This window comes from Streptopelia decaocto (assembly GCF_964273445.1).
Source record: "Streptopelia decaocto genome assembly, chromosome: 3".
In the NCBI taxonomy this organism is placed as follows: Eukaryota; Metazoa; Chordata; class Aves; order Columbiformes; family Columbidae; genus Streptopelia; species Streptopelia decaocto.
In genome coordinates, this window is record NC_138656.1 from 69,445,860 (window position 1) to 69,496,337 (window position 50,478).

Below are 50,478 nucleotides of genomic sequence, written 5' to 3' on the forward strand. Positions count from 1 at the left end.
GGCCAGCCTGGAAAGTGCACTACAGCAGTGATCCCATCCCCTAATACATGTGTGTATTTCCTTCAGTAATTCCTCTAAGTGCAAGTTGGTTTTAAAACTTCTGGCTTTAAAGCACTGTTTCTAAAAGGTAGTCTTTTGCCTTCTCATCTCTTTCAATGTCTGTCTTTGTTTGCTTTAGCTATATAATTCTTCTCCTTTCTGCTTTGCTATTTTTTGCAGTAAATTAAAGTAGTGTGCATGCTTTCCATTATATATATCATTTCAAACATAGAAAATTTCCATCATTTTTTTACATCCTAAATACATTTGAAAAGCAGCATGCCTCACTTGAAATCCCATTTTTATGACAGTCAGAAGCAACAGTTTTGGCTACAATCCTTTTAATTACTTTTTCTTTGATTAAGAAAAATTTATTTCACAGAGTTATGTGTTTACACAAAAATACAAAATACAGAAAGGTCCTATATCAACAAAATGACACTGGTTTTGCAAATTATGCTGACTGCAAATATTTATCCCTTGAACATCTGTCAGACCTGTACGTCCTAGAAACATTTATAATAAGGTTTTCTTAATGCGGGTGGAAGGAGAGGTGAGGAAGGGAGCCTAGAGGCAAAATTATATACCATATGAAATACAATCTAATGAAGTGTGTAAGGTACATAGATATTAATTTTGTCTGCTGATCTTTCCTAAATAATGCTCAAGGCTTCCTAAGCTTTTTAAAGTTTCTTTCCTCTGTTGCCTCAATTCATGAGGTTCAAGTGGAAAGAGACACTGACAAATTTCTGAACATAATTTCCAATAGAGCTAAAATATTTTTTTTTAATTCAGTGGGGCCCAGATAGCAACCAAACCAAATATTACTTTTTAAATTAAAAACTACACATCTTATCAAAATTTGAGAAGGCTTGTGTGCATGTGGGAAGCAGTTGTTGAAGGAGCCAGTCTGTATCCACTCCATCCCAAACAATCCAGCTGTTATCCAGCTGACATCCATCTCTTGTGCAAATTCTAACTTATAGTCCTAAGAAATTCCCTAAGAAATGGCTAATGAGCTTTCATCCCATGTTAGAAATGCAATGTGCTCTCAACAAACACCTTTGTAATGAAGGCATTAACCAAACTTTTTGTCACTGAGGATAGGATTGTCCTCCTAGTTGAATAAAATACTCAAAAAGCCTTCAGGACGTAACCGACTCTGCAAGGTACCGCTTGAGATGCTCTTCTGGCTCTTGAGGAACAGAGTATGTCAGCACCATATGCCAGGTCTTTTGAAACAAATGTTTAATAGACTTAAGGAGATTTCTAGGTTTGCTGTAATAAGAACCTGAGAATGGCCCTACTGGGTCAGATCCAAGATCATCCAGTACGCTTGTTGCCTCTGGCAGTGGCCTGCAGCAGGTGACCAGAGAAGAGCTGAAGAGCTGGGTGACAGTGTACAGTGCTCTCCCTGCCTCTGCTTGTATCCAGCCCCCGAATTAGAGGTGATTCCTTTGCATTTAACAGATCCCAATGGATTTTTCTTCTGTGATTTTCCTTCTTCAAACTCCTATAGACATTTGGCTTTATCAGTTCTCTCTCTGCCATACTCACTCTAGTGGCAGGTTTGTAATGCACAGCCTGTGGTGCCTGGGCCAGTACAGGTATTTCTGAGGGGGTCCGGAAACAGAACAGCCTGCTCCTGTGGGACAGCCTCCAAACAGTCATCTGCAGGACGATTCTCGGCATTAGAAAGGCCGATTGGTGTAGCAAAATCACCACCAACCAGGTGCAGGTGTACTAGAAAAGACCTCCTAGGAAGAACTGGTATTTTTGTTCAGAAGCTGAAGGCACATTTTCAATTTCACAGTCACCTTAGGCCAAGTAAGGAAGACCAAGTCCCTGAACTGCCAAGCTGAGGCACAGCAAGGTCAACAGAATTGCTTCTCTCTCTGTATGACTTTGGGGGCAAAACTGGACTAGGAAACCCTTGTACTCCAAGATCAATACATGTGCCCAGTGAGAGGACACGGCATGGCTGTACAACCAATGGGCATCTTTCATTGGCAGCTGAGTGCCAATGGTTTTTTTTTCTGAAAGCACACTTTTGAAAGCTGAAAGCCACTGTGGGCTAGGAGGAGTTGTTCCAGCACGGAGTCAGAGCACATGGCCAGTTTCCGCAGCTTCCTTTCTCTGCGGGAGGAATAGGCCAGAATTTCTGACATTTACAACAGGGATACACCAAAACAACAGTCTTCATCCTCCTTTGTAGTCATAGCAGCTCTTTGACTTTATCACACCATTGATTTATAGCATCAGAAATTCTAGTGTTAAAACCAGATATATCAGATATTTCCCAAGCTTTTGTATAGACCCAATGTATTCTCCATAGCTTTGAAATCGGCTACACTTACAGAATCTTTTATTTTTCCCCTATATTTTACTATTGCAACTCTTTGTTGACCAAAACAGGGAATCTGCAGATTCCCTGTGAATGTGCATTTGGCTAAGTAGTAAACTGTAGGAGCTATAGTAGCAGCATCCAAAGCTGGCAGCTCCTTGGAGAAGGAGCACCCTGATGTTTGTGGTTTCAGGTTTGATGTCAGTCTGAGCTAAGGACAGCCAAGGCTCTACACAAAATTCTGAAGAGTGGTCAGTAATGTTCACTGTCCCAAAAGGCCCGAGTTTCTGGAGCAAAAAGCTCAGCGCTTTTAAGAAAAAAACAAAACATATTTATTGCAGGCTGGGTCCCTGAGAGCAAGAATAGGTCTTGACAGTCCATTTTTGCAAGTGAGGGTTTTTTGGATGCTGGCTCAGCATTCTGCTGAACATAAAAAATTGTATCATGCACTAGTCATGGAAAAAAAATGGACTTTGGGGGTTTTTTCCACTTTATTTATTGGCAGGGGAGGGCATGTACTAGACCTGCAGCTTCTGTATGGCTAGAAAATTTTCATTCTTTTGTTATTTAAATTTCTGACTTATCTCCAAACTTAATATCCTGCTATGTCCATCCCCACTCACAATTGTTTGCTGATAAAAAATATGTTACTGAGCAATTTGCTTTGAACCTGCTCCATCTTTTCTTTTTAATATCACTAACTTTCATTTTTTGCATGCTTGCAGATTCTACAGCATAGAATGTCCTCCTGTTGTCCTTGTTTCTGATGTTAAAAACCTGTTCCATCCTTTTGCAAACGACTTTCTTCTATCAGCCTGCAAACAACAAAAGAGGCTTTAAAGATAAAAGGAAGAGGAAGCCAGATTCACTTTTCAATAGCCTCAGGACTGGACACTGTCCCACAGAACAGTGGAGTTTGGCTGCAAAAGCCTAAAGATGATTGAATTAAGCTCACACATGTAATGTCTTGTTCCCACAGGACAGCCCCGAGTGGCCTTTCAGCACTGGTCTGTTGCTAAAAAGATATATAAAAAAAACCCTGAAACATGATCTGGAATCAATATGATATTATTCTTTCCTTTCCTTGCTTTCCACTTTGCTGCTTTCAGTCTGACAATACTCCAACCTTCAGACTGACCTCTGCAGAGATCCTGCTCCCTCTGGAGCAGCAGTGGATGCTCTGCAGCCCTTTGCATCTTCCTTAAGGTCAGATAACAAAAGTCTCACAACTAAACATTTGCATCTTCTTGCTTGTGCTTTTTTTTCCAGCTGAACGTGGAATCTGCAGAATCTTGTGCATTAAAAAAATAGTACAGGTTAATGCAGAAGATTTTAATTTTGAATGTTCCTTTTTTTTTTTTCTCTGCATACAATGGCTCAATTTGTTTCAAACAGCCTTCCTAGAATTTCCTCTTTTTAGAGAGGTGCTGGTGCCCCCTGTGTTCACATTAACTCCTTCAACATACGCACTTCTTTCTTCACATGTGCTTTCTCAGAAAGCTGGGGTTTGCTTACCACATGATGTACTCTAACATATCAAAGCAAATACTCAAAGCAGTTTTCCAAAAAATGAGAACCCAAAAGCCCTTACACAGCAATTTAATCTTTAACTCTTCAAACATCGTTTTCTTAGACTGATATCCTAACTTATTAAAGAATAAAATATCATTACACTGTTTAGGAATTGCAATTCTGCATCAATAAAACTGCAGTCTTTTCTTCAGCTGTAGAACTAGGCTAGGCCACTGAAAATAAACATGTATTTTTGGAAAGTATTGTTCTAAACACATCAAAGCAGCAGTATTTATTCCGTGTTTGTACACAGCAGAAATTGAAGATGCAGAATGATATGATCATGCTGCAGTTTTAATTTCCTGCATAAAAATAAACTGTATACTACAGATCAGAGAGATGAGATGACATTTAATAGATTCCCAATTCAAGAGGTGTAATGCCCAAGATAATCTGACGTGATACACTGAAGAATAAGATTGTGCACAATTTAAGGTCAGAATAATGTTGTGATAGGTGGCTCATGAGCCTGCTGTCAGGTGGTATGTTCTGTCTGTGGAGATTTGAGTTACCCGAGCCATCCTTATTACTGCCGTAATAAAAATGAATAAGAGCAGGTTATGTCTCCCATTCACTGACTTAATATCAAAGCTGACGCTATCTGATGGTGGATGTCTTACTGTAAAAGACTTGGTGACCTATATTTTCTAGTTGTCAGTTGTTTGCATAACAGTAATTGAAGATGGAATTGATTCTTCCACATTGGTCAGCAAAATGGTAAGGACTTGAAGAGGACACATTCTCCTCAGGTCAAAGCAATAGCTGATCTTTCAGAACATGGTAACTCTGGGGTTACCCATGCAGGTTTCCCAAATATGCCCTCTTTTTTCTTCTGGATACTTTGTCCAAGCAGAACTTGAGCACCTCCACCATCTGTCTGCTTTTCTAGACCAGTGACCTCTTCCTTGAAGCTACCACATGCTTGTTCAAACCAGGTGCTGTCCCTAGGGATTAGAAATGGGTGTGATTCTTCCATGGCACATCACAAACATTTACTGCGCCTGTGTCTACAGGGTGCAATAAGCCGCAGGCTGGCAGCCAGAGTTGCACTTCTGGTCCATGCAGAAACTGTGCCCACCAAGCACAGGCCATAGCTCTGCTCCCCCGGGGCACACGATGTGCTTTGAGAGATGCCAGGTAGGAAGGTGGCAGACAAAGGCCATCAGGCAGTTCCTGTTGCCCTGCTAGTACTGCAGATACAGCATGAGGAAATGGGGCTCCAGCTGCCAAAACATGACAACTCTTTTTTTTATCTATATTTCTCCTACACAATTATATCTAATACACTTACAGGTATTGATATTGAAGGAGATTCTGTTCTTAAGGTGGTGAAAAATGCAAACAACTAACAAGAGAAGTTTGATACAAGCAGACCCATCTCTGTCCATTATACTGAGGTTTGGGATCAGATGTGGAACATCTTCAGGTGCCTAAAGATGCAGGAGGCTGTTGCTGAAAACAACATGCCAAACTCATACAGAATGCTGCTGTCTCTTGCATCTGCAGGTCTTGCCAACCTTTGCCACAAGCTGCACAGGCTTGTATGCAATGCAAACAGCAGTTGCAACAGTTGTTCCCATGTCTGAAGATGCCTCAAGAAAGCAGAAGACCCAGTAAACAGTCTCACCTGCAGTAACAATCACAGGTCTTGCTTCTGCTGTAGGAAAGATGGATTAATTTGACCAGGTCACAATAAAAATGTAGTGGAAGCTGGGTAAACACAATCTCAGTGCATTAGAATTTAAATGCCACCACCAGTAAAATGAGGGAGAGCAGGAAGCAATAAATCTCAGCAGTACTAAACTGATTATGTTGTACAACCATTGCGGTATTAATCAGATCGTTTTGCATATATACAGCGTGTGTAACGCAGCTGAGCCGGCATCAGTATAAGAAGTTTTATCTTTTTGCTCTCATTCCTATGCCCTTTTAAATTCATACCAGAAATTATGCATAAATAGAAATTTAATTTTCCTTCCTTCTTCCATTGAAGAGGACTCCCCCCTCCCAAATCTCATCTTCCAGCATTGCTGTCACCTCCCACACTTTCCACGTATTTTAAAGACTCTGTATGAATAAAACCACACACTTGCTTTCAAAGTAAGCCAGCTCCTTAATTTATTTCTGGGGGGAAAAAAAACCCTTAATGAGGATAGACTTCTTCATTTGAAGATCCAGAACTTGAAAGCCTTGCTAGCAAGGGTACCACAGACACTGCTGCTGGAGCACGCTGCATGGAGACAAGCATGGCCCCATGCCTGTCCCTACGCAGGGAGACCCTGCAGGATGAGGGGGCCCCTGAGGAAAGCAGCTGGTCCCCAGCATGTGCTTCTGGCAAGGGGGTTTGAGCCATACAGGAGCAGGAGGGATGTGCAAGGCCAGGTGGAGGCTGCCTGCCCATGCAGGGGTTTTGCAGAGGTGAGGACATAGTGATGGGTGGTGCTGGGGAGGGGATCTGTGGCTGCAGCTGTAGCCACGAAGGGCTCCTTGCTGCTGCATGGGCAGGCATCATCCTTCTCAGCCTTCTCCTTGGGGTGGACCAGCCAGGCTATGCCCAGCTCCTTCCTAGGCATGAGCCATCAGAGAACAGAGTTAATATGACCTTCAGAGGAGTATATGGAACTGCTTTGAGCTGGAGGAAGCTGCAGGCATTTGGGGCAGAGATTGCCACGGCCAGCCAGCTAAATAAAACATGGTTGGAGATGGGGAGAATTGCAAGGCAGTGATCATCATCAGACATGCTGTCTTATGCCTCCAGAATATACTTACACAGAGAGGCTCACACAGACTGAATGGGGCTTCAGTGATGAAGCTGAGAGGTAGGAAACAGTCTTGGCACTGTCAGACAGAATGGGGGAAAGTCCTGCCAGTCCTGTGCCACTGTCCCTGGTACCAGACAGATGGGCTGCATAATGAGCTGAGCCCACCCCCCAGCTGACATGCAGCACACACAGCACTCACCACAGCAAGCTCCTGAGATGGGCTGCATGGGTCGTCTGTTAACACGTGAGGGAAATTGCACATTTTGATCAGTTAAAACTATTTTAAAATACATAAGCTACCCATAAAATTTGCAAGTTGAGTCTGAGAAAATCCAGGATTCTGCAAAAATCCAGGATTCTGCTCTTAAAGGTACTGGGGGTCAGCAGCTGCTTCTGTCAAAATGAGAGGGGTTTCTTCCAGGTCCTTCTCCAGGGCTTTGATACTTCCCCTCCAGTCCCAGAAGTGTGTGACAGTCTTGATCGGATGGTGTCCACAGCAAGATGCCCGGCCTTGCCTCTGAAATCTTCCTGAGATTTCTATCACACCTGAAAGCTGCCGGTTCAGGCAGCTGAACTACAGCAGCCCAGCTCTGCAAGGGAGACAGTGCAGGGATGGAGAGCTGGAAAAGGGAACAAAAACCTGAACCCCACATTGGGCTATGTGATCTCCAGCCCTCCTCCCAAGCAACATTCTCCTGCAATTCTGTAATTCTCATCACCATCTTACTCTGCTTTCTTTGAACACTGTTGAAAAAAAAAAATTGAAAACTGAAAGACTGAAGTGTTGGAAAAAAAATTGGGCCAGCACAGTACTTAATTCTGTATAAAATGTTATTTCCATGATGCCAATATAATCTCCTAGGATCCTAACTCGAACAGCATGACTGCTCCATCGTAATAGGAAGAGGAGATTTTATTTGGAATTCAACTTTAAATACTGTAAATTGCAGAACGACTCATGACATCAGTTTGACAAAACAACATTGCCCTGCCAGTTTTGGAGAGAGAACCCATTTGAAACGACATTTGCAGATACCTTTGTGCTCCCCAAAATACGAAGCATCCTGCCAACAGAGTGGCAACTTTTGCAAAGTTATAGAATATGAAGTCTAATGGGAAGCTTTTGACTTTGATAGCTGACTCAGAGAGAAATTTTCCATTAAATTTACAACACCTGCAGACAACGAATAAGACAAATGTTTCATTGCAGTTTATCAGCTACTGGGCTTCTAATGTTTACAATGTGAACTATATTACCAAACTGTTGTACTAGTCACGTTTAGTTCAATTAAACATCCCCCTAAAAACATGTTTTCTACATGATCAATCCATTAGGGTCTTCTGCTGTGGGTATTTTTGGGGAGGAGAGGCATATTTTTGCCGGCCGGGGGGATACGTATAGAAAGCAACAGTACTGAGAACTGACTGGCTGCACATGGTCAGAGAATATACGCTGTATTAAAGCAGTGAGACTTGTCAGGGAGATGAAAGAGCCCTGGCTTGTGTTTGTGTTCAGCCAGTTGGATAGTGCAGCAAAAACCTCAAGGCGAACGGTTTCATTAAACATTAATTTGTGAACTGCTTCAAAGTTAAGGTTGAGGCATGCTTCTGTATAATACATCATGTTATTCATCATCTTAAAAAAGTTGTTTTAGATGCAATTAAGGAATAATCCTACAGCTCTCAGCAGAGTGATTCAATGGAATTCAGGGAGGTCTTGCATCATTTAACACAGATGAACATACAGCAGAGGAAGGGCTTGCAAGTCTCTCTCCCTTTTAATTTGGCAGATCTGAGGAAAAATGTTGTGTAGGGGCTTAAAGCGTGGCCCTTGATTCGTTTGCTTTAGCATTTCAAGCTTATCAAAGTAGCTTAGCTCCTAGAAGACAGCTAGAAGTTGTTTACAGCCATTCATGGTAGCAGTGAATATTTCACAAATGGTAACCTTCACAGCAAGACTATTTGCAAAGTTTTGCAAAGGATGGGCCAGAATTCAGCCTAAATCTCCAGTTCATTCCTTGCTCCTGAGCCCAAGCTGCTGCTGTTGCATTAAGTGCCCAGGAGCAGCAATAGGAACCTCTTGCTAAGGATGTGCTGAGTGAGCAGAGCTCTGTGGGAGCTGCAGAGCTCTGGGGGCTGAGAACCCAGAGAGGACAGTGTGTGAAAAGCAGGAGGACAAGGCAAAGCACCTGTCCCCATGTCCCCAGCGCTCCTCCTGTCAAAGGTGCTGGCTGGGCAGCACAGTCCCTTCAGTTTTTATGGGTACACCTGCCTTTCAGTGCCAATGAATACACACAGTTAATAGTGCAACATCAATTGCAGTGTAAAGGCCAAAAAGTACTTAATCTGTTTCTAAAAGGTCCCTATCTTTTTTATATGCTTGGGGCTGTTCAGGGCAGTTAAGATTTCACACTCAAGCTGAATTCATGGAACATACAGGAAATCAGTCAACGGGTTATTTTTTCTAGTTATTTTTATGAAGTACTTTAGAAAGCACTTACTGATTTAAGTGTGTAAGAATATACTTTCCTCTAAAAAGAGTGACCTTTCTTTACATTCTACTTACTTCCCAGTCTTCACTCACTGCAGCATGCCATGCTGTACAGTTGCTCAAAGCACGTTCATAACAAGAAGTCCTAAAAGTCACTGTAATCTCAAGAACTGTTTTGTAGGTTTATTTCCTGTAGCAGCTGTATTATCGACCATGTTCCCAAAGTCCCTGCTGCAAAGCAACTAGCTCCTTGACTAGACATCAACAACTGTGCACCTCTGGAAAAGGAAAAAGATGGATAAATTTGAATCAATTGTTAAAAAAATAGTAGTCACCATACAGGCAGCTCTAATATTCTTTGCTATTGAAACTACAAATTAACTACAGCAAGCCACCTTTGCTGACTCCATTAAAAAACAGCTAAAGCAGGAGAGCCCAGCAGCACCACCCTAACCCTGCTCTAGAGCCAGCTCCGGTTTGGAATCTACCATCAACCTTTACAGGCAGGTTGTAACTGTTCGAATAATAACTCAAAATGCACCAGGGACACTCAAACAGCTTTTCAAGAGCCAGCTTTATACTCAAAAGGCTGAAGCTAGGCGAAAGCCAATTTAGTGAAAACCCATACAAGTTCCTCTGCACCCGCTGTCTACCAAATTGCACAATAATAAAATTTTAGGGTCATCTAGGGTTTTGAAGGAGACTCCAAAACCTCTCTGGGCAATCTGCTCCACTGACCACTCTCACAGGAAAAGGGTTTTCTGACTTGTAGATGGATTCTCCTGTATTTCAACTTATGCCCATTGTCTCTCAGCCTGCTGCTAAGCACCACAGAGAAGAGTCTGGTGGTTTTCACTCCCCCTCCATCATATATTTATAAATGTTCATAAGATCCTTCCTGAACCTTCTCCAGGCCGAGCAGTCCCAGATCTTTCAGCCTCTTCTCATACAACAGCTAGTCTGCCTCTTCATCATGGCCTTCTGCTGAACTGACTCCAATAAGTCTGTGTCTGTTGTTCCAAGATGCACAGAACTGGACCCAACACTCCAGATGTCTCACCAGATCTGAGCAGAAAGGATCACCTCCCTTGAGCTGCTAGCAACACTCTTCCTAGCACAACCTGCGAGACTGCTGGCCTTCTCTCTAGTCTGGCTCACGGTCAGCCTGTTATTCACCGTGACCCCCAATACTTCTTCAAAACGTGTCTGAACACTGGCTTCCTCTTTCAAAAGAGGTCACACGCAAATGGTGGAGGTTTCTTCCGCTCCACACCCTCACTGTGCCCTGCTCAGAAGGAGGGAACTGGCAGGAGGCCCAGCCTGGATCCGGGTTCAGGACTGACTCAGCAGCCGAGAGAAGTCACATGCTTTTTAGTAGCCCAGAACAAGTTTAGCAAGTACCCAGGACTATCAAAGTAGTATTTTTATGGTAAATGCTTTACTGTAAAAGCTTTCGTAATAGCTTCTAAGAATTTGGAAGTGGTATTGATACAAAAATTTGTCCAATTCTTACAATACAAGAAACAATTGCAGCCTTTTAGTACTTAAAAGTGGCTTGTAAGAAAGATGGGGACAGACTTTTTAGAAGGGTGTGTCACAAGACAAGGGGTAACAGTTTTAAACTAAAGGAGGGGAGATTCAGACTAGACACGAGGAAGACATTTTTCACAATGAGGTGGTGAAACACTGGCAGAGGTTGCCCAGAGAGGTAGATGCCCCACTCCTGGAGACATTCCAGGCAAGGCAGGATGGGGCTCTGAGCAACCTCATCTAGTTGAAGATGTCCCTGCACATTGCAGGGAGTTGGATTAGATGACCTTTGAAGGTTCCCTTCTAACATTCTATGAGTCTATGATCATTTAAGAAGAGCACAAAAGAGCATGTCATTTCAAGTCCTCCACTTTCGCAGAGTGTTGTAGCTATATGAATAAGGCTACATTTGCCCAGTCAAACCTGCAAGAGTATTCATGTATCACCATAGCCTGTAGAAAGATTATAGTCTTTTATTGATCCTTTGTTTTACAGATTCAGATTTAACTTTCAATAATAAAGTTCAATAAATTGATTCCCTAATCATAAAAACTTGTTTTACACATTATGTACAGGTAGCCAGAGACTAGAGCCATACAGCATGTCACAGCTAAACCACAGACCCTCACACTGAACAAGCGGGGAGAGGCGCTCACTGCCATGACATACATTCAGAGATCAAGTTGCGGATATGCACAGTGCTTTTGGCACAGCTCACTGAAGATTGCCCACAAAGGGACAGTAAAATAATCCCAACTAAGTGATAATGTGGATTAGTTCAACTACATTAATTCCAGGAGGAACACTTAACTCACAATTAAACTAGCCATCAGAAGAGATTTGATTAAGTTGAATCAAATGCAGCTGAACTAATCATTTTAGTTTCATTAAGCATCTCTCTATAGACAAATCCTAGACCTTGATATCCATCTCCAATATAAAACAAATCTTTTTGAGATATACAGAAGATTGAGGACTGAGAGGAGCTCAGGTATTAGAAGTATTCTTTGGCAGTTTGATACAAATATAAAAAATATATTACTTTTGAGGACTAAACTAATCTTTTCCCATTTTATACCTTTACTGCCAGCACCAGAACTGTTTCTGTGACAAGTAACACTTACATGTGTTAACTTAAACAAAACATTACATTTTAATGAAACAAAATTCACATTACAGATTAGCTTCAATACTCAAGACACACTCCAACAGGCTATGTGCTCCCCACAAATAAGTTAAACTTAACATTCAGTGAGAAAACTTTTCCTATAGCAATGACAGAACCCAGGAAACATTGCAGGACTCTTCATCTGTGCTGTGCAGGAGCTGGCAAACACCAGAGACCAGTCTGCAAAAAGCAGCCAACTGTACTCTGAGCATTCCAGCTCATACGGAATGTTAGTTGATGTCAAAACCATTAGTTAAGTGATTAAAACATCCCTTTCTCTTGCATGAGATATACCACAGTGTTCTCCTGTAAAGGCAAACTGACCTTAGCATGACAAAAAACTGCAGCTAAGAGTTTACACAATCTGCTTTATAACATCACATCAAGCTACAACAGTTAAAATACACTGTTTCACAAAGCAGCAGTCATTAATTTAAAATCTGGCAGTTCCCTTTTAAAAGCAGTTGTTTTCCCTTCTAGTGACACACCTATCCTGAAGGAGATCAAGTCATTGATTTTGAAGAGGGGAGGGGAAAATACAAGAACAAAAACCAAAAAAAAACCCACAAACCACAAAAAAAACAGAAAACCAAACCAGGAAGCACTTTCAGAATGAAGTATCCAATAATTCCACAGCCTGCAGGGTAAAAGGCTGCAACGTTAATGTTTGTTTCCAGTAACACAGCTCTAAAAACAGCTTTGTCCAAATGCTGCTATAAAGATTTTCAAATTACTCCCAACCATAGGAATGGAGCTCAACCAGGACATTCCATGATGAAGACCATTTAGCTAATGATCTACTTAGATATCTCAGGTTTGAGATACTGTAGTGCAGGTTCACTTCATCTTCTTTTCTGTTCTGCTACAGACTCTCATTAAAACTTCTAATGCACAGTTCAGAACAAACCTAACTGAAGGCTTAAGTAGACTCCCCTCCTGGGTACACAAGCAAGTCTCATTCCCCATGGAAGTGGAACCCCATCCATTTTCAGATTTTTCAGCAAGGGATGCCAGAGCCTGAGCCAGCTTGTCACCTTAAGCAAGAATTTTATGGGGAAAATGGGTATATAGACAATACATAGTAGTGTTTATGCTTATTCCATATGGAAAACTGACCTGATGCTAAGAGAAGTTTCATTCAGGGCTGTAAGAAAACTAAGATGTAAAATAAAAAAAAAAAAAAAGAGAGAGGATGGATAGTGCTACACGGACTGCCTAACCCACTTACCATAGAAGCTTCCATTCCTTTTTACAGAACCTTCTCAGTATTTCTAGAAGTTGATACCTACTGCTGGCTTAGTCATCACAGACAAGTAGCAGCCTCTATTCTCAGTTAACAGAACTGACCCATCTGGAATTCACATTATAAATATATGTGGAGATAAACCAGGTGATTAGCTCAAAAACTACAAACAAACAAAAAAAAACCCCACAAACAAAACACCAACCAAAAATCACAAACACACACACCCAAAAAAAACCCAAAAACAAGCTAACATGAGAGCTCTTCCTCAGATTTATGGACCTTAAGGGTATGGAACTCCTATTTATGTTGTCCTGTAGATTTCACAAGACTTAATTCTCGCACGTTCTTTTGGTCACTTGGACATGAAAGTCAGGGTAATTCAGCTTTGAAAAGGCTTTGCTTGCAATAACTGTCTTTTGCCTTTTAAAGGAAATCTGTACATTTCCCCCTCCCCATAGATTCTCACGCATTCACACAGACTCTCTAGAAAGGTAAGACACTTTATTGAATTTGTTGATAAATTAAGAAAGGACTATGAACCAGACTTATGGATCACAGGTGCTTGTAAACAGACATCAATTCCTTCCCACAGAAAGCCTGACTCCACGTGCTCAGCAACAAGTCACTTTCCCCAGCGTTGCTCACAGGCTGCATAGTGATGGAGGGCAGAGAAAAAGTCTTCATAGCTGATGTTCAGGTGGGAAGGCAAAGAACTGAGAAAGCAAGTTAGAAAAGTTAAAATAAGCTTTCATAAACACTGCATGATTCACATGGTCAGTCAGGAATATGACTACTCAAAGCTGTTGTCTGAGCAACCTTGTGAACTTGCTCTCAACACTCTTATTGCCACTCAACTCTAGTAGCTAAACCAGCTGTCAATATCTTGTCACCCTCTAAATAAAGTCCACCCATTAGAGCACAGAGGGCACTTCAAATCAGTGAGAAAGCTGGAGAAGCACAGGTCTGCCCAGACATTTAAGTGCCCTATAAATACTCTCAAGATTTAAGAAATACAGCAACTCTAGTCAGTCCAGTTACTGCCAAAATTGGAAAGTAATACAGAGGCATGATCATCTTACATTATCCTATTTCTCTTACATCCTTAGCTTCCCTATTAGAAACCTGATAGTACTCAAAATCAACATAAGGAACACCAACAGAACTGGGATTGGGTGACCAAAGATGTTCCTTAAACCTGAAGAATAAAGCCTGTTGTTGCCTAATCATGGTTGAAGAAGCAATGAATATTCGACAGGTTTCATTTAACAATTTTTAAATACCATCAAATCAATCACCAGACACTTTTGTTTAGACAGCTCTCCTCTTCTGGCTATTTCCATAAGGTAAGTCACACAAAAGATCTGTTTAGTTAGATATTATTCCAACCTGCTTCACAGAATTCATAGGCAACTCACACAATCTCTGTCAGTCTGATGTGCCACGGAAGGAATCCTAATGTGCTGTCCACAGGACCAAACTTCAAGACTAAATCAGGATCAGGAAATCCATTTGTACCTGAAAGAACCAGTTAAATTAGGTTTTGTTAAATTTGTCAGACTTATTTTAATTCTAAACCCTAAGGCATCTGCTTTTTCTTTAAATGCATTTTTTTTTAAATGAACTGAAGCTCCTGAGGACAACTTAACAATTAAAAGCCCAAGAGGACAGACTGGTCTTGCATCCCCTGAACAGGCCCAGTTACGGTGTTATTGTAATGTCAGGTAGTTTTCAAAGACTTCCTAAGGCAGTGACAGGAACACTTACATTGTTTTCAATAACAGCAAACCTTAACACTACTGTTTAAACTGACTTGTTCTAGTTTTGTCTAGGCAAACTTGTTTCTAGTAGCATAGAACATGCTGTACCCTGACCCATACCTACTACAGTCCTAACTCAACTATGTGAAGTTACAGTCCAGAAGAGTAAAAGGACTATAACACACACATAGAGGGGGGAACAAAAAAAAAAAAAACACACACACACTAAACCAAAACCACACCACACACCAAACTTCGTGAGGTTCCACTGAAAGAACAACAAATTGGTATCATAAACCAACAAGAAAACAAGTTGTAAAAAAAAAAAAAAAATATATATATATATATATACACACACATATATATATACACACGCCCTGTCAGGCGAAGTGTCTCTTCATCAGTATGGAGCTAGACAGACAACTTTAAAAACAACTTCTACTATGAAATTTCAGACAAGCTATTGTAGGTGACATCTTTCTGGTTAATGATTAAGGAAGAACAGGGCAATATTTTTTTCCTGTTACTAAGTGGACAGCACAAGCCACCCCAGGGCAGAGCTAGGTAACACTGAAGGACTTCACTAAGTGCTCATGCTACCCATAACTTAAAAACCCAGCCACTGTCCTTCCACTAGTCTAACCTCAACTCAGATGGGCATACAAACAGCTGTTTGGAAAAAGCTAAGCTTCCTTCCCTGAAAAGCCAAGATGAAATACTACAGTTTGATGCACAAGGAAGTCTCCCCAAGTAAAGATAAGCTAATTAAATCTTTAGTAGCTTGCAGTCTTGCTCACCAGTGAGAGTGTACTACTCATCTCCCAAGGCTGATGACAGCAGCCAAATGACACTGTCTCCCTTCCACACACTTCTGCCATGCCTGAACTACTCCAGGCCAAAACTGAGAGACATGCAAAATAAGCTCAGAATGAACAGTCTTGGTCCAGCTTTCCCTGCTGATTCTATCAAGGTGATTAGGGCTACGTGTGGAAACCAGTACAGAACCCCAGTGGGACCCAAGAAGGTTAGCTGTTTTTCATGCACCTACCTAGCTCATCCAAAAAGCATTCCAGCAGTCATAACCCTACTTTGTTATAATGCTGCCATTAGTCATGATTATTGCGTGCTCTTGGTTGTTACCCCTTCCTTTATGCACTAATTCGACAAGTTAACTGCATAAGGACTTACACCACACAACGCCCACCTTTAGCAGATAAAGTTTAACACTGCCTATTTGTTCTGAACCTCAGATGTTATTTCTCAGTTTTCACACTTATTAAAAAAAAAAAAAACACAAACCAACAAACAGTCAAGACCTTTTTACAAGTTTAAGTTCAGTTGTAGAGGAACTGAACTTTCAGAATAAAGGACTAGGAAACTAAGGTCCTATCAGATTTTGCCCCACCCAGGTTTCAAAACTGAAGCTGGAGATTGAGAAGTTCACATCTTCCCTCCCCACTGACTCATCACAATAATCCTTTTACCAGAGGTAAAGATGCTATTTTCCCAAGCATGTGCATTTCTAAGGAAGGATGAAGTACTTAGATATGAATACTGTGTGCCATAGTCCAAATCTTATCTCAAAGTTAAGGAAAAAAAAAAAAAGGCAAAAGCTGCTTATGTGTTCACAAGTCAGTATGTTAGTACAAAACAGCTTTGCAGGGAAGCAGTGAATACTTAAGAGTGGGGACTCTGGAAGAAGCAGACAGCTTTAGTCATCAGCTGATTCAGTAGCTGAGCACTCCTCAGCTGGCTAGTTCAGCAACAGAATCTTCAACATTGTAATGGCTTTTCAAACAGGAAAACTTTCAGATAGCCCAGTTAATGCTAATATTTCCTTCTGGTTACTATCTGAAGGAAAATGAAAATGTACACTGTAGCATTACAGTCAAAACAGCCTATTCACAACACAGTCCTGTGCTTTCCACCCTGCACCCATCTAAACATAATACTACCAATGCTTTCCATGTGGAAGCTCCCTCAGAGCTGCTGGAGTTGCAGCACTGTGCAAGTATTGCACACAACAATTTGGGAGCAGACTCAAAAAGAGGCCTAAAGACTTGGACACTCAAGGGACGGGATCTGGCAACAACCCTTTTAGGTCAAGCGTTCTGTGAGGGAACGTGAAGGAATTTGTAGAGCTGACAGCAGTACCCTTCTCTTATCCACACAGATTTTACAGGCTAACTTAAAAAGCCTTAACTTTTAGTCACATTCTTCACTAGGAAGGCAGACATCAAATAGAGACAATATTATAATGCAGCTGGCACCTACTTTTATGAAAACAAGCTGGTTAGCTGAGGCATTGCTCAGAAGAAAGTACTCTTACACTGAAGAAAACTCAAGCTGTAAAAATTAGAGCACGACTGCATTAAGAACCGAAAAGCCACACGACAAGCTAGAATCATACCATTTTAGGACTAGACTTCAATACTGCATCCTAAATATGAACAGAAAGTTAAACTACATTATCACATATTCAAAAAAATGTGAAAAAAATCAGAAATTAGATAAGTCACCAAGAACACAAACCCCAAAAAATAGTTACTCAAATACTGTTTACAGAATTTAATGTCAATTTAGATCAGTAACTCACAGGTGTTTATGTTCAATACTTTGCCAATAAGGACACAGAGAAACTAAATTTGCCTGCAACTAAAATGAGTAGTTTCATAAGCTGCTGTTAAACAAGTCATGAAAGAGTAGTTCTTCACCTCCAACTGTCCTAAACATTAAAACCAGGCAAATTAATAAGCAGGACTAGATAGAGATACTATCTTTAGTATATCTAAATTATATTATAATAAAAATAATAATTAACATATAATAATATATTATATAATTTAATATATAATTACAATACATAGTTATAATAATTATAATAAATTATATTATCTCTAAATATCTCTATTAGATACTATCTTTACTATCTTATTAGCCACATAGATTAAACAGTCTGTTTCTAAACTCTATAGTTTTGACAGATTAAAAGTATAAGAGATTTATTTTTCTGTGCTCAGCTAGCATGCATTACTTGAACAATAAGTCTGCTTTTTTTTTTTTTTAAGGTTATGCAGACTGGACCTAATACTTTTAACACCTCTAGACAATGAAATGCATGGATATGAGGTCATGAACAAGTGTTTGCAAAGCTCCAGTTAAACATCACTGGCCAAAATACATACATGAGTACTAGCTGTCACCAGTTCTTTATCAAGGATGTGTTTTAGAAAAGCAGTTATTCATTTCTTTAAGTTGCCTTTGGGGTATGACGGTATAGATGTCCAAGTTATTTCTTCAGGTGCCTTAGTAAACATGTTTAATAATTCCATTACAGTTAGAAGCTGTCATGCGGCATGCCAACAACAGGGACAGAATTCAGTTTGAAATTAAGATTAAAGCATCTAAACTGCTGCTGTAGTTAGTCTGCATGACAATTCAGCTGACCACCCATTTGGAGAATTTAAAGAAAAAAAAAAAGGGAAAAAAAAAAAAATCATTCTCCAAGTCCAATTAAATGGAGCCACACTGCAATAATGTGCCTGCAGACATCCAAGTTCAAGTGTGCAATCTGAAATCTGTACCCTGCAAAGTTAATTACAGTTGCAATTAACATTCATGGATAGCCTAGGAGAGCTGAGCAAGTACTACAGCTCCATTGCACCACTGGGAAAGCAGAAGGTTGTTCTGAACTACTTCTCCCAGATGTGACATTAGTGTAGCCCTGCCCTTTCCATAGCTATTGCACGCAGCCAGCACCTCAGTGCACAGTCAGTAATCTGCATGAATTAGTAACACAGATAACTAAGATAGTGGGTTATACAATAGCAAAAGATCAGCAAGTGCTCCATCATTCGCACGCAATGTGATAGTTAATCAGCAGTACAAGCTCTAATTGCTGTAATTAGATCCAGAAAAGACTCTCTGCCCATAGCCAGGTTTGCAACATACTAACTCGCCAAAAGTTAACCCAGGTTATAATAGTCTAGTTTCAGTGGTACTTTTTCCAGAAAGCTCATCACAGAACATCCCACAGAGGTTGTAAACTCTGAAAAGCAGAGACTCTCCAATTTAGCTTAAGGTTTTCTTTTCCTGCTCAGAGGAAAAGCTCAAAAGTGAGTAAACAAGCAATAATCATAACTTAACCTGATACACTAAGCATTGATAGACACATTCTAAGCAATAAATATACTAGAAACTAAATCAGTTATGAATCAAGTACTCCTTCCCCTCCTCCTCACAGACCATGTCATACTTACTACTTAATAAGTTGTCTAAGACATTCACATCCAGGTCTGTGTACGTTTTTTGCTGCTGTGCTACCAACTGACAAAAGTTCTGAGCAGCTTTTACTATGTCTGCTTTTCCATCTTCTGGGGACAGCACCTTCAATGTAGATTGGCAATTTAAAACTGAAAGTACAAAACACAGTTTAAAAGCAACAGAAATACAGTTGTTTTGAATATGCTTTAGATATTGACAGGATATGATCACAAGTAACTTACAAATTACTTCATATATTATACAGCTAGTCAGATATCTTCTGGATTTGCTATATTACTAAAAAGCAAGTTGAAGGCACTATTTTGAGGGGTCTTTGTGAAAAATGGTTTAATTAATGTCAGTTTTGAAATTTAGAGTCTTCCAGTGAATTATCATTTGTTGTTATGCTCCCAGGCAAAGCAGCAGAAGGAAGGTGCCTGGATAGTAACTTGTGGGGTGGTAAGCAATGCAGAAAGACTTGCAGTTCAGGGAAAGGAAAAAAGGAACATGTTTTAACAGGTACTGTGAACATTCATGTGACAATGATTAAATTAAGATGGGGTCCTCCCTGAAGATGGTAACAGGATCTTTCAGCCACACCTCAAAATTGATGCAGGAGTTACAAAGCTGATTTAAGATTGTGACAGAGAAGCTAGGGACCAGTTAATATTACTACAGATTAATGGGTGAGTTCTGGTACTGTGACTTAAGATAACATTTCACAACAATCTTTTTGTCCGCACTATTACGAGATAAGAGTCTTCTCGCACGACATGACTTGCATCGTCAGTTTTGATAATGTAACTAAGAGGTAAACTTACCAAGGATGCTGAAGACTACCCAGCCTGAAGTAACTGGTTAGATACTAGTGTCTGGACTCGAGACTGGTATAGAACTTATGATTGTTATACCTAGACACTTTAAAATAGCATTTCTTAAAACTGCAGAACCTGACTGCAAAGGACCACAGAATACAGTCAGAAAATTCATAAGAACATGTAGAACACGTCAGTCTATCCAAAGCCACTACAACCAAAGTAATTGTTCCTTAATGTTGTTTGATGTCATATATCCTATGCTAAAGAATATTTCTCTAACAGTATTCAGAAGTGAAAGACATCTTTTTGCTTCTCAGAAGTGAAAAATTGCAGTTCATTATTATAAACTGGACAGATGTCAGCTTGATGAGTTCCAAGTACAAAGCACCTGGTCTGACTGCGGAGCCCTTTAAGAACAAAAAATTCTAAAAATTACAGAAACCACTTCTGTTATTCATAGTTTCCAGCACAAAAGGTTCCTGAGACTCAAATGTACCCTTTCAGTCAGCAAGTCTGAGCAGTCTTCCAGTAGTTCATTTGGTTTGGACATAAACATCCTGATTTAGGTAAGTAGGCTGATTTAAGTAGGCTGGAGTTTAAGACATTGACAACATGTCTACCCTGTTTTCTGCTGGTTATTTCAACTTTCACAGGAATAGACAGGAATAACATGAAACTTGGGTGTTTTGATGGAAATGCTAGCACTTTAGCCTAAGCTACTTACAAGCCAAGCTTATGCTACAACTTTGGACTTTATACTGGAAAACTGGCGCAAAGGTTCTCATCATCCTATTAGCTCTTGTAGGGGAAGCAAAACTCAGCCAACAGCACCTGAAACACGGCTAAATGTACTACAGCAGTAGTGACTGTTTCTTAAGTCTTTGAACCACATAATATGATTGGCTTAAAAAAGAAGGGGTTTTTTATTATGAGACCTATTTAAACATTGAGTTGTAAGGACAGCTGTAAGTATCAGCCTATCTCTCTAATGCAAAGGCTTGCCTTAGTAAGTACATGCTTGTGATTTACTACATTTTGAACAGACTTCTAGTGTTTGTGTTAGTCAGCATAGCTAAGTGAATACTTACAGCAGATTGTGCTGAATAAGGAACATTAACCTTGAAACATATTCCTGCTTTCCACTTGTACTACATGCAAAAGCTGCTGTCACAGGTATTTTTAAACTTACATCCTTTACTTTCCTGGTGTCATACATTGCCATGACAACCAGCTGTTTTGCTCTTTCCCTCCTTCTCAGCTTTGAGGTATAAATGTGGAAAAATCAAATTGCATTGTTTGTTAGTTTGACATCAGTTCCTTTATTGTAACTCCAGTGTTTTTCCAATTCTCTCAACAAAAGAATTCACCTCCCTGAAACAGTGGGGAGTTGAGCTACACTGATGCGTTAAAGGGGTGATGGCACAAGAGTCAGGCTAAAGGGAAGATCAGACAGCCCAGTAATGATCACTATGGGAAGGAGGGAGCAACACTTCACTATTAGTTAAGAAGAAATATGCACAATGCAAGTTTACTACTAGTCCAGGAAGGCTGCATGTGTTCTGATCAGTGCTTAATGAGGGAAAAGGTCACTGTATACAGGAACGTGTTTAAGTCAAAGCAGAATTATTATTTATACGTGGCTATTTAAAGTCATACCAATCCCACCTTGCAATTCATCTTACCTTGATCAGCTTTGTCTTGATTTGCAAATTTCACCATGTACTTGGAGCAATCTAGTCCCAAGAGTTCTTGCTGCTGTTTTAAGATTTCATCCATCAATCTTGAATTATTCCTCTTGAAAATACCTTAAAAAAAAAAAAAGCTGCATTGTCAGTCAACTCCTATAAAGAGTGCTATAAAACAAATCTAACACTAGGCAGGAAGAAAAAAAAAGAATCAGGTAGGCAGTACTGGTTTCAAACTGGAGTTTACAAGTACAATAACAATCCAAAACAAATGCTACTGCACATGACTAATTTCAGTGACCTTGGAAAGACAACTCACATGCTTTTGTTCCTCTTTTACCCAGCCTGGTTTCAGTAGCAAGCTGCCATTGCATAAGGAATAGTTTAAGACTTAATTCATTGTCCCTAGCATGCTAGCAATAGTTAGAGATAGCAATACATGACCAACACAGGATCATCAAGTCAGATAAACACCAAGTTTCTTGAACACCTATCCCACACTGCTGTTGATTTGCAGTTTATGTCTGCTGCCACACCATTAAGGCCGCAGGCTAACAAAGCAAGTCACCACAAAGCAAGAGCCAGAAGTCTAAATCAGCATATTACGCCATGTCCAATGCCATGGATTTCCTAATAAGAGGGTTTCACAAGGAATATATATTCCAAGAAGTTAATGCAATCCCCAAGGACTTCTTATACTTACATGTTTATGGTAGACACATTTTGAGTGCAGGAGATTACAAAAAAAAAAAAAAAAAAAATTGCTTAACCAAACATACTCGGGTTCTTGTTCTAAAATAAATGTTGACTCTTAAGAGAGATACAACACAACTATTTCTATTTAAAATCCACAGTAAAAAATGTTACATCTTAAATATTTACAATGCAAAAGTCTGACTAAGCACATTTACTTAGGAATTGGTAATGCCTTCATCACATTGTATTCAGGACTTGTTACTAACAGCCTAAGTTTCTTTCAGAAATCCTATGTCAAGCACTTCTGTTGACCAATTTAAAAATGCCCACACAATCTTACAAGAAACACTGAACTTGTATACAATTTTATGATCAAGCTTATAATTCATCTCAACCCAATTCTGGGATTAGAAACTGCTACAAACAACAGTTTCCGTATCAGTAGTGGCCAAACAGTGTACAACTGTTTGGTTAAAATCATAATACATTAGGAGTTAGTTTGCAAAATGAAGAGATACAACCCATTTAACATGCTGGTCTTTTAGCTCTCGTTAATATTTTTATTAACATATATATATTTAATATACAGGCTTCAATAGATGGTAAAGCATCTGTTTTTCCTCCCACCCTGGGTAGTGACAGACTTAGAGACTGATACATGCAGGTCATAAGTAAGAAGCTGCAAGTTCAGTAGAAGCAGGATTCAAAACTGACAGGAACCATGAACTGGAAGGGCACAACCAGCACAGAGAAATGCCAGGTGGCATCAGCCATTTGTTTGTCTGGCTAAACTACCACAGCCACCACTTGTTAATGTCTTGGTAGCACCCCAAAGTCCAACATTCTCACTTGCGGTGCCTTTCAGAGCAGCAGAATCTGGTAAAACACCAGAGAAGAGTCAGTTCTTCCTTAAAAGGGAACACCTTAGCCAAAGTTAAGCCTAGGAAAGAATAAATTTCCACAGCATCTCAATTACTTGCTTTTTCTCAACTCCCAGTGCCAACAAGGAAAGAGTCATAAGGTAACAAGTCTGTTTTAAGCATCAAACTATTAACAGTTTGAGAAACATCAAACCATAACCAATTCAAATAATGTATATGCAAGAAACTGTTTAACACATGAACAGCTTCTGCCTACATCCTCCTGATGGATCCTGCTGGTTGCAGTTTAACAGAGGAAAGCAGAGCTTGAGTCATGACACTGGACTTCACAGAAAACAGAGAGCTAGAAAACACTAAACTCATCTATTCCAAGAGTCTAGAAAAAAAATATAATCTGAAAGTGGCTGAAGGCACTTAAGTTTCATTCACTTTAAAGCCACTTAAGCTGTCGCTAACCAAACAGGAAGAAATCAAGTTAGAACTTATAAAGTAATACGTGATCATTCCTCACACATTTTTTTCTTGGAAGGACATCCTGTACTCAGAGAACAAGTACTCATCAGCAGTTAAGAGATACTGTCACATTACCCACACCTATAAGGAGATTATCTTCTACAGATTAGCATTAGTCCTGAATATAAATGTGGTCTGAGGACTCTGCCAACTCAACACTGAATCACAATTGTTGAGTGTGAAGTTTCACACAGGCAAAGACCTATAGCAGGTGCCACTTCATAAACACAAAAGTGTTTCAGTGACAAAGCCACACCAGATTTATCCCCCATTGAAGTGAACACAGTGAATACACAGCAAGTTTTATGGATTGATCAGATATGCTAAACTACCAAGTAATTTGGAAGAAACTAAGAGCCTGTGTTTGGGGCTAATTAAATAACTTATTTTGCCTACTGCAATACTCTATCCTTTCAAAGAATTTCTAAGAGAAAACTGGTCAAAAGTAAAGCAGTTCACTGGAAAATTAAATCCAGGATGAAAACCCCAAGTTCTGCATACAGTAGTACTAAAGGCTTTAAGAAGCCTTCAACCCAAAGCATCTGTTGAGAAACCCAAAGTACTCATATCCCAAGACACAACAAGCTCCCAAAAAGCACTTTAGATTTATCCCAAACTATTTCAGGAGAGCTTCACTGACAGTAGCAACACTCAAGCAAGCCCTCTTGAGTGGCAAACTTAATGAAAAAGTTAAAGTATGTAACACTGGTCAAAAGATTCTGCTCCCCAGAAGATATCTTAACAGCTACTATATAACTGCACAATCACTGCCTTCTGACTATGAGAAGGCCGCATTATTTCCTCAGAGATAAGGTCTTGACCAGCATGGCTGGATTTCTACCAAGTAAAAGGATGGGCAATACAGAAGCCCACAGAAATAAAACCTTGATCAGAACTCTAAAATTCTAGTGAATATTATCTAATACCTTTGTAACATTTAGGTTCTGTAGTTGCCCATGAGGATCAGTACAGCTCCAGCCAAGTTGCCCTTACTGATGCAGCTGCTGTAACACACTAGCATCAAGTGGGATTCAGCTACTTATTCTGATACCAGAAACAACCTATTTAACCATTTTGTTAAAATTACAGAAATTAACTAGTATAAAGAAAAAAAACAGCTTATCTGGCACATCTTTAAAGAACTTCATGTTTCCCTCTCTTCCTATAGGATGGGCAATTAAGGACACATTTTTAATTTAAGCCTTTCACAGGAAACCGACACAGTTATTTCCTCCAGAAAACACAACCACAGAAGATCACTCTTGTAATTAAAGTTTCCTATTGCAATGAGAAGAACCTCAGTACTACAAATATGCAATGAAGTAAAAGGAAACAAATTAAAGTGTACTTCACTAGACATAACACAGATTCAGAGCACTTGTCATCATGTTTCCTTCTTCACCACAGCCAGCATCAGTGGGGACAACATATCAACTGTATGAACACAGAACCTTACTGAAGCAGCTCAGCAGAACTAAACTATGTCTCACCACCTGAAAAGAGGAAAACAAGCACACTGTGTAATTAAGGTTCACCCTCTGCTACTGGTAAGACAAGTTGTACCTGACTTCATTGACCTTCACTATATTAATATTATTCCTCAGGGTTCCATTGTTTGCCGATATTCAGAACTGGATTTAGAAACAACTGCAACACTAAGTCTATTGGGAAATGCTTTATGCTCAATTCAGATACCATAAGGAGCTCAGCACCAACAGAAAGGCAACATATCTGCTATTACTAGAAGTAAGCATACACTCAAGCTGTATGAATGACTACTTGCTTACTCTCTCAAACCAGTTTAAAAGGCTGAGCTGACAAGATGCTGTACAAAAAGCAGTCACGGCTGCCATCCCAGGAAACCCAAACATCTAGGAAGAACATCTATGTGTCATGGCAGGCTACTCTCATCAACTCAAAGTTTGGCAAAAAACACTGATTTAAAATGTTTTAGTTGCTCTGCATTGTCTTGCCTTCTTCAATTGTGTTCCAACAAACTGGAATTCAAGCTGACAATTAAAACAGCATATTCTTGTATCAACAGACTAACAAAAGAATGAAACACTGAAAAGCGTTATAGTCTCATGACTCTAGTATCAAGACATAGCTATATTTTCAGATTTCAAAGGTGTTAACAAAACATCTTAACATGCAACTTTAGCACGAATGTAGCACTACATGGGAATAGCAGCAAGTAATGTCCAAGATATATATTTTTTTTCTGGACTGCTAACAATGCCAATTGTTCTGAAAGGTTCTCTCACACACACTGCTCTTCAAAGGACATAACCTTGTTATTTCTGGTCATCATATTTACAATCTTGCAACAATCAGTCTTAGATTTGACTGGATTTCAAGACATGCTGGAGAAGTAGAAGGAGCTTCTCCACACTGAGTTGGCTCCCTGCTGTCAGACAGGATCTCAGTGGCAGTAGGTACCTAAGCACTGGCTGTGGCTTTCTCTCTCCTCAGTGTTAAATGGCTGCATGGTGAACAAGCAGAAAACCAAGACCACCAGGAAACTCTCAGCTGGATCAGTTCCTCAGTTCAGTTGTCTTATATGTAATTTGTGCAGCAAAATGCAGGAATCTAAAAAGGGACTAAGCATAGATACATATTAAGCAACACTGCAGATAGTTTATTTGAGGTTCAACAGAAATTAGAGATCCAGAACAATAAAGTATCTCTCTTCAGGTTATGAGGAGAAACTCTTGTTTGGTAATAGTGTTTGCTCTGCAGCATTTAACCTGGTTTCCTCCACTGAAACACAATATAACCAAATGCCACAACAGCCCTGCACAGATGTTCAGTTTAAACTGCTGTCTGGTACTAAGACTAGTTTCTTAAAAGGATCTTTGGGAATTTAGTAAAAGTTAAGCCATTTAAGTCTTGTATCATGTACAAGGACCAGACATGAAACTGAACTATTAATAGCAGTGGTTTCAAAAAAAAAAAAAAAAAAATCAAATGCCTATAATCAGGGAAAGACCTATACACCTCCAATGCTTTTGCACACTTGGAAACAATAGATTGCACCTACTTAGGCAGGATGCACTGTTAAGTTTTTCCTGAGAGAGCACTAGAAGACAACTATTACAGACTGTACCTCTAACCTTGCATAAACTTACAGAGTTAATCTAATTTGTATGACACCTCTAGACAGCCGTCACAGGTGGCTCAAAACAACAGTTAAACACTGGTCTCTTACAGTTTCACCATTGGCAGCAAGAGCACAGGGATCTTCAGCATGAAGGCTTCTCCTCTGGAGAGGACAGAAACATAGAACATAGTCCACCTCAGCCTTTAACTGAGACTGGGCATGCTATCAGCTCAAAAATCATCTCTCATCAGCTGGGTAGAAAGCTACACCTAATAAAACCTTGAATATGGCTGGTTTCACCTTCTTGTTTGGAAAGAAAAGGTATGAGAAAGACAGATTTGTTCCTTCATTATTTAACAGAATGTTAAATCTAAACTCTGAGCTTATTTTTAAGATATACAGTGAGGTGGAAGCAATGTTTCTGCAAGAACAGGAGTTCAGTCTTATACCTGAAACCTAGTAATGAATAAAATCACATGGTGGATATGAAAAAAACCACCAAAGCTTTCACAAACACTGGCTCAGAGTTAGCTCAAGCACCAAGTAGCACCAGTCCTTATACCAAATGTAGACCACGCAGTTTAATTTTATCATATAAACATCATGCAAGATACACGTGTTCACGTTTAACTACCTTTCCATCCTGTCTCTTCACAGGAGAAAGAATACACAAAAGCAAATGGCTACTCTGACCCAGCCACTTCTAGAAGTTCAGATACAGCCTGTAAACAGAGCCTGTAAAAGCAGGCAGCCTAAAGCTCCCCTCCGCTCACAGCCTGTACCCCTCACAGTCATTGCTCTCAGATGTCAGCAGCTCCTGTCAGCCCAGGGCTGGGGATAAGGCTCTCGGAAGCTCACACCACCAGCTCTCTCCAGCAAGCACCTGGGTGAGCTCACCCCGGCACGGGAGCTGCGGCAGGAGGGCACCCGCGGCATTCCCCGGGCTGCCCGGGGCGCTGCCTAGGCCAGGCGGCTCCAGGGGACAGAAAAAGAGCCGCCAGCAGCGCGGCCAGCACCGGCTCGGGAACACGGCGGCAGCGGGCGAGCCCGGGCTCCAGCAGGTCGCACCGCGGGCCCCGGCGGCACTGCCTGCCAGAAGCCCTCCCCGGGGCGGCCCCCGTGGTACGAGCTTCCCACCCTCGCTCACCATTATGGTCGTAGACGCTGATGTAGGAGATGCCCACCGCCATGCACCACACCACCAGGCTGGCCATGTCCGCGTAGCTCGGCTCCTCCTCGGTCACCACCAGCCCCATGTGCACCGGCAGCTTCTGCAGGGCCCGCCCGTCCGAGCGCCACCGCTGCCGGCCCTGCGCCGCTCCCCCGGGCCGCCGCCGCCTCGCGCCCGCCTTGCGGAAGGCGAAGGTCCCTGCGGCGGGCGCCAGGAGGGCGCAGGAGGCGGCGGCGGAGGCTGCGCGGCGCCAGAGCCACGCGCGGGGCCCGTTGGCGGCGCGGCCGCGCAGGCAGGCCAGCAGCGCGCGCTGCAGACAGAGCAGAGCGCGCAGGAGCGCGTGCAGCGCGCGCCAGGCCAGCCCGCCCGCCCCGCTCATGGGGGGCGCGCGGCGCGGGGCGGCGGCGGCGCCGCCGTCACCAACCGACAGGAGCGCGCGGGACAGCGGCGCGAGGAGAAGGGCGGGGGATGCCGGTGCCTCAGCCGCAGCGCGCTGCCCGCCGCGCCGCCGCCATCCCCTCACTGAGACTAAGTCCGCGTCCCCCGCCCGGCAACCGCCGCCAACGCGGCCATCTTCCTGTCGCCCCGCCTGCTCTTTCACCTCTCACCCCGCCACACGCAAGGCGCCCATTGGCTGCCAGGTGGGCTGCCGTCACTTCCGTCCGCGGAGAGCGAATGACGTGGCCCTAAGGGAAGGGACGGGGCGGGGCGAGGAAGGGCGCGGAGGCGGGAACGGCCCGGGGCTCTGCCCCGCCCCTCGGGAGTGGGCGGGGTCTGGGGCGGGGCGGCGCCCCCTGGCGGGCGTTGCTGGCGGTGGGGCCGGGGCGGGGGAGAAGGGGCGGCAGCGGGGGCGGGGACGTGGCGTTTGGAAAGAGCCTCGGTGGCCCCTGTGCTTCCCAGCGCTTCCGCAGGCCGGGCAGCGAAGCTTCCCCATCTCCCAGTTGCTTCAGGGGCTCGTCAGAAGACGCTCCCTGTGTCCCGCCCCTTCCTTTGCCCTCCTTGGCGCCCGTATCGCCTCGTTAACGCCGGCGTTTGAGACGGGGCGAATCTGAGCACCGCAGGGGCAGCCGGGCCTCGCGGGAGTCTTTATGCAAACGGTGTGTTTCCCCTCCAAAGCGCACTGCAGACACAGCACGGCGGTGGGAAAGGGGGGTAGCGTGTCCCTGAAGGGGCGCACGCCCTGTTCCCGGGGCTCCCACCAAAGCCGCGGCTCCCGGGGCTTCTGCGCTTCGGCTCGTAGCGGCCAACAGACCCGAAGATACAAATCCCACTGCGGGCGAAAGAGCAAGAGCTCACAAGCTAACCCCGTACCGTCAGACTGATGGCCGGGCTGAAATGACACGGGGACAGAGGTTCTCCTCCCTCTCTGCTCTGCCCTGGTGAGACCGCACCTGGAATATTTTATCCGGTTCGGGGCCCCTCAGTTCCAGAAGGACAGGGAACTGCTGGAGAGAGTCCAGCGAAGAGCCACAAAGATGATTAAGGGAGTGGAGCATCTCCCTTATGAGGAAAGGCTGAGGGAGCTGGGGCTCTTCAGCTTGGAGATTAAGAGACTGAGGGGCAACCTCATTAATGTTTATAAATATGTAAAGGGTGAGTGTCACAAGGATGGAGCCAGGCTCTTCTCAGTGACAACCAGTGATAAGACACTGGGCAGTGGGTTCAAACTGGAACACAGGAGGTTCCATTTAAATTTGAGAAGAAACTTCTTCTCAGTGAGGGTGACAGAGCACTGGAACAGGCTGCCCATGGAGGTTGTGGAGTCTCCTACTCTGGAGACATTCAAAACCCGCCTGGACACATTCCTGTGTAACCTCATCTAGGTGTTCCTGCTCTGGCAGGGGGATTGGACTAGATGATCTTTCGAGGTCCCTTCCAATCTCTCACATCCTGTGATTCTGTGGAATACTTAAAGTGCTGTATTAAAAATATAATATTGAATGAAAAATTCTGTATCACAAAAACTTTTTTCTTGCTCAGAAAAGAACTGCTTCCTGGACTGCTAACACAGACCAACATTAGCCAGCAAAAAACACCACAGTCAAACCACTAGGGAGGCTTGTGCTCTTCCATGAATATCTACTATTAGATATTACAATAGCTAATGAAAGTCTGAGTGGCTGATGAAAAGTTAAAAAGTTAAAATGTAAAGAAAAATGAACTTAACATCTTTCTGTTCCAGTTATATAGCTTCATGTGTAGGGTGCCTGGGAAACCCAAGTGTCAACTGCATTTGCATAGGCGACATACCCAAATAGCTGGACTCTGACACCTGACAAAACAGCCTCTGTGAGTTTGAGCGTGAATGGGAACTCGGTTACTGAATGCCAACAGAAGATAAAGAATAATAGAAACTGTTTGCCTTGAAAAGTAATTTGCTGGTGTTATTACTCCTCAGTTATCAGCCAAGATTTATGAACTGCCAGGAAACCCCTTGGATGACTCTTTGTAAGTCACTGGTTTTAGTGGCCTCGATAATCCAATTTTGTTTAGTTTTCAAGCACTTTGGAAACTGCTTGATAAAATTTGTACATACATCAATACATCAGAGCTGATGCACATAACATTAAGTACTTTTTTTTGTTTTGTTTGTTTGTTTGTTTTTACATGTGCAAAAGTCTGGAAGGTTCCTGCCAGTGAAGTGGGACACTTGCAGGGTGCACTCCCATGTGTAGTATACCTAACCTCAAAGTATACATATAGCATCTCAAGCTATATTTGTAGACAATTAGCTGCTCAGCTACCAGAATAAACTCTTTCAAAAACTTTGCCTCACTTGATCTTACCCCAATATTTTCCAGAGGTAGAGATCTGTTTCCTGAGAATCCCTCTTCTTCTGTTTACAACCATAGAATTTACTCCAGTGGTTTTATTCCTCACTATTAATTAAATTTGGAACTAGTATGAAATTTAATTAGCCGGGGCACTGATTCTTCTGTTTATTGCATTTGCTGTGATGAAGGTGAGCCTTCCGTGTTTTGCCCAGAGCTCAGCTGGTTTAGTCTAATGTCATTTAAAATAGTCTAAAATAATTAAAAGAGGCAAATACTACTGGAAAACTGAAATTTATTTGTCAAAAGCAAGAATCTCTGAACAGTTCTGAGAAATTGCCCACATCAGTGTAACTCTCCATCTCCAACTGCAGACCTGTGAGTTTAAATGTGTTGAATGCCAGACTCCTAGAAATACTATCTTGCAGTATTGCAGGATTTTATTTATGGAGTTTTATGCAACTGTAAGAATGTTCTACTGTACAAAGGTCCATACAGAGTTACAGACTGCTTTTCTAAGAGATAATAATTGTATTCTTGCTTCCTTCAAACTACATAGTACTAATGGCATAGAAATGCAATTTATTTTTTTTATGATTTTCAGCTTACAATGGCATCCTTACTACAGCCCTTGTGTCACTAACTCTTATAGTACAAATCAAAGAGGAACAGTTAGCAGCAGCCCAGCAGGCTGGTTGTCAGTAGAGATGCTGGTGGTAGAGGGCAGCTCTGGACAATGTTAAGGTTCGCTATAGATTAACCATGGGTTTAATCAACTTCATAATCATAGTAATCATCATCTCTGTTTACTCCAATGCTGGAGGCCTCATGGGGTTTCATTTTCTTCCTGTCCTCTTTGCTTCTTTCCGTGGAAGACAGATTATCTTCACATTGCTGCAGAATCTTTTTGGAAGACATCCAACTTTCTCCCCGGCTTTCTGCGGGCGCCACACACTGCCCTCCCCTGACATCAGTTCCTTTGGCCACTAGTGCTCTTCTGGTTCTGAGAAGGTCACAGGTGCAGTTCCAGGGGTTTCCATCTAAATACAGATGACGGAGACGAGGTAAATACTCTACAACTTTCTGATCCAAGGCAGATATCTTGTTGTTGCGTAAATTTAGAACCTGTAGCTGTTTCAAGTCCTTCAGCTCTTGTTCTCCAACATCCTCTATGTCATTTCCCTTTAGATCCAATCTAGCAAGATTGTCTGGAAGTCTGAATAAAAATAAAACAACACAAAGATGTTATGTTCATCATATTGATTCTATTAGTGTAAATGGTATTTGATGGTGGGTATCTGTCCAGGCACATCTGATGTATTAATGTAAAAGTATCGCTAATAAAAAATGCAAACTTCTGCAAAAAACATGTGGTCCTGAAGTGTTCATATCTCTCTTTTTTTGTTGTTGTTGTTGTGGTGTTTTGGGTTTTTTTTGGTTACAGGAATACTGTCTGTGCACACTTGAACTATTTTCCCAAATTATTGCATTTCTGACCTGTACTGTGTTTGTGCAACTGAACTAAACAGCAATTTTCGTCCTACTGTACTATGAAGAAAGTTATATGTTCAACTGAGTGTCACGTTTAAAAATGCATTTTGTACTCTTTACTGCCATAAGTATGCCAACAACCAAATTATAGCACCATGAAAGATCAAAAGTTTAGAGAAGAATGGCAACACTGCTCCTTCGCATACTTCCATATATTATTTGTTTAAAAAGGTTTTTTAGTTCATAAAGAACTAGAATTTTTTTTCCCATTTTGTTCTCTTGCTCCCATCAGATTCAAACACTAATCATCACAGAAGTAGTCTGTAGGATCATAAGTCTGTATGATCATTAAGAAATCAGCAACAGGGGAAATAGAAGGGCTCCTTGATGGTCTTTCAAAATAGTACTTTAGATAATTAGAACTGATTAAATTTCAAAATAAAATAAAAAGCTGATAAACTCTGGATATGATAGCAGATTGGCCAGTATCAGTCTTATTTTCATACATCTTACAAATCTGTGTGATACAACTGTTTTATTTCAAAAGCCTTGCTCATTTATGATCTTCTAATTTCCTCCTGCTCTAGTTAGTGACAAACGCTTAACAGAAAAGCCAGTTAACTGGCATGGAATATTTTTAATAAAATTAATTTGAAAGTACCTTAAAAATAATTTTGCTATAGTAGCGTGCAATGTGATGAGATTAAGAGTCATGGTTAGAGGTTTTAAGGAAACTTATTCACTGTAACTCTCAGGAAAATTATAAATAATATTACTAAGAACTATTTAGAGTAGAACAGCACTATACTGTAACCCGTAAAGGTTGATGTGACAGTTTATCTCAATGTAATGATAGGAAGATACCTTTGATAATTACTAAGAGGCTACATTATGACCCTTACTGCTGTTTTTTTATGAAGCTGAATTTGACCTCTTAGGCTGAAAGGTGGTTTCCATATTTGTGTAAATCTCACAACTTCAGTGGGACTATTCAAGAGTAGGACAGGTCTGTATTGTGCTGTAGTTTTTTGGGGGGTGTAAGAATTTTATGTGTTGATGTGATGAGTTACTCCACAAAATTTGGTCTTCTCAAATGCTTGTCACTGCAATAAATCTGTTTTGAAACTTAATCACAAGCGAATATTATAGTTGCCCAGTATGACACTGTAGTGTCAGAAGGGTACTTGGGTAAGACCCTGGTGCCCCTGACACCTGAGATGTTTATCAGACTGACTACAGTCTAAAGCCTGACCAGCAAGTCCTTAAACCTGTGAAGAGTCTTACTTTACTGGTATGACTTCAGCTTTACGGCTCTGTTGTTCAACTTCAGCCTGTGTTGATCTTGAGAAAACACTGACACTGGAGAATGTGGTGAGTGATCCTGCTGCTGGCAGAGCAGCCGTGCACACCCGATAGCTGGGCACTGCAGCTGTACTGGGATGCAGCTGCTCCAGGGAGCATCATCAGATTCTTCCCTGGACTCTTAGCACTCCCTGCAAGATTTTATGGAGTACGAGCTCTTCTGTTTGAGCCCTGAAAACACTCGGATTTGTTGTGGATTATTTTCTTCTCAGAAAAATTAAAAGAAACTTTTTTTCTCCTCATTCCTGCTGAATAACTGCTAAGACCCATTAACTGTGGCACATTAACTATGTTATTTCAGCTTTGGCATTAGTGACTGAGTTCTCAGGTAACTGTCAGAAGTAATACTTTTATTTCTGTACATCCATGTGTACCTGGTGATCAGCAAACAATTAAGTACATAAATTTTACATCTTGTCATTTTTCCCCTCTTTTATGTTTACAGCCTCCCCTTGAAATCTGTATTCATTGTTGAGTTGAAACCAGAAGTCCCCAACATCTCCTTAAAAGCTGTACTGCTTCAAGGCTAATAGAGAACTCTTTCCTGTTAATTCTCTTGACTACAGAGGTTGTAAAATAAGATGGATTAGACAATACTAAAGTAACTAGAAAGCATTAAACATTCCTGTCAAGCTAGACTGAAATCAAATATTTATACACCACTAAATCACTTTCTGCTTATAAAGCTGCTGCCAAATAGATTCAAATGCTAAAGGACCTGATGCTAAACGAATTGAAATTTTACTGCATTATTTATTTGGGCTAGTTAAACCTGTCCACAAGCCATAAAAATAAAATTTAACAGTGCAGTTGTGTTAAAGAAGTTGATGTTAATGGAATTACATAGCTATTTTTATGCCATCTTATTGCACAGCTTTTTGAAATAATGAAATTGCTACTTTATATCAGACCAGACTCCATTTGGCCTAACATACCATCTCTGATAATGGCCAGGACCAACACTCAGATGAATGTGACAGAACCTGTAAGCAGGTCATTAACGAACACAGTGTGCCCAAGGGATGTTTCTTCTCTGCTGCTTTGACTGGAATTTTGCTTATAGCCTGAAGCAGGAGAGCTTATGTGCATTCCAAATACTTTATAATGTGTAATTTAATGAAGTTGGAAATGCTAATATCCACTGAAAAAGCACATTCTTTTTGACCAGACTCAGCTCCTGAAATCTTATTTTAACCATAGTAAACTCAGTGTGGGTTGGTAGAAATATCAGCTTTAAAACTGCTGTCTTTCCTTTTTATTGAATGCTCTATTAATTTTGTGTTATGGGAGAAGATAAATTTAAGCAGCAGTATAACTTCTCTGAAATCATTCTGTTACATTCTCCTAGCAGGTTCCTCTTATTTGTGTGCTAATTAAACAAAGTAGTCTCACTGGCAGGGGAAGATGTGAAATGAGTAGATTCACTGGGGACCACAGATCTAATGAAAACAGCTCTACTTCTATGCTGAGACTGCTAATGAGTGCTAATTAGCGCCAGTTCTGGCAGTGGGTTTATAGTATGGATAGCCTTCTACCATGACTGGGTCCAAATACAAATTTATTTTCCAGTTTGGCCCTCATTCTCACAATGTAAGGAAGGAGAGGTGACACCTGGGAACCAGCTGCCCTCAGGTTCACTTGCCTCAGTGGAATAGAAATTAGGAGATTCTGTTCCAGCGCCAGATTGGAAAGCTGCACACACTGCTGAAGGGCTCCTGCCTCAAACGTGCTAACAGCGTTGTTGTCAAGAAACAAGTGCTTGAGGTCTTGTAGTCCTTGGAAGTCCTGCGCTGTCACCCTTTCAATCAGGTTGTTGCTGCAGTCGAGTTTCTGCAGCCTTCCAGGCAGCCGGAGTGGCAGCATGTGGAGCTGGTTCTTAGAGAGCTCCAGTGTTGTTAAGTTAGGAAGAAGCTGGACACCATCTATTGATGTCAGCTGATTTTCTGACAGGAAGAACTCAGACAGGTTTTCTAGGTGTTTCATGTCTCGAAGTCTTATTGTTTTGAGTCGGTTTTTCTCTAATTTCAGTGACAGCAAGGATTTAGGTAGGTCAAGAGGCACTTTTGTCAGAAAGTTGCCACTTAAGCTGAGAAACTGTAGGTTTTGGAAAAATGCAAAGAAGCTGGTTGGGAATGAGTTCAGTTTATTGTCGGCCATACTCAGGTACTTCAGCCTAGGTAGCTTAAGTGGTGCAGGCAGAGATTCCATGTTGTTGCCATCCAGAATCAGACTTTGTAAATTGCAAAGGGAAGAAAATGCACTCGGAGGCAGAGTCGCAATCAAGTTGTTCCGAATATCGAGTACCCTTAGTTTCATCAAACCTTCAAAATCAGATGTGTGCAGAGTGTTGATAGAGTTATCAGCGAGTCTCAGAATTTCAAGGCTAGATGGGAGGAAGGCAGGTATTTGCTTTAGTTGATTTTTGTAGAGTTCCAGGGACTTCAAGGTGCTCAGAGTTTTAAAAGTGTTGTTTTCTATTGATTCTGTGCCACTGCATGACAGGACCAGCTCTTCAAGGGATGACATTCTCCTAAAGTCAGTAATCTTAAAGAGAAAAAAATTCATGTGATAGTACACCATTTGTTTATGGACTTCCTTGCTGTTTACTTCTAGATGCTCTGACAATTGCTAGTTTATATTGAGAAACTGTATATTTAGAATGAGAAACTAGAAGAAATTGTAATGATGAAGGTGTTACTATAGGTACCTGTGGTTTGCCAGTATTTACTTACATTTTTAGAACTTTGTTGTTTAAGTCTGGTTTTGAGCAAAAAACATGTATTTGAAGAAGGAGCATTCTTTTTATTTCTGCCTGGTGGACAGCCTAAGTAAAATGGAGAGCTAATATCACCAGTGGCAGAAATCCTTGCAGAGAGGAGATGATTTTTACATGTGCTCAGTGGAGCTTGCTGGAGCAGTTTTAAGTTCATCATACAGCCATTTTCATATATCCGAAGTATTGTCCCTGCAGCGTCTGTTTCCCAGAGGAAGTAACCATGGATATCATCAACTCTCCCCACTATGAAGTTTTGGCAGGAAACTAAAAGTCAACACTTTCATTCCTTTCCTTCCTCTACTATCTCTCCTTTTCTTTGAATTAAAATCTTCACACATTAAGATGACCAAACCAAAACTGTCAGATCAGCTTGGTCTGAAAATCACCTCTGTGGAACAGATTGCTTTTACAGGAACTTAGTTTTTGTTAGTCAGTAATAAACAGATGCTTTGCGGTGGTAAATGAAACTTAGATGTTGACTGTGACTGTAATATACAGAGGCATACTAATTGTTTCATTATTTTCCTGCTCATTGGAACCTGCTTGTTTACAAAGCTTGCCACCTTGTGTCTCAAGTAAAGAAGCAAACTTAAGTGAATCTGGCAGTTCCCTCCAAGCCGAGATGTGAGGAAGCAAATAATGAGGGTGAACCTGGGAGTTCTCTGAGCACACCAGGTGCTTAAACAGTTGTTCTCTGAAACTATCAGAGATGCTGCCCATTGGCCTATGTGCTTGATTTTTAAAAATTCATTTATATAGGAATCACAGAAAGCTCAGAGCAAGATGAGCAGCTGTTCCACATGGGAGAGGGGGAAGGAGTATCCTCATCCATTTTCTTTTCCCATGTCCAATATACATCTCCATACAGATCTCAGGACTACCGCACCAGTAAGAGATGTTTAATGCTGGCAGTCTCCATGCTATTTACCCCAGGGCTTAGTAGCTACCAGCATATTTTTCTCTCACTAGGAGACACTATAAAGCACGTTCTACAGAATAACCCCTCAGCCTAGTCAGGAACCTACACAGAAGGCAGTACAAGTCCTTTTTCAGCACAGGTACTGGGTAGTAATTTAATTCTATGATTCTGATTGAATACATTTGGCTATCATAGTTGTGTATGTGAAATCAGCTTATAAAGGCGACTCTTCAAAGATTCCTTCCAGCTTCATTTATTCAGTTCTTGCATGGTTTTTACCTTAGCTACAAACTCTGCATCTTAAGTTCTGCTAAAATTAGAGCCCACACAGCTGTGAAAGAGGAGGCAGATTTCATTTTTCTTTGGTATCCTTAGTTGTCACTAGCTTCTGATTACATTTATTCAGCCTTTTAAAGTAATTTCTGAGCAATGCAAGATTTGATGCAGTTAGCGTGAAAGTGTAGATATGGAATCCCTGTTGATGCAGGTTTCTCCATCAATTACACTTCGGTTCAATGAGGGAATGTACCTTCATAAAATAATTTATATTCTTAACAGTAAATAGCAAAGCTGCCATTTTATATTTTTTCTATAAATGCAGTTTTAGAACATATATATATTGCTACATGGCAATTACAGAACAGCACATTCAGTTTTGGCCATGATTAGGAGACTAATCTTGCGAAACTTTACCATGAGAAGTCCCATAGGAATGAATCGCATTGCTCAAGAGCAGAAAAGCATAGTCATATGTACGTGATAGAACAGTCTGAAGGAAATTGAAGCAAATATGAATGTCCTTAAGTTAAATATGTTTTCTCCTACAAGTTCAAAAGCAATGTTTCCTGTATTTCCTCAGCTGATTGCTGTATGTCTATAAGAGGCTTAATTTTCATCTTATTAAGTGATGTGAAGGTCAATGTACAGACATTCATTCTGTAATGTAGTTAGGCTTCTTAATGTGGATTATTATAATTCCTATTTTCTACCTATTTGGTATGCTTTGCCAGGCTTTGTGACCATGCTGTTTTGAGACTTAAATATTTCTCCATGCTCTTACAAACCACCCAGTCTTTCTAATACGAATCAAGACATATTTGAAAGACTATCAGCTCTCTTTTTGCTATAAAGTGATGTTTTATTCTCAAACTGGGCTGTCTGTAGAGTGATACTAATATCATTTTACATTTTAAAAAATAGATCTCCTGAAAGTGGATCTAAGACACTGTTCCTTTAATATAAACATTTTAATCGTTTTACCATTTTAAATGATTTTTTAATTGCTTTTAGAATTGTTGTGAACTGGGATTTTTTATAAGCAGTTTCTTAAACCAGTTCCCTATTGTGAGGGGCAGATAAACAATTTTCTTTCAGCAGGTAAACCCCCATGTATTAGTATACATAGAAATAAACTATATCTTCAAGTGAGAGTAAACAGATTATAATTGGCCTTCAAATCAAGGAGGAGCCAGAAATTATTGAAAAAATACGCTAAAAATAATCTGGATTTGTTATTAAGAAGTCTGTTTATAACAAACGTCAGTGTGTAAAAATACCAAAAGCAAAATCCCAGCCATTGTTTTCAATGATGACCAGCCCTGTCAGAATAAATACAAAGCTGATCTGGGTAAAAAATATCTATATTTTTTTCTTGTTTTTCTTAAAAACATATTGTATTTAACATACAAACATATCTTATTTTTCTTTTTCTTTTAAGAATAACCAATGCAAGGTAATGTCAAAAAGTAATTGGTGCTCAGTTTGAAACAAAATTTGTTTATTCTTCTGAGGCTTCTAATTGCCAAACCATACAGCACGAAGGGACTTAACTTCCTTTTAGTGCACAGTCACTAGTAGAAGGAAAGCACACGGATTGCTCAGCTGAATTAATGTATAAAGTGAAAAACTCTCTCCTTAGACGGTTTCAGGCACCATTTGTTCTGAACAGCCATAAAACATTTATTGCACTACTCTGTTCACTTATATCCAACGTTTATAACAAACACCTGCCTTTTGCTCAAGTCAGAACCTAAGGTGGTGACTTTACCAGTAACCGAGGAGCAGCTGACAGGTATGGGCCTAAGAAAGGAAAAATGGCTCTTCTTCCTTATCCTCAAAAGAAAATAATACCTTTTTAATTTTCCCACAGAAAACGTATTTCCTAATGATTCGTTTGACAGACTTTTTGTTTAACTAGAGCACATTGATATAGCTAAGTCACACTAATGAACTTTGACTCTTTTAGGTAAGGGGGCTAAAACAAGAAAACCAGATATATTATTAGTAACTAAAAGAGAAGTAAAATCTTTCTCAGACTTAAATTGCAAAATTACCGACTATTTCACAGTGCGCAACAAGTATCCCACATCCTGCTCTAAGCTGCCTTTTAGCCCATTTCATTCAATGCTGAGAATAAAATCAAATATGCATTTCAGAGCAGTTAAAGTCATATTCTTTGTAAGAGAACAAGCATACTTAAGAGAAAATGTACCTCTTTTGAATCAAACATTTCTTATTATTTGTCAGAAATGGATACACAGCAAGCATGTACAATACAGGTGGTTGTGTTTCCCTTGTTTCTACCTATAGCAGTTAAATTTATGAAATAAATATATTTTAGGGTAGGAAACAGAAGCACCGTTCCAGACTGCAGTGCAAATGAGCATAAACTGATCACAATAATGTGATCCAGTGATGCATCAAGAAACCCAGAATGAACATTTTTAATAACACAAGTAGTTGGCAGCTTTGTTTAGAAGCTGCTGTTGTTGATATGAGTTACTAGAGAGGCCCAGCATTGCGTTTAGGAACATCTCACGCTCTGCCTTGGACTCCAACAATGCATGAGCAAGTCCTGATTACTTACTCCCTCTGCCATTTCTGATAGCACGGGTACCTGAGACTTGCAACTCAAGAGGAGGAAAAGAACTTCAGTTTCATTTCTTGGGGAAATTATTGTTGCTACATAAAACCTTTCCGTTTATTATCGAAAAATATTACATTTTATCAAAAGTTGTAAAAGCTTTTAACAAGATAAAAATAATTCTGGAATGCAATGTTTTTTTGGCCATATTAAAAACAAGTCAACATTTGGCTGTTGGGTGTAAATTACTGCTTTTTGAGTTGCATATAAAATATCACTGTGGCAGCACCAACTGGTGCTCAGAGACCTCAGGATAATGAAAACACTATATGAATATATTTACATATCTTTACAAAGTAAGTAGCAATAGAAGCAGATCTGGCACCATTTCAACAGTTTTTAGGATGTGGAATAATCTTTGCCCTTCACTCAAAAGCCATCACCACCAGGGAAACACAGCTTTTGGTTACAGGACACTACAGAAAGTATTTTTACTGGATTTTTTTCCTACCTGGAGTTGTTTAATTTTGCTGTGGCTGATGTAGAGTCTCCTGGTGGTGGAAGGAATCTCTCTGGGGATCTCTGTAGCTCTGTAGCATTGCACTGACTGAGCAGGGTCACAGCTGCATCTTCTTGGGCAAATGGTACTTAGACCACTGTGAAAAGAAAGTAAGACAACTAAAAGGTAAGATAAATACATCTTCCAAAACAAGAGCTCTGAAATTGTCTCGGCAACATACAGCATAAATTAAGCACCAAAGTCCTTTTATACCATGAAATCTGATAAAAGGATATTATGACTGTGTATTTTATCCCAGTGAAAAAACAGCAAAAACAATACCATAATTTGCCTGGGTTAAAATGTTGGCAGGCATTACAAAGAGTGAGAAATCTAAACAGTGATAAGGCACCTTTACATTTGTAGGTATGCGAAATTAGTGTTACTTATTACCTGACATCTAATCTGCAAACATCCATATTATCTCCAGTTTCCTAGTTTTGTTAAATGTGACACCACAGAATTAGTGGAGAAAAGATAAAGAGCTGTTTTATAGTGGGGCTGTAAAACCTTTGTATCTTCTGTGACCTGGTATTAGAAACAGTAAAAAAACAACCACAATCAACACTGGAGATTTTTCACTCTTCCTCTTGCATTATTCAGAATCCCAAAAAAACCCAAGCCCAGGCAGCTATTATTTTCAAGCTAAAACTTTCTATTCACTTTCTGAATGTCTGTGATACAGCTGAGTGCTGCTGGGTGATACAGATTTTTTAAAGACTGGACAAAAATCTAAGTTACCTGTGTTTGTGTAATTCACATAAACCAAAGTTTAATTATTCTTGTCTTTGAAAATTACAAAAGTGAAGCACTTGAAAGCATTTAGTATAAATCAAGAGGTAGATGATTAAGAAGACCTATTTAGCTCATGACAGATGGAGAACTCTAAAGTTCCCCCCAGAGTTTTACCTCTACTTACTAGTGCCTCTCTCATGCATCTATTAGCTGTGCCAGCCAGAGATGTAAAATTCAGTTTGTGATTATTTTAGGAACTTAACTTTCTATACATTTGTTTTCCTTTGTACTCAGCAATTTACAATGTACAAAGCTGTGTACATAGGAAACCTTTGTATCATTATACTGATCCGCTTTGCACTGTTACCTGTTTTCTTCCATCCTCTCCATTGTATTTTCAGTAGTGACTAATCCTATTCCTTGAATTCAGAACCGGGCCAGTTATTTTTCTGAGCAGAAGATGATGTGAAGCTGATTTGACAAATGGATAACAGAACTTGGGACTGTCCTCAATGGCAATGCCTGTTGCATGCAGCTGGGTTTACACTGGACAGTTGCCATATTCCCTCCTGGAGATCTCTCTGTCTCCATAATCCCCTACACCATGAATACAGAACTGCATCCAGCATCTGCTAAACTAAACAGCAAGAGCAGAAACCTTTTCCTAAAACAGCCTGTCAAACTGGCATGTTTAGCAAGCTCTGCAGAAAAGTCCTGCCTGACTTATGCCATAGTGATCAATTGAACAAAAATGAGTGGGTGAGCAGGATTAGGAATGGTGCTTTTAAAGCTTTTAAACCAAATATTTTAATGTGTCTTGATGTAGGGCTTGGTACTTAAATTTGTGGTTCAGCTTTTTTTTTTTTTTCCCTAAAATAATCAAGGTGCTCAGACAAAGTGTAAAACCTTTCTGCATACTGACAGCTACTAGTGGTATGTATCACCATGCCCTGGAACGGTCTTTGATCCTGTTTTTCCACTGACTTGAGTTTAAATGCTGAGGTCAGTAAGACAATAATGCTCAGGAGCTCATTTGGCATTTGGGTTCCTCAAAAATGTCATCAAAAAACAAATGCTCTTCGCTCAGGGATGGTAAAAAGAAATGAAGATAACACCCTATAGTTTGCAGTTGAGAGCTCTAGAGTACTGCAGTGTCAGTTGGAGAATCCCTTTAAATAAGAACCGTACATTGCATCCTTCCCTATTGTGTAAATTGTAAGCCACTCAGCTGATGTTAGAATGCACAGCTGTAGTTACAAGGTAACACCACAGTAAGGTGCAATGTTCTCTTTACATTTTTGAATAATATCTATTCACTCAGTCTTTACAAACTAATGGAAAGAAACTTTACTGGTTTAATAGTTCATTTGTGTGACATTAACAATGATTTAATCACGAGTGATCCTATGTATCCGTTAATTCCTGGTATATGTCTGCTTTCAGAAGCCAGGTATTTTAAAGTGATAGCTATGATCCTATTAAATCTGTCCTGTACAATTTCTGACATGCCTCCACCAGAGCTGATACCTTTGTTTTTGCACAAAACTACAACCTGTGGGGTTTTTATTGATTCTAGAACTTATGGCAAACAAACCGACAAAGAGTCATGGGACTGTATGAGTGTAAGCCTAGCAGGAAATACGAGCTATGCAAAAGAAAAAAAAAAAAGAAAGTGAATAAACATTCCAGGATCTCTGTTGTGAAAGCAGCACTGCTGGCCCATGAGTTACACAGGTTCACAGGGGGATGCTAAGAGCGCCAATCACTGGTGGCCATTTCCTGCCAGCAGTTTTTATGTAAACTCTCCGCACCTTTCGATGGGGATTCCTGTACAGGACTAATGGCCTGATATTCCCCTCTGTCATTTCTCTGTCAGAAATAACAAATGATTGAACGATAGCACCCATAAACTGCCTGCGTGAGACATCCCAAGGACATTCTATATAGCATGTGCTTTAACCAAAGGTAAACAGTTCAGATCAAAACCTGCTAAACCCAAAGTCCATGTTGGACTCTTTTGTGTTGTTGGCATTTAATAATGACATCGGTTATAGAGTATCACAGCAAAGTAGTAAAATATATTGGACAAATTTGGATAAAAAGCAAGATTGAGTTGATCAAAGTTAGAAGATCGTTTGGGATTGCTGCTTTGAGTTCAGATGTGAAGAAGGGCTCATAAAGTACTGGAAAGTTTGGTGATTTTTTTTCAAATATATCAGTTAGTATAATACAAATATTATCTTTTTTGTACAAGCCTTGCCTCACACAAGATTTCAGCATCTACAGTACTGGTGTACAGGCCTTTTCTTTCTTCATCAAAGTCAGAGGTTTGACAAAAGCACACATATGTTTGTCAAGAGATAATTTTTTTAACCTAAGTTACATTTAGAAAATCACATAAAAGATGGCATTAAAATGGGAAGAATGAGCCTGAAGAACTCTAGTTATGGAGCATTTAGAAATGTCTGAGTTAAGACAGCCCATAAAAACTCAAGGTGGATCCTTTGTCGGGTACATGATGGCACAGACCATACAAGGGAAGATGCAGTCTTAGCACAAAACACATGAAGAAGCTGAGTCCTTGGACTTGACGTGTCCATTGACCATGGGAAGGAGGAATTGCAGAAAAAGACCAGCTCAGGGCCTGCAGGGCATGGGTAGAAGCTTGGTCCCTGCAGGATGTCAGAAACACAAACAGTTTGGCAACTAGGAGCTGCTAAGTGGTGGCGTATGCTCTGAAGGATCCTTGTCATATTTAGCTGCCATATGCTATCAAGTGCCTGTCACTGAGTATGTGTGAATTTATAGTTATTTTTTGCTGGAGGTTTTTTACTTGGATTTGGACCAGTTTTTCATAGGGACAACAAATGGCATTTGTCTGCTGCAAAGGTTACTTCCGATGAAGCACATATCTCCAGGGCTGCTAAGGGAAACAATCATAACATTGTTTTTAAAAACACTATGCTTTCCTTAATCATCTGGTGAAATAATCTGAACTGTTTTACAGAAATGTTTCTCAAACAAAGATCCTCTGAGGGTTACACTGAATCAAGAATGTCAACCTAGATGCATTCTAAGCAAATTAATTATCTCTAATTAATATAAGGATTATAGATTTATCAAAAGTGATTTTGTATTTTATTCTTACAACATAAAGCTGCAAGTAGAGTTTCACAATCAGAGGCCTGTCTGAAAATGATGTCTCAATCTTCTTCATATGCCAAAAATTCTGTGGAAATATTTTTATCCACTTTCATAGCATGTGGAAAATGCACTTTCTGACTCCATGCCAGGTCATCTTCATACACTGGAAACAGCTGCTGGATGACTTAAAGAAGAATTTTTTTCCACAGGATAAGTAAGGTAGGTTTCCTTTTCTTTCTCTGCAATGCCTACATAGAGAAGATGAAAGTGATAACCCCTGAGGAATTTCTCACATTTCACCTGTCTGTGGCATGTTTGCATTCCAGAGGAACTAGCACAGTGAAATCTGTTGAAAAGGAATTAAACTTTATTAAATAAAAATTCACATATCAAGGAATTTTAGTCATTGTCAATTTTATGATAGTGCTGAGGGACATCAACCAAGATCAGATGCATCTGAGGCAGGTACGCCACAAAAAAAATGAGCTGAACTCGCATGGAGGAGGTCAATTTAAAGAATTTCATACACATATACCACTAATGCTGCTGTAAGTGGCTTTTAAAGTATTGCTGCTAATGGCATCCACTTGATGGAGAACTGTTATTTATAACTGAGCCACTGACAGCAGTGCCTATGAAATCACAGATTATGGTATGGCATGATGACAGTTTTCTAGGAATGATCTTCTGAGTTAGTCCCAAAAGGAAAGAAGAGGGGGAAGTAAAGAGGGAAGATATGATGGCTGAATCCATTCTCGACCTAGAATTTGAACACATGGGTCTTTTGTATATGAACATTTACATAAGATCTGTAATTAACCTGTGTGAGACTGTGTCTCTTGCAGTACCACCTATAAGTAAAGCAGCAGGGATGGATCATCCAATCGATGCTGCAACCATGACAATTCTGTATCTGGGGTTTTGCACACACAAAAGCGATTCTGGTCGGTACTTAAGGGCTTTTCAGAGTCCTGTATGAAGCAAGCTAGGCCAGGCCCTGCCAGTTTCTGTACACGTCTTTAGCCTTTAAGAGCAGCCTGCTAGTGACTGCACATCCAACAGAACCAGAATGGAGCTTAAACTGTACAAAAACGTCCACTGTTCAAATTGTGAGGCACAGTTTCAACAAGATGAGGACCCTGAAACAGCGGGTTTTGAAATTATACTCACTGTGTGCACAAAAAGATGGTTTCCTTCTTCCATGCCATGAAAGCTGAATATTTTTGGCATGTGTTTTATTCATTAAAAAAAATAGAACAAAAATTCAGAATGAGGAGAGTTAAGCATAAGTGTCTACATAGCAATAAACATGGGAATAAGGCCACAATAAACACAGGAAAAAAAAAAAGCTGATTTGAAGTAGTGACTTTTGGAAGTTGTCTTGTGTAAAAAGAGACCAATAAGCAGTGAATGTTCCCTTGAAATATTAATATTAATGTTAATATTAATAGTAATGGCTGAATTGTTGCACCCATGGACTCACTGCATGGACCGTAAAAGGTGGCCAAATATGAACTCTCTAGGCCTGCAAGGCAGTAATCACCTAAAACAGAGAAAACTAAAAAGTCTGGGGTTTGTTAGCAGAAATTTTGTGTAATGACAACTGAAGATGTATGTCACTTTAAGTATCAGTGTGGATAGATAACTTCATCCTCTAACACGCTTTAGAAAGGCACATTCCAATCATCTAGTCTAACTCCTTTAGTAGAACATGAAAATCTTGCTTTATCATCTCATTTTTCTCCCATACTTTGATGCTGCAAGATATTTTTTGTCTTCTCTCTGTTCTCCCTTTGGTGTCCCCGCTGGTGACTGCACAACCACTCACACAATCAAGCCGCTTGAGATGCTTCAGCACACACCACACAGGGGATGGCCTTGGCACGTGCAGGCGCTGCAGCCCAGCACGCACAGCTGGGCAGCTGCAATCACGGAGGTTTCCAGGTGAGCTGACCCTCATGTGCAAACATATGTGTTTATATTGTAAATTCTTTGTGCACAGGTTAGGTCTAACCAAAGGTTTGTAGAATATCTCACACATTTTCCCAGTCTCAGCATCGACACTAGATACCAAATATACAGCAGTGGTAATGTCAATTGAAGTATTATTATTATTATTATTATTATTTTCCTTTTGATTTGGGTATCACTTTGCCTTGTTTGGTACTAAAATGTGTCCTCCTCATGCTTAAAGTAATTTACTTTCTAAGCACAAGGAAAGTTGTCAGACAAGTTACCAGGTACTCCAGTAATCAGTTAAAGTATGTAGATTTAAATTTATAAAGTACTGTTTGTTCTCAAATGTATTTAATAGCAGAGTAGCACAGACACCTCACATTCTGTACACCCTACCTTGTCTAAAATAATTGAAATTATCTGCTTAAATTATATGTGAAAAAATTAGCTGGTGTTCAGTCTAAGCAGCTCTACATGATCAATAAGGTCAAATGAGCAGACCAGGAAGCTTTCAGTGAAGCCCTTTTGACATCAGAAGTATTCAAAAAATTTAAATTCTTCTTGATGTATAACTTGCTGCAACTATTTGTTAGAAATGTCTTCTGGGTACAGAAAGGATTCTTTTTGCTAGACCAGTCGACTCAAACTACTGCTGTTCTTTAAATGTTTTTCTATTATTTTGTTGATGTTATCAAGGTAGAGTATACTGCATCTTACTTTAAATTAATTTAATCTAATTAAAGGCCCAAACTGCTAACCTCTCTTAGGTTCAGTTCCCTAATTACTGCACAGCTTGCTTACAGAACATAGTTCTGGTTGTCTGGGGGCTTTTGGCAGGCATTTCAAGGGTAAGTGGAACTTATAATTTTCCGGGGGACCTACAAGTATAGTTTTGAGATAATGAAATTATTTGTGTGTTTACCCTTATAACAGTGATATCTGCTTTTAATTTCAATCCCCTTTTTACGTGGTATTTTTGGTGAGGAATACAAATAGTACCTAATGATAACTACATTTACTCAGATTTGGCATTGCAGCCACAGATTTTCTTAATAATATATAGCATTCCTTCTCATTTACCCATAGTCCAGCAAGTATTAGACTGATACTATGCTTCGGGTAGGCTTTTGAAAGAATTGTATTTGAGAAGCTAATCTTTGAGCGGAATAAGCAGAGACAAAACGTTGTTTGACTTGTGAAATGTAAGGACATGCAAAGCAAAGGTAGCACTGATAAGGGATGAAAGAGTTAAAATTAATGACCACAAAACTCTGATACCACTGTAGACAAAGACAATTTAAGACAGAGCTGGACCAACCCCTAAGCTAAAGGGAAAGAACACTAAAAAACTGAGAATATGTGTTTCTTTAAAAAGCAGCAGTTATACATAAGTTGCATTAAGTTTTTAAAGGCAGTATTTGCTACAGATATGGAAAACTTCCTTCTCAAGATAAGCAGATGCTGTTTAAATCCATGACTGAGATATATTAGCAGCTAATTCTAATGCTTGGCTAAGTGCTAGATTACTGTTCTGTTAAAAAAAGGCAATGAATGTAGTGTCATTCTATAGGTACTACACCAGTGTAATATGTACCAGAATCAAGGCCAAAGCTAACAAATACAACTGATAGTCTTGAAACAATTAATTTTATTATGTGGCTGGACTAACTGAAAGAATAATAATAGTTTAGCTTTTGACATAGCAAATACCTTGATTTCCTGTCTGACCCTGTTGTGAAAAAAAAGAGAGTGTGGTTGTGGAGAATGAACGTTATAACAAAGGTCAAGCAAATGTTCTGTTAAGCTGGGCTCACTCAGAAACACTTGGGTGACTATAAACACGTAAATCCTTTGCTCAGCTACTATTCTGAATACACCAATTTACTGAGCCACTTTTTTTTTTTTCCTGTGCATATATATAAAGGTGCTTGTAGCTTTTGTTTCCATCATGGATTGGATTAACAGTAAGAGCACCCCCGTTAGATGCCCAGTTTGTTACTACCTACCTTCAGTAACAGTGCTTTCAATTTGAGCAGTAAAGGGCAAATGAGCAGCTTTGTAATAACAATCTGTACGTTTCTTTTCCAGCCTACGATAGCAGATCCCAGAGGAAATGTGATATCTACTGTTAGTGATGAAGTTTGCTTTTATCCAGCTCTTCTGAAAGCACAGATTGAGGAAATACAGTTCTTTCCTGCTGACTTCTCTCTTCACATTCCAGATGAGTGGTCTAACCACTGAGCTGTTAAGTGGTATCTTTCTGTATCTCTGTGTCCCAATCCATTATTTATGCAAAGTGGAGTAGGGAAAGAAACTCACCTCAGGATGCCCTGCAGCCTTGGGGCAGGGCACGCAAGGCTCCATCTTCCTGTTGTCCACTTCTCCGCTGACCGGAGGGCCCCTGTGCTGACAGCCACGTGTGTGGGGCCACGTCGTTGGCAGGACTAGGGTCCTGATCTAAGTTAAAATGACCCTTTTTCGAGGTGGAATTATTACTTTGATGCAATGAAGCCAAGCTGCATGAGACCCCTACAAGACCTGCTAACAAAGCTCCTACTGAAATCAACATCAGAAACAACTGCAGTATTTCAAAGGAGATGAGCTTTTAACCAAGGTGAGTGCCTTCGAGAGAGCATCCATGTAGAGATGGCTTATTCACAACCACAGTGAGCTAAAAAAATGCAAATAGTTTTTATACGGATATAACTGCATTCATCAGTGCTTCTAGAGATGCAAAGGTACCTAGTGCAGTCTTTTTCGTAATATAATACTTGCAAGTTTGCATCTTTGCTGAGCACGAGCAATGAATGTGTAACTGCATATCCAACTGTGTGGTTTGCACCTGCTCCTCGCAGTAGAGAAGACTTGTCCTTCCTTGTCCCACAGGAGGGGGGGAATGTGTACAGTTCAGTACTTTTATTGGTATTCCAGCTATTGATATTCTCTTTTGAACCTGAGAAAAAGTGGAACGTTCTGAAAGACACAAATGACATGTTCTACCAGTCAACAGATGAGGTGCTTGTCTGAAAAGCCTACTGTTTCAATCACTAGAAGTGTGACTGGTTTGTTCAACGTGAGCGTCCTTTCATCCTAAGGAGGACCACCAGCTGACAATCTTGCTGAGACATGTTACATGAAAAATCATGTCATTGGTGAAATCAAGTACTTCCTCTTATGAAATCTGCACATATAAGCAAATTAAAGGTATCTGGCCGAAAGAAAACAAAACAAAACGAAACAAACCAACAAAATTAACAAACCCACAGCAACAAAAAACAACCAAAAACCTCCCATAAACACGAATTTCCTCAAAAGACCCTCTTGTCTCAAATCATTCTGGATGGGGCCCTGAGCAACCTGATCTAATTGAAGATGTCCCTGCTCATTTAGGTTGAGAGAGGATCTCCTCCCTCTCTACTCTGGTGAGACTACACCTGGAATATTGTGCCCAGTTCTGGGCCCCTCAGTTCAAGAAGGACAGGGAACTGCTGGAGAGAGTCCAGTGCAGGGCAACAAAGATGATTAAGGGAGTGGAGCATCTCCCTTATGAGGAAAGACTGAGGGAGCTGGGGCTCTTTAGCTTGGAGGAGACTGAGGGGTGACCTCATTAATGTTTATATATATGTAAAGGGTGAGTGTCACAAGGATGGAGCCAGGCTCTTCTCAGTGACAACCAGTGATAAGACAAGGGGCAATAGGCATAAACTGGAACACAGGAGGTTCCATTTAAATTTGAGAAGAAACTTCTTCTCAGTGAGGGTGACAGAGCACTGGAACAGGCTGCCCAGGGAGGTTGTGGAGCCTCCTTCTCTGGAGACATTCAAAACCCGCCTGGACATGTTCCTGTGTGACCTCATCTAGTTGTT

General features: G+C 40.4%; 2 protein-coding genes across 4 annotated transcripts; both read right to left on the reverse strand.

Moving 5' to 3' along the window:
- Window positions 1-13,632: 13,632 nt before the first annotated feature.
- On the reverse strand, window positions 13,633-28,652 carry NUS1 (NUS1 dehydrodolichyl diphosphate synthase subunit). 3 transcript variants are annotated; one of them, XM_082049825.1, is made up of 5 exons: window positions 28,013-28,651; window positions 21,673-21,795; window positions 19,169-19,321; window positions 14,568-14,667; window positions 13,633-13,865 (listed from the first exon to the last, which is right to left on the reverse strand). In XM_082049825.1, the coding sequence occupies exons 1-5, from the start codon at window positions 28,413-28,415 to the stop codon at window positions 13,775-13,777; spliced, it is 870 nt and encodes a 289-aa protein (XP_081905951.1). In that variant the 5' UTR covers window positions 28,416-28,651; the 3' UTR covers window positions 13,633-13,774. The 3 variants fall into 3 exon arrangements, with proteins under 3 accessions (XP_081905951.1, XP_081905952.1, XP_081905953.1); XM_082049826.1 differs by lacking the exon at window positions 19,169-19,321 and having other exon boundaries at window positions 28,013-28,652; XM_082049827.1 differs by lacking the exons at window positions 13,633-13,865; window positions 14,568-14,667 and adding an exon at window positions 16,526-17,349 and having other exon boundaries at window positions 28,013-28,652.
- Window positions 28,653-31,575: 2,923 nt separating this feature from the next.
- LOC309438047 (nephrocan-like) lies at window positions 31,576-41,902 on the reverse strand (the record flags this gene model as incomplete). The annotated part of the gene is made up of 4 exons (XM_082048955.1): window positions 31,576-32,023; window positions 35,303-36,204; window positions 40,730-40,874; window positions 41,880-41,902. The coding sequence occupies 4 exons, from the start codon at window positions 41,900-41,902 to the stop codon at window positions 31,576-31,578; spliced, it is 1,518 nt and encodes a 505-aa protein (XP_081905081.1).
- Between the last annotated feature and the right edge of the window lie 8,576 nt (window positions 41,903-50,478).

Excerpts from the sequence above, each read along its gene's own strand:
- NUS1 (XM_082049825.1), bottom strand. The coding sequence starts at position 28,415 with ATGAGCGGGGCGGGCGGGCTGGCCTGGCGCGCGCTGCACGCGCTCCTG. Across the intron at positions 21,796-28,012 it reads CAGCGTCTACGACCATAATG|GTATTTTCAAGAGGAATAAT; the intron begins GTGAGCGAGGGT and ends TTTTTTTTTAAG. Across the intron at positions 13,866-14,567 it reads ATCAGACTGACAGAGATTGT|TTCTTTGCCTTCCCACCTGA; the intron begins GTGAGTTGCCTA and ends TTGCTTTCTCAG.